Consider the following 72,089-nt stretch of genomic DNA (forward strand, 5'->3'; position numbering starts at 1 on the left):
TACCCACCTCTAAATAGAGTTTACCCACCTCTAAATAGAGTTTACCCACATCTAAATAGAGTTTACCCACATTTAAATAGTTTACCCACATCTAAATAGAGTTTACCCACATCTAAATAGAGTTTACCCACATCTAAATAGAGTTTATCCACATCTAGTTTACCCACCTCTAAATAGAGTTTACCCACATCTAAATAGAGTTTACCCACATTTAAATAGTTTACCCACATTTAAATAGAGTTTACCCACCTCTAAATAGAGTTTACCCACATCTAAATAGAGTTTATCCACATCTAGTTTACCCACCTCTAAATAGAGTTTACCCACATCTAAATAGAGTTTACCCACCTCTAAATAGAGTTTACCCACCTCTAAATAGAGTTTACCCACCTCTAAATAGAGTTTACCCACCTCTAAATAGAGTTTACCCACATTTAAATTGAGTTTACCCACATTTAAATAGAGTTTATCCACATCTAGTTTACCCACAACTAAATAGAGTTTACCCACATCTAAATAGAGTTTACCCACCTCTAAATAGAGTTTACCCACATCTAAATAGAGTTTACCCACCTCTAAATAGAGTTTACCCACCTCTAAATAGAGTTTACCCACATCTAAATAGAGTTTACCCACCTCTAAATAGAGTTTACCCACATCTAAATAGAGTTTACCCACCTCTAAATAGAGTTTACCCACATTTAAATTGAGTTTACCCACATTTAAATAGAGTTTATCCACATCTAGTTTACCCACATCTAAATAGAGTTTACCCACATCTAGTTTACCCACCTCTAAATAGTTTACCCACATCTAAATAGAGTTTATCCACATCTAGTTTACCCACATCTAAATAGAGTTTATCCACATCTAGTTTACCCACCTCTAAATAGAGTTTATCCACATCTAGTTTACCCACCTCTAAATAGTTTACCCACATCTAAATAGAGTTTACCCACCTCTAAATAGAGTTTACCCACATCTAAATAGAGTTTACCCACCTCTAAATAGAGTTTACCCACATCTAAATAGAGTTTACCCACCTCTAAATAGAGTTTACCCACATCTAAATAGAGTTTACCCACATCTAGTTTACCCACATTTAAATAGAGTGTATCCACATCTAAATAGAGTGTATCCACATCTAAATAGAGTTTACCCACATCTAGAGTTTACCCACATCTAAATAGAGTTTACCCACATCTAAATAGAGTTTACCCACCTCTAAATAGAGTTTACCCACCTCTAAATAGAGTTTACCCACATCTAAATAGAGTTTACCCACATCTAGTTTACCCACATTTAAATAGAGTGTATCCACATCTAAATAGAGTTTACCCACATCTAGAGTTTACCCACATCTAAATAGAGTTTACCCACATCTAAATAGAGTTTACCCACCTCTAAATAGAGTTTACCCACATCTAAATAGAGTTTACCCACCTCTAAATAGAGTTTACCCACATCTAGAGTTTACCCACATCTAAATAGAGTTTACCCACATCTAAATAGAGTTTACCCACATCTAAATAGAGTTTACCCACCTCTAAATAGAGTTTACCCACCTCTAAATAGAGTTTACCCACATCTAAATAGAGTTTACCCACATCTAGTTTACCCACATTTAAATAGAGTGTATCCACATCTAAATAGAGTGTATCCACATCTAAATAGAGTTTACCCACATCTAGAGTTTACCCACATCTAAATAGAGTTTACCCACATCTAAATAGAGTTTACCCACCTCTAAATAGAGTTTACCCACCTCTAAATAGAGTTTACCCACATCTAAATAGAGTTTACCCACCTCTAAATAGAGTTTACCCACATCTAGTTTACCCACATTTAAATAGAGTGTATCCACATCTAAATAGAGTGTATCCACATCTAAATAGAGTTTACCCACATCTAGAGTTTACCCACATCTAAATAGAGTTTACCCACATCTAAATAGAGTTTACCCACCTCTAAATAGAGTTTACCCACATTTAAATTGAGTTTACCCACATTTAAATAGAGTTTATCCACATCTAGTTTACCCACATCTAAATAGAGTTTACCCACATCTAGTTTACCCACCTCTAAATAGTTTACCCACATCTAAATAGAGTTTATCCACATCTAGTTTACCCACATCTAAATAGAGTTTATCCACATCTAGTTTACCCACCTCTAAATAGAGTTTATCCACATCTAGTTTACCCACCTCTAAATAGTTTACCCACATCTAAATAGAGTTTACCCACCTCTAAATAGAGTTTACCCACATCTAAATAGAGTTTACCCACCTCTAAATAGAGTTTACCCACATCTAAATAGAGTTTACCCACCTCTAAATAGAGTTTACCCACATCTAAATAGAGTTTACACACATCTAGTTTACCCACATTTAAATAGAGTGTATCCACATCTAAATAGAGTGTATCCACATCTAAATAGAGTTTACCCACATCTAGAGTTTACCCACATCTAAATAGAGTTTACCCACATCTAAATAGAGTTTACCCACCTCTAAATAGAGTTTACCCACCTCTAAATAGAGTTTACCCACATCTAAATAGAGTTTACCCACATCTAGTTTACCCACATTTAAATAGAGTGTATCCACATCTAAATAGAGTTTACCCACATCTAGAGTTTACCCACATCTAAATAGAGTTTACCCACATCTAAATAGAGTTTACCCACCTCTAAATAGAGTTTACCCACCTCTAAATAGAGTTTACCCACATCTAAATAGAGTTTACCCACCTCTAAATAGAGTTTACCCACCTCTAAATAGAGTTTACCCACATCTAGAGTTTACCCACATCTAAATAGAGTTTACCCACATCTAAATAGAGTTTACCCACATCTAAATAGAGTTTACCCACCTCTAAATAGAGTTTACCCACCTCTAAATAGAGTTTACCCACATCTAAATAGAGTTTACCCACATCTAGTTTACCCACATTTAAATAGAGTGTATCCACATCTAAATAGAGTGTATCCACATCTAAATAGAGTTTACCCACATCTAGAGTTTACCCACATCTAAATAGAGTTTACCCACATCTAAATAGAGTTTACCCACCTCTAAATAGAGTTTACCCACCTCTAAATAGAGTTTACCCACATCTAAATAGAGTTTACCCACCTCTAAATAGAGTTTACCCACATCTAGTTTACCCACATTTAAATAGAGTGTATCCACATCTAAATAGAGTGTATCCACATCTAAATAGAGTTTACCCACATCTAGAGTTTACCCACATCTAAATAGAGTTTACCCACATCTAAATAGAGTTTACCCACCTCTAAATAGAGTTTACCCACATCTAAATAGAGTTTACCCACATCTAAATAGAGTTTACCCACATTTAAATAGTTTACCCACATCTAAATAGAGTTTACCCACATCTAAATAGAGTTTACCCACATCTAAATAGAGTTTATCCACATCTAGTTTACCCACCTCTAAATAGAGTTTACCCACATCTAAATAGAGTTTACCCACATTTAAATAGTTTACCCACATTTAAATAGAGTTTACCCACCTCTAAATAGAGTTTACCCACATCTAAATAGAGTTTATCCACATCTAGTTTACCCACCTCTAAATAGAGTTTACCCACATCTAAATAGAGTTTACCCACCTCTAAATAGAGTTTACCCACCTCTAAATAGAGTTTACCCACCTCTAAATAGAGTTTACCCACCTCTAAATAGAGTTTACCCACATTTAAATTGAGTTTACCCACATTTAAATAGAGTTTATCCACATCTAGTTTACCCACAACTAAATAGAGTTTACCCACATCTAAATAGAGTTTACCCACCTCTAAATAGAGTTTACCCACATCTAAATAGAGTTTACCCACCTCTAAATAGAGTTTACCCACCTCTAAATAGAGTTTACCCACATCTAAATAGAGTTTACCCACCTCTAAATAGAGTTTACCCACATCTAAATAGAGTTTACCCACCTCTAAATAGAGTTTACCCACATTTAAATTGAGTTTACCCACATTTAAATAGAGTTTATCCACATCTAGTTTACCCACATCTAAATAGAGTTTACCCACATCTAGTTTACCCACCTCTAAATAGTTTACCCACATCTAAATAGAGTTTATCCACATCTAGTTTACCCACATCTAAATAGAGTTTATCCACATCTAGTTTACCCACCTCTAAATAGAGTTTATCCACATCTAGTTTACCCACCTCTAAATAGTTTACCCACATCTAAATAGAGTTTACCCACCTCTAAATAGAGTTTACCCACATCTAAATAGAGTTTACCCACCTCTAAATAGAGTTTACCCACATCTAAATAGAGTTTACCCACCTCTAAATAGAGTTTACCCACATCTAAATAGAGTTTACCCACATCTAGTTTACCCACATTTAAATAGAGTGTATCCACATCTAAATAGAGTGTATCCACATCTAAATAGAGTTTACCCACATCTAGAGTTTACCCACATCTAAATAGAGTTTACCCACATCTAAATAGAGTTTACCCACCTCTAAATAGAGTTTACCCACCTCTAAATAGAGTTTACCCACATCTAAATAGAGTTTACCCACATCTAGTTTACCCACATTTAAATAGAGTGTATCCACATCTAAATAGAGTTTACCCACATCTAGAGTTTACCCACATCTAAATAGAGTTTACCCACATCTAAATAGAGTTTACCCACCTCTAAATAGAGTTTACCCACATCTAAATAGAGTTTACCCACCTCTAAATAGAGTTTACCCACATCTAGAGTTTACCCACATCTAAATAGAGTTTACCCACATCTAAATAGAGTTTACCCACATCTAAATAGAGTTTACCCACCTCTAAATAGAGTTTACCCACCTCTAAATAGAGTTTACCCACATCTAAATAGAGTTTACCCACATCTAGTTTACCCACATTTAAATAGAGTGTATCCACATCTAAATAGAGTGTATCCACATCTAAATAGAGTTTACCCACATCTAGAGTTTACCCACATCTAAATAGAGTTTACCCACATCTAAATAGAGTTTACCCACCTCTAAATAGAGTTTACCCACCTCTAAATAGAGTTTACCCACATCTAAATAGAGTTTACCCACCTCTAAATAGAGTTTACCCACATCTAGTTTACCCACATTTAAATAGAGTGTATCCACATCTAAATAGAGTGTATCCACATCTAAATAGAGTTTACCCACATCTAGAGTTTACCCACATCTAAATAGAGTTTACCCACATCTAAATAGAGTTTACCCACCTCTAAATAGAGTTTACCCACATTTAAATTGAGTTTACCCACATTTAAATAGAGTTTATCCACATCTAGTTTACCCACATCTAAATAGAGTTTACCCACATCTAGTTTACCCACCTCTAAATAGTTTACCCACATCTAAATAGAGTTTATCCACATCTAGTTTACCCACATCTAAATAGAGTTTATCCACATCTAGTTTACCCACCTCTAAATAGAGTTTATCCACATCTAGTTTACCCACCTCTAAATAGTTTACCCACATCTAAATAGAGTTTACCCACCTCTAAATAGAGTTTACCCACATCTAAATAGAGTTTACCCACCTCTAAATAGAGTTTACCCACATCTAAATAGAGTTTACCCACCTCTAAATAGAGTTTACCCACATCTAAATAGAGTTTACACACATCTAGTTTACCCACATTTAAATAGAGTGTATCCACATCTAAATAGAGTGTATCCACATCTAAATAGAGTTTACCCACATCTAGAGTTTACCCACATCTAAATAGAGTTTACCCACATCTAAATAGAGTTTACCCACCTCTAAATAGAGTTTACCCACCTCTAAATAGAGTTTACCCACATCTAAATAGAGTTTACCCACATCTAGTTTACCCACATTTAAATAGAGTGTATCCACATCTAAATAGAGTTTACCCACATCTAGAGTTTACCCACATCTAAATAGAGTTTACCCACATCTAAATAGAGTTTACCCACCTCTAAATAGAGTTTACCCACCTCTAAATAGAGTTTACCCACATCTAAATAGAGTTTACCCACCTCTAAATAGAGTTTACCCACCTCTAAATAGAGTTTACCCACATCTAGAGTTTACCCACATCTAAATAGAGTTTACCCACATCTAAATAGAGTTTACCCACATCTAAATAGAGTTTACCCACCTCTAAATAGAGTTTACCCACCTCTAAATAGAGTTTACCCACATCTAAATAGAGTTTACCCACATCTAGTTTACCCACATTTAAATAGAGTGTATCCACATCTAAATAGAGTGTATCCACATCTAAATAGAGTTTACCCACATCTAGAGTTTACCCACATCTAAATAGAGTTTACCCACATCTAAATAGAGTTTACCCACCTCTAAATAGAGTTTACCCACCTCTAAATAGAGTTTACCCACATCTAAATAGAGTTTACCCACCTCTAAATAGAGTTTACCCACATCTAGTTTACCCACATTTAAATAGAGTGTATCCACATCTAAATAGAGTGTATCCACATCTAAATAGAGTTTACCCACATCTAGAGTTTACCCACATCTAAATAGAGTTTACCCACATCTAAATAGAGTTTACCCACCTCTAAATAGAGTTTACCCACCTCTAAATAGAGTTTACCCACATCTAAATAGAGTTTACCCACCTCTAAATAGAGTTTACCCACATCTAGAGTTTACCCACATCTAAATAGAGTTTACCCACATCTAAATAGAGTTTACCCACATCTAAATAGAGTTTACCCACATTTAAATAGAGTTTATCCACATCTAGTTTACCCACATTTAAATAGTTTACCAACATTTAAATAGAGTTTACCCACCTCTAAATAGAGTTTACCCACATCTAAATAAAGTTTACCCACATTTAAATAGAGTTTACCCACCTCTAAATAGAGTTTACCCACCTCTAAATAGAGTTTACCCACCTCTAAATAGAGTTTACCCACATCTAAATATAGTTTACCCACATTTAAATAGAGTTTACCCACCTCTAAATAGAGTTTACCCACCTCTAAATAGAGTTTACCCACCTCTAAATAGAGTTTACCCACATCTAGAGTTTACCCACCTCTAAATAGAGTTTACCCACATCTAAATAGAGTTTACCCACCTCTAAATAGAGTTTACCCACCTCTAAATAGAGTTTACCCACATCTAAATAGAGTTTACCCACATCTAAATAGAGTTTACCCACATCTAAATAGAGTTTACCCACATTTAAATAGAGTTTATCCACATCTAGTTTACCCACATTTAAATAGTTTACCAACATTTAAATAGAGTTTACCCACCTCTAAATAGAGTTTACCCACATCTAAATAAAGTTTACCCACATTTAAATAGAGTTTACCCACCTCTAAATAGAGTTTACCCACCTCTAAATAGAGTTTACCCACCTCTAAATAGAGTTTACCCACATCTAAATATAGTTTACCCACATTTAAATAGAGTTTACCCACCTCTAAATAGAGTTTACCCACCTCTAAATAGAGTTTACCCACCTCTAAATAGAGTTTACCCACATCTAGAGTTTACCCACCTCTAAATAGAGTTTACCCACATCTAAATAGAGTTTACCCACCTCTAAATAGAGTTTACCCACCTCTAAATAGAGTTTACCCACCTCTAAATAGAGTTTACCCACATCTTGAGTTTACCCACCTCTAAATAGAGTTTACCCACATCTAAATAGAGTTTACCCACATCTAAATAGAGTTTACCCACCTCTAAATAGAGTTTACCCACATCTAGAGTTTACCCACCTCTAAATAGAGTTTACCCACCTCTAAATAGAGTTTACCCACATCTAAATAGAGTTTACCCACATCTAAATAGAGTTTACCCACATCTAAATAGAGTTTACCCACATTTAAATAGAGTTTATCCACATCTAGTTTACCCACATTTAAATAGTTTACCAACATTTAAATAGAGTTTACCCACCTCTAAATAGAGTTTACCCACATCTAAATAAAGTTTACCCACATTTAAATAGAGTTCACCCACCTTTAAATAGAGTTTACCCACATCTAAATAGAGTTTATCCACATCTAGTTTACCCACCTCTAAATAGAGTTTACCCACATCTAAATAGAGTTTACCCACATTTAAATAGAGTTTACCCACATCTAAATAGCGTTTACCCACCTCTAAATACATAAATACAGTTTATGCAATAAAATTGGCTAGTTAAGAGTTGCCTATTGTTTTTCTAGCGCAAAGTTGTTATTTTGTTTGTTGTTATCATCTGTGTGGCAGGTGGGCTGCAGCAGAGCTGTTTGGGGCTCGCCCTGTTTTCTATATTTTAAACTTTGTTTTGCAGACAGTGGTGAGGCAGACAGGGATGCAGGAAGAGAGAGGAGGAACAGAGAGGACAGGGACAGTGGAAAAGAGGAGAGGCAGAGAAAGGAGAAATAGAGAGAGGAGACGGAGGACAAGGGAAGAGAGAGGAGGAACAGAGGAGAGAGAAAGAGGAGGAACAGACAGAGGAGAGACAGAGAGGAGAGACCGAGGACAAGGAAGGAGAAGAGGAAATGACAGAGAAGAGACAGAGAGGACAAGGAGGGAAAGGAGGAAGAGAGGAGAGAGAGGAAGAACAGAGGACAAACCCATCACCCATATACTTTATATTTTAATGATGACAGCTTTTATGGCACACTGTGCACCCCCACCCCTCTCCCCCACCCCCCTCCCCCACGCCTCTCCCCCACCCCCCTCCCCCACCCCCCTCCCCCACGCCTCTCCCCCACCCCCCTCCCCCACCCCTCTCCCCCACGCCTCTCCCCCACCCCCCTCCCCCACCCCTCTCCCCCACACCCCTCCCCCTCCCGCGCGCCAAACACCTCGATCACGGAATTCATCGTTTATCCACCTTTTTTATTGCCACTACACCCCTGCTCAGGCATATGACAAATAAAATAAACGTCCTTGAGTTGCACATGAATTGCAAGGGTAATAGCTTTACAGGTACAAACCTTTTGGTTTTAGGATTATGTCCAACATAATTACCCTCAAGTCCTCTGAACGTTAATGGTCTATAGCAGAGTTCATTAGAAGCTCTACTGCTGCAGGTAGCTCATTGGATGAGCTTGAAGGTGATGCAACCTTGAAGTAGCTCTTCCAATGACTTCAAAGCTCACCATCTCTGACACGTTGGTATGTCTATGTTGCCAGGCTCTGTTTACCGGGATGAGATCGACCTGGCCATCCTCAAACTGCAGGAGGACAACAGGCTGGACATCCTCAAGAGGAAGTGGTGGCAGGGAGACAGATGTTCCAAAACAGAAGACCATCAGGCACAGAGTACCGCAGCACTCGCTCACCTCCACAACAGGAAATAGATCCCTACCTCACCAGTCTAACCTCCACAACAGGAAATAGAACCCTACCTCACCAGTCTAACCTCCACAACAGGAAATAGAACCCTACCTCACCAGTCTAACCTCCACAACAGGAAATAGAACCCTACCTCACCAGTCTAACCTCCACAACAGGAAATAGAACCCTACCTCACCAGTCTAACCTCCACAACAGGAAATAGAACCCTACCTCACCAGTCTAACCTCCACAACAGGAAATAGAACCCTACCTCACCAGTCTAACCTCCACAACAGGAAATAGAACCCTACCTCACCAGTCTAACCTCCACAACAGGAAATAGAACCCTACCTCACCAGTCTAACCTCCACAACAGGAAATAGAACCCTACCTCACCAGTCTAACCTCCACAACAGGAAATAGAACCCTACCTCACCAGTCTAACCTCCACAACAGGAAATAGAACCCTACCTCACCAGTCTAACCTCCACAACAGGAAATAGAACCCTACCTCACCAGTCTAACCTCCACAACAGGAAATAGAACCCTACCTCACCAGTCTAACCTCCACAACAGGAAATAGAACCCTACCTCACCAGTCTAACCTCCACAACAGGAAATAGAACCCTACCTCACCAGTCTAATTCATTTACATTCAACACATGAATCCCTCAAACTACAGACCTAGAAGCTAACATCTTTTGCAGTAAGTGCACGCGTCTCTCTCTGGTGTGTGTGTGAGGGCTGGGGATGGATCTGGGCTGGGAATGTCTCTCTCTCTCTGGTGTGTGTGTTAGGGCTGGGCATGTCTCTCTCTCTCTCTGGTGTGTGTGTTAGGGCTGGATCTGGGCTGGGCATGTCTCTCTCTCTCTCTGGTGTGTGTGTTAGGGCTGGGCATGTCTCTCTCTCTCTCTCTGGTGTGTGTGTTAGGGCTGGGCATGTCTCTCTCTCTCTCTCTGGTGTGTGTGTTAGGGCTGGGCATGTCTCTCTCTCTCTGGTGTGTGTTAGGGCTGGATCTGGGCTGGGCATGTCTCTCTCTCTCTCTGGTGTGTGTGTTAGGGCTGGGCATGTCTCTCTCTCTCTCTCTCTCTCTGGTGTGTGTGTTAGGGCTGGGCATGTCTCTCTCTCTCTCTCTCTCTGGTGTGTGTGTTAGGGCTGGGCATGTCTCTCTCTCTCTCTCTGGTGTGTGTGTTAGGGCTGGATCTGGGCTGGGCATGTCTCTCTCTCTCTGGTGTGTGTGTTAGGGCTGGATCTGGGCTGGGCATGTCTCTCTCTCTCTCTCTCTCTCTGGTGTGTGTGTTAGGGCTGGGCATGTCTCTCTCTCTCTCTCTCTCTGGTGTGTGTGTTAGGGCTGGGCATGTCTCTCTCTCTCTCTCTCTCTCTCTGGTGTGTGTGTTAGGGCTGGGCATGTCTCTCTCTCTCTCTCTCTGGTGTGTGTGTTAGGGCTGGGCATGTCTCTCTCTCTCTCTCTGGTGTGTGTGTTAGGGCTGGGCATGTCTCTCTCTCTCTCTCTGGTGTGTGTGTTAGGGCTGGGCATGTCTCTCTCTCTCTGGTGTGTGTGTTAGGGCTGGGCATGTCTCTCTCTCTCTGGTGTGTGTGTTAGGGCTGGGCATGTCTCTCTCTCTCTGGTGTGTGTGTTAGGGATGGAGCTGGGCTGGGCATGTCTCTCTCTCTCTGTGTGTTAGGGCTGGGGATGGAGAGCGTTGGAGGGGTGTTTGTGGTTCTTCTGTGCGGCCTGCTGTTGGGGGTCTTCATGGCCGTGCTGGAGTTCGCCTGGGTGCAGCAGCATGCTGGAGGGGCAGAGGTGAGACTGACCATGTTGACCGCTGTTATGGGAATGATTGAGCTCCTGATCCTTCTCCCTGAAGTGCCCACCAGTGTCACCCACTCACACATTTTAAAAATTGCATTTGATTGGCTGTCGAAGCGTGCTAGAGGAAGCTTCCACAGTCATGTCCTTTTCAATCCGTGTGTGTGTGTGTGTGTGTGTGTGTGGGGAGATGCTCAGGGCTCTGATGGTCTCCTCCCTGTCTCCCAGGTGTATGTGTGTGGAGATGCTCAGGGCGCTGCACGGCATCCTTCTCTGTGAGACGAGCCTGGAGGCGCATCGTCTGAGGAGCGCCGAGACGCTGGCTCCCCTGCCGGAGGCGCGCGAGGGCGCAGGAAGCAGCGGCCTCAACTTCAACGGCCTCAACTTCAACGGCCTGGTGTGTGGGGTGGACAGCTGCAGCGGCTCAGTTGATCCTCTGTCTAACACACTGGTGCAGGACGCCATCTTGTCTCCACCGGGCTGCGCTCACGTGCGGATCTGCCCCGAGTGTCGGGGGTTCAAAGGACTGCATGTGCGACCCCTTCCCCCCAGAGAACGACCCCTACCCCCCCGAGAACACTCGTCTGAGAGCCGAGAGGAGGGGGTTTAACGGACGGTGAAAACTACTACCTCACCGCAGTGGGCAGGGCGATGGCGGAAATGCTGGATCGCTCACAAGGGACTTTGATAGTGTTTGATAGTGCTGTCATAAGTAGCATTAACTGTCATCAACTAAAGTGTTGTTCTTGCAACCTGAAAGGTGGTGGCCAGTCCAGACAGACGAGGCCCTTTGCAGACGCCCCATACAGAGATGAAATCTGGTGTAATGTTGTCGTTTTGAACGTGGTCGGAGGAAACTTGAGCTTCTTTACAGAAAGTTCCATTCACCCTAATCCATCGGTATTTCTGTTTGGAGTTCATCTCTTTCAGTTCGGAGGGCCAGTCAGTTGAAACTCATTTCCTCAGAACCAGTAGCTAACTATACAAGCTAACCAGTAGCTAACTATACAAAGAACGGAATGATAACCTTGACAGAGACTGCAGTCCTAAACCTGCGTTTAACGGTTTTTAAATGGCTGATGTGAACGGGATATTCTGCAATGAACCCATAAACATCCGGTGTGCCTACAATATGACAACAACAACGTTGGCCCTCTGTTACCTGCGCTAAACTTCAAGGATTCTGACTGGAATGATACATTCAAGTGCCAAAACAATCGACTCATTGGAAACGCCATCATCACACAGGCCAGTGAGAAATCGTGGGACAGAAATGTCTTCTTTTCTTAACAATAAAGGTGTTTTTTCTGAACAAGTGACTGATTCTTACATTAAAACCAAAATCAAACACAAAGTGAAAGAAAGATTTTTCACAATCTATGAATTATAGGAGCTATATACATGAACACAGAGCATCTCAGAAAAGGAACCCCAAGTCCTTCAGTTATTCAGGCTGGTCCCCCTGGTCCCTCCGTCCCTCCGTCCCTCTGTCCCCTGGTCCCTCTTCCTCTTTCTCCGGTTGCCCTGTCCCTCCTCCGCTCTGAACTGGTGTCTGAGGCGGGAAAACAAAAACACCATCTAGTCTGGGCACAAACCCTGAGCCAGTAAACATTTCAATGTCATCAAATCAAACTCAAATTAGACCCTCATTTCCAGCCCATTCTGAGAGGTTTATAGTCCATTCAGCAGCCTTGCTGGTTCAAAGGTCAGACTCACCTGGACTGCCAGCGCCGGCCGCTGTTCCACACTCGGCCAAAAGAGGGCAGCCAGATGGCGTCGGTCTGGGAGCTGTGGTCGAAGTTTGCCCCGACGCGGTTGGGAGGCAGCTTCCTCAGCTTCTCCTGCTCCCCTGGGAGAGAGGGCAACAACACGCTCACGTTTAGAGAGGGGGCAACAACACGCTCACGTTTAGAGAGGGGGCAACAACACGCCCACGTTTAGAGAGGGGGCAACAACACGCCCACGTTTAGAGAGGGGGCAACAACACGCCCACGTTTAGAGAGGGGGCAACAACACGCCCACATTTAGAGAGGGGGCAACAACACGCTCACGTTTAGAGAGGGGGCAACAACACGCTCACATTTAGAGAGGGGGCAACAACACGTCCACGTTTAGAGAGGGGGCAACAACACGCCCACATTTAGAGAGGGGGCAACAACACGCCCACGTTTAGAGAGGGGGCAACAACACGCCCACGTTTAGAGAGGGGGCAACAACACGCCCACATTTAGAGAGGGGGCAACAACACGCCCACGTTTAGAGAGGGGGCAACAACACGCTCACGTTTAGAGAGGGGGCAACAACACGCTCACGTTTAGAGAGGGGGCAACAACACGCTCACGTTTAGAGAGGGGGCAACAACACGCCCACGTTTAGAGAGGGGGCAACAACACGCTCACACTTAGAGAGGGGGCAACAACACGCTCACATTTAGAGAGGGGGCAACAACACGCCCACGTTTAGAGAGGGGGCAACAACACGCCCACATTTAGAGAGGGGGCAACAACACGCCCACGTTTAGAGAGGGGGCAACAACACGCTCACGTTTAGAGAGGGGGCAACAACACGCCCACGTTTAGAGAGGGGGCAACAACACGCTCACACTTAGAGAGGGGGCAACAACATGCCCACATTTAGAGAGGGGGCAACAACACGCTCACGTTTAGAGAGGGGGCAACAACACGCCCACGTTTAGAGAGGGGGCAACAACACGCCCACGTTTAGAGAGGGGGCAACAACACGCTCACATTCAGAGAGGGGGCAACAACACGCTCACATTTAGAGAGGGGGCAACAACATGCTCACGTTTAGAGAGGGGGCAACAACACGCTCACACTTAGAGAGGGGGCAACAACATGCCCACATTTAGAGAGGGGGCAACAACACGCTCACGTTTAGAGAGGGGGCAACAACACGCCCACATTTAGAGAGGGGGCAACAACACGCTCACGTTTAGAGAGGGGGCAACAACACGCTCACATTTAGAGAGGGGGCAACAACACGCCCACGTTTAGAGAGGGGGCAACAACACGTCCACGTTTAGAGAGGGGGCAACAACACGTCCACGTTTAGAGAGGGGGCAACAACACGCTCACATTTAGAGAGGGGGCAACAACACGCCCACGTTTAGAGAGGGGGCAACAACACGCTCACATTCAGAGAGGGGGCAACAACACGCTCACATTTAGAGAGGGGGCAACAACATGCTCACGTTTAGAGAGGGGGCAACAACACGCTCACATTTAGAGAGGGGGCAACAACACGCTCACATTGAGAGGGGGCAACAACACGCTCACATTCAGAGAGGGGGCAACAACACGCTCACATTTAGAGAGGGGGCAACAACACGCTCACATTCAGAGAGGGGGCAACAACATGCCCACATTTAGAGAGGGGGCAACAACACGCTCACGTTTAGAGAGGGGGCAACAACACGCTCACATTTAGAGAGGGGGCAACAACACGCCCACGTTTAGAGAGGGGGCAACAACACGCTCACATTTAGAGAGGGGGCAACAACACGCTCACACTTAGAGAGGGGGCAACAACACGCCCACATTTAGAGAGGGGGCAACAACACGCCCACGTTTAGAGAGGGGGCAACAACATGCCCACGTTTAGAGAGGGGGCAACAACACGCTCACGTTTAGAGAGGGGGCAACAACACGTCCACGTTTAGAGAGGGGGCAACAACACGCCCACATTTAGAGAGGGGGCAACAACACGCCCACGTTTAGAGAGGGGGCAACAACACGCCCACGTTTAGAGAGGGGGCAACAACACGCCAACATTTAGAGAGGGGGCAACAACACGCCCACGTTTAGAGAGGGGGCAACAACACGCCCACGTTTAGAGAGGGGGCAACAACACGCCCACATTTAGAGAGGGGGCAACAACACGCCCACGTTTAGAGAGGGGGCAACAACACGCTCACATTTAGAGAGGGGGCAACAACACGCCCACATTTAGAGAGGGGGCAACAACACGCCCACGTTTAGAGAGGGGGCAACAACACGCCCACGTTTAGAGAGGGGGCAACAACACGCCCACGTTTAGAGAGGGGGCAACAACACGCCCACGTTTAGAGAGGGGCAACAACACGCTCACGTTTAGAGAGGGGGCAACAACACGCTCACGTTTAGAGAGGGGGCAACAACACGCTCACATTTAGAGGAAGTGGACTACAGATCATGACTGTACTGATGGCTTGAATTCACACAGCAGTTTCACTGCTCCCATCCTTAACAGAGACTAGTGAAGTTTTAAATCCTCACAGGTGCCGAGTGCTGATGTACTGGTGACCAGTTCTACCTCCCTGGTGATAAATCTGATGTACTGGTTATCAGTTCTACCTCCCTGGTGATAAATGAAACGTTTTTAGTCCCAAACCCGGGAGGACCTACTCTGTTTCAGGAAGTCGAGCAGCGACGGTCCGATCGGAGCAGCTGGTCCAGATCCGCCATCCGGAGGTTCACCCTGCAGCCACGGAGGAACGGCTCCTACACAAGTACACACACACACACACACACACACGGGTCAGACAAGTACACACGTGAGTACACACACACGGGTCAGACAAGTACACAAGTGAGTACACACACACACGGGTCAGACAAGTACACACGTGAGTACACACACACGTACGGTTCAGACAAGCACACACGTGAGTACACACACACACACACACACACACACACGGGTCAGACAAGTACACACGTGAGTACACACACACACACACACGGGTCAGACAAGTACACACGTGAGTACACACACACACGGGTCAGACGAGTACACATACACACGGGTCAGACAAGTACACACGTGAGTACACACACACGGGTCAGACAAGTACACACGTGAGTACACACACACACACGGGTCAGACAAGTACACACGTGAGTACACACACACACACACACAGGTCAGACAAGTACACACGTGAGTACACACACACACACGGGTCAGACAAGTACACACGTGAGTACACACACACGGGTCAGACAAGTACACACGTGAGTACACACACACACGGGTCAGACAAGTACACACGTGAGTACACACACGTACGGTTCAGACAAGCACACACTTGAGTACACAACACACGCATGGTTCAGACAAGTACACACGTGAGTACACACACACGCACGGTTCAGACAAGTACACACGTGAGTACACAACACGCACGGTTCAGACAAGTACACACGTGAGTACACACACACGCACGGTTCAGACAAGTACACAGGTGAGTACACATGTAAAAAACAAGGTGTTGTTCGTTGTGGTGGTTTGTGCGATGTCGTTACCGGTGTGAACATTCCCACTGTTGGAGGAATCCTGGGGGCAGAGAGGAAGGGACGATGTGTTAATGACTTCTGGTTTCCTGCTGTATTATGACTGACAGGACATGTCCTACATGGTAACCAATGAAAGTCAGGCCTTGTCCAGTTCCTGTCCACTGCCCATCCACCATTGGGTCGACCCAGCTTGGCCCCGCCTGCTCATCTGTCCCTGGGGGCCTGAAGTGAGAGCTACTCCCAAAATGAAGACCCACATTAACATCACAAGAACAGTCAGGTGCACCGATACAACATACAAAGAATACAACTTCCATTACTCTTATTGTATACCAGTGTAATTGCCGTTTTATACCTGTGTAATTCATTACTATGTAAAACTGTGTGTTACCGTGGAGACAACCTTCCACCATCTTACCTGGAAGCCAGCGGTGTAGAGTGGAACAGGCCTGGCGCGCCGTTGGACTGCTCCAGCTCTGCCTCAGGCTGAGGTCGATTCAGGAAGAGCCAACAGTGTTTCACAGTATTCACACAAGACCTACCACCTAAGACCTACTACCAAAGACCTACCACCTAAGACCTACTACCAAAGACCTACCACCTAAGACCTACCACCTAAGACCTACTACCAAAGACCTACTACCAAAGACCTACTACCAAAGACCTACTACCAAAGACCTACTACCAAAGACCTACTACCAAAGACCTACTACCAAAGACCTACCACCTACCACCTAAGACCTACTACCAAAGACCTACTACCAAAGACCTACTACCAAAGACCTTCCACCTAAGACCTACTACCAAAGACCTACTACCAAAGACCTACTACCAAAGACCTACTACCAAAGACCTACTACCAAAGACCTACTACCAAAGACATTCCACCTAAGACCTACTACCAAAGACCTACCACCTAAGACCTACTACCAAAGACCTACCACCTAAGACCTATTACCAAAGACCTACTACCAAAGACCTACCACCTAAGACCTACTACCTAAGACCTACTACCAAAGACCTACTACCAAAGACCTACTACCAAAGACCTACTACCAAAGACCTACCACCTAAGACCTACTACCAAAGACCTACCACCTAAGATCTACTACCAAAGACCTACTACCAAAGACCTACTACCAAAGACCTACTACCAAAGACCTACTACCAAAGACCTACCACCTAAGACCTACTACCAAAGACCTACCACCTAAGATCTACTACCAAAGACCTACCACCTAAGACCTACTACCAAAGACCTACTACCAAAGACCTACTACCAAAGACCTACTACCAAAGACCTACCACCTAAGACCTAAGACCTACCACCAAAGACCTACCACCAAAGACCTACCACCTAAGATCTACTACCAAAGACCTACTACCAAAGACCTACTACCAAAGACCTACTACCAAAGACCTACTACCAAAGACCTACCACCTAAGACCTACTACCAAAGACCTACCACCTAAGATCTACTACCAAAGACCTACCACCTAAGACCTACTACCAAAGACCTACTACCAAAGACCTACTACCAAAGACCTACTACCAAAGACCTACCACCTAAGACCTAAGACCTACCACCAAAGACCTACCACCAAAGACCTACTACCAAAGACCTACCACCTAAGACCTACCACCTAAGACCTACCACCTAAGACCTACCACCTAAGACCTACCACCTAAGACCTACTACCAAAGACCTACTACCAAAGACCTACTACCAAAGACCTACTACCAAAGACCTACTACCAAAGACCTACTACCAAAGACCTACTACCAAAGACCTACTACCAAAGACCTACTACCAAAGACCTACCACCTAAGACCTACTACCAAAGACCTACCACCTAAGACCTACTACCAAAGACCTACTACCAAAGACCTACTACCAAAGACCTACCACCTAAGACCTACCACCTAAGACCTACCACCTAAGACCTACCACCTAAGACCTACCACCTAAGACCTACTACCAAAGACCTACCACCTAAGACCTACTACCAAAGACCTACTACCAAAGACCTACCACCTAAGACCTACTACCAAAGACCTACTACCAAAGACCTACTACCAAAGACCTACTACCAAAGACCTACCACCTAAGACCTACCACCTAAGACCTACCACCTAAGACCTACCACCTAAGACCTACCACCTAAGACCTACCACCTAAGACCTACCACCTAAGACCTACCACCTAAGACCTACCACCTAAGACCTACTACCAAAGACCTACTACCAAAGACCTACCACCTAAGACCTACTACCTAAGACCTACTACCAAAGACCTACTACCAAAGACCTACTACCAAAGACCTACTACCAAAGACCTACTACCAAAGACCTACCACCTAAGACCTACTACCAAAGACCTACTACCAAAGACCTACCACCTAAGACCTACTACCAAAGACCTACCACCAAAGACCTACTACCAAAGACCTACTACCAAAGACCTACTACCAAAGACCTACCACCTAAGACCTACCACCTAAGACCTACCACCAAAGACCTACCACCTAAGACCTACCACCTAAGACCTACTACCTAAGACCTACTACCAAAGATCTACCACCTAAGACCTACCACCTAAGACCTACTACCAAAGACCTACTACCAAAGACCTACCACCTAAGACCTACCACCTAAGACCTACCACCTAAGACCTACCACCTAAGACCTACTACCAAAGACCTACTACCAAAGACCTACCACCTAAGACCTACCACCTAAGACCTACCACCTAAGACCTACCACCTAAGACCTACCACCTAAGACCTACCACCTAAGACCTACCACCTAAGACCTACCACCTAAGACCTACTACCAAAGACCTACTACCAAAGACCTACTACCAAAGACCTACTACCAAAGACCTACTACCAAAGACCTACCACCAAAGACCTACCACCTAAGACCTACCACCTAAGACCTACCACCTAAGACCTACCACCTAAGACCTACCACCTAAGACCTACCACCTAAGACCTACCACCTAAGACCTACTACCAAAGACCTACCACCCAAGACCTACTACCAAAGACCTACCACCTAAGACCTACTACCAAAGACCTACTACCAAAGACCTACCACCTAAGACCTACTACCAAAGACCTACCACCAAAGACCTACCACCTAAGACCTACTACCTAAGACCTACTACCAAAGATCTACCACCTAAGACCTACCACCTAAGACCTACTACCAAAGACCTACTACCAAAGACCTACCACCTAAGACCTACCACCTAAGACCTACCACCTAAGACCTACTACCAAAGACCTACTACCAAAGACCTACCACCAAAGACCTACCACCTAAGACCTACCACCTAAGACCTACTACCAAAGACCTACTACCAAAGACCTACTACCAAAGACCTACCACCTAAGACCTACTACCAAAGACCTACCACCAAAGACCTACTACCAAAGACCTACTACCAAAGACCTACCACCAAAGACCTACCACCAAAGACCTACCACCTAAGACCTACCACCTAAGACCTACTACCAAAGACCTACTACCAAAGACCTACCACCTAAGACCTACCACCTAAGACCTACTACCAAAGACCTACCACCTAAGACCTACCACCTAAGACCTACTACCAAAGACCTACTACCAAAGACCTACTACCAAAGACCTACCACCTAAGACCTACTACCAAAGACCTACCACCTAAGACCTACTACCAAAGACCTACTACCAAAGACCTACTACCAAAGACCTACCACCTAAGACCTACCACCTAAGACCTACCACCTAAGACCTACCACCTAAGACCTACTACCAAAGACCTACTACCAAAGACCTACTACCAAAGACCTACTACCAAAGACCTACCACCTAAGACCTACCACCTAAGACCTACCACCTAAGACCTACCACCTAAGACCTACCACCTAAGACCTTCTACCAAAGACCTACTACCAAAGACCTACTACCAAAGACCTACTACCAAAGACCTACCACCTAAGACCTACTACCAAAGACCTACCACCTAAGACCTACCACCTAAGACCTACTACCAAAGACCTACTACCAAAGACCTACTACCAAAGACCTACCACCTAAGACCTACTACCAAAGACCTACCACCGACTTTCCTGGAAATTGGTCTAGTATTTTTTGCGAAATCCTGCTAACAGACAAACAAATGAACACGCGCCACCAAAAACATGACCTCTCCCTGCGCTGTTGCTGGGGTGTAGGTAATGACAGACTTCACACAAAGAAGGTTAAGTAACAGTTATGTGGATACTGCCGTTGCATCCTGGGAAAACAAACCTCAAGGAGAGATTGGAGGATTTCCTGTCGCTGATGCTCCTGGGCACGGATATGAGCAGCTTGCTGGAAACAGACGGAAATGCATGTATCAACAAAGAATTGATTACTTGAACAACTTGACTTTAAGTAATCATGTTAATAAATAAAAAACACTTACTTGCTTGATGTGCTCATCTTCCTTCTCCTCAAATGAGTCCAATGCTTTTGCCACTTCCGTTTTGAACCTGAAATTGAAGTTGTTTAAGGATTAAAGGTTGTTTATTTGTTATACAAGATGTACAACGAAATGCTCAAAGGTTTGTCATCATTGTTCGTAAAGGCAAGGTTTGGCATGTATCTTTCTCTGAGCAAACCTTTCTGTCTCTTCTTCGGTCACGATGAACTTGTCCTTCAACTTGGGGTCAGCTTTGTTCTCCCAGAAGAACGTGTGGGTTTTCTTTCTGTGTTCTGGGCTGAAATTACAGGTGACAGTCCATGAAAGCATGTAAGTGAAAAGGAATGATTCAGTCACACTGAAGTCGTGGTTAAGCAGAAATAAACATTTTAATTTATTTGAATTTATTTATTGAGGATAGCCCCTTGAGATGTATCATCTCATTTTCGAGGGGGTCCTATAACACAAATACAAACATTAAACAATGAATTACAGAATACATAAAACAACACAAATACACACGCACACTTAGCTCAACAACTCCAACTCACCCACACAGCCTAGTTACATCCTAACCACCACAACACACACCCGGCCCACGGAGCACAGAAGTGAGCCAGCAAGGTATGGATGGCAACAAGGCCACTCTCCACATCCGAAGACCACACGTAAATATTCAGGGGAAAGAACTACAATGACCAGAACAATAAAGTATTAATAACAGTCATGAAAATAATAACATAAAAATAATCAAATAACCCTTACCTGGCCATGTGCTCTATGAGTCCTCCAAACAGCACAGTCATGTTGCTATCGGTCACGTGTCTATCGACCTCGAGCGCGCAGCAGTAGCACCAGAACCTGCGCTCGTGCTGAGTGACGTCAAACTTCTGCACGAGCGGCTTCCTGACTGACCGACGCGCATCCTTCACCTGCGTCACGTGGTGCATTGTTAGAGCAACATTGTAGCAACGTGCAGAATACATCAATCACATCAATCACATCAAACAATCACATCAAAATACATCAATCACATCACATCAATCACATCAATCACATCAATCAGAAGAGCATCAGGGCTCAAGTGTACAGATTACCTGCCTTTTCAAGGAATTTGACGACCACTTTTAGTTTGCTCTGGTGGCTTTTCCCGAAGATATGTCCTTTTCCAGAAAAAAATGTTTGCCTACATATTGCACAGTAAAATGCACCCATCAAGAAAATCTAGACGTTCCCAATTCTACACTTTATAATCTTTCCTAGAAGAATATAACGTTTGCTAGCCCTCGCTTGCGAGCATATAGCTAGCTAACTGCTAACTTAGTTTCCAAATGATGCTAATGCCATTGATTAGCTCGCACTATCTATAAAGCAAGCTAACAACCGTGCATGAATCCATAAGCATACTATCAAAGATCATCGATGCATATGGAGGATGAACTAGACACTAATGTAAATAAAGAGGTGCATTTAGAGGAGCTCATAAAAACTAGCTCCCCGAGCTATCGACTGTATCTCTACTTTTCACAATAAAAGTCTGCTAACAAAATGTTCTTCTTCATCTTCTTTTGAATTTCCGGCAGTGTGGACGCCGCAAGCGTGTTACTGCCCTCCACTGGTTTGGTGCTTTAAGCACCTAGATCTTCATATAGTCCAGTATGGTGCTGGAACTGCAGTACTGCCTTTGTTATCATCTGGTGGTTCTCATTGTGCCCAAACAAAGAAAACACAGAAAAAAGCCTCCACTCCCAACTCTGACATCCTTATATATAACCTGTGTCTTTCTGTACTATATTTGCTGCACTCTAGAAACACATGTTTTATAGTTTCTGGCTGCCCACATTGGCATAGCCCTGTCATGCTTTCCTATTAAAAACACGTTCTTGTTTAACCCACAGTGTCCCAGCCTCAACCCACAGTGTCCCAGCCTCCACCCACAGTGTCCCAGCCTCCACCCACAGTGTCCCAGCCTCAACCCACAGTGTCCCAGCCTCAACCCACAGTGTCCCAGCCTCCACCCACAGTGTCCCAGCCTCCACCCACAGTGTCCCAGCCTCCACCCACAGTGTCCCAGCCTCCACCCACAGTGTCCCAGCCTCAACCCACAGTGTCCCAGCCTCAACCCACAGTGTCCCAGCCTCCACCCACAGTGTCCCAGCCTCCACCCACAGAGTCCCAGCCTCCACCCACAGTGTCCCAGCCTCCACCCACAGTGTCCCAGCCTCAACCCACAGTGTCCCAGCCTCCACCCACAGTGTCCCAGCCTCCACCCACAGTGTCCCAGCCTCCACCCACAGTGTCCCAGCCTCAACCCACAGTGTCCCAGCCTCCACCCACAGTGTCCCAGCCTCCACCCACAGTGTCCCAGCCTCCACCCACAGTGTCCCAGCCTCAACCCACAGTGTCCCAGCCTCAACCCACAGTGTCCCAGCCTCAACCCACAGTGTCCCAGCCTCCACCCACAGTGTCCCAGCCTCAACCCACAGTGTCCCAGCCTCAACCCACAGTGCCTCAACCTACACAGCTTAACTGCATCTAACAACATGTTGTGGGTTGAGCTCAGGGTTGCTGCCCTCTTGTGGATGAATTTCTGAATTAACATGAATTTCTGAATTATTGAGTAGGGGTTATTTGCCAATGATTGCATTTTATTTTCTAAATTAAACAAACAAACCAAAATATCCAATTAGTGGAATAAATCCATTCAAAATGAATTCAATAAGTACAAACAAGATTTCACAGAAAAGTAACACACAGTAGCTACAGCCATGGTAACCAAGGAAAAGAAAAGAAACACTGAGGTATTGAGGCAGTTTGTTTGCAGGTCATCATGAGGATCACGGCTCAAAAAAACGTTCGAATCATGTCTGTGAAAGGCAACAAATTCATCATTCAGTGCGTATTATGACTTTTTCATTTGATTTCATGAGACAGTAGACTACAATAGGATTAGTCGTCCTCCTAACGGTATTATCCCTCTCCTCACCAGGGCTGCTCATGCTCCTGGCCAGCGCTCTGAAGGAATCCCCCGTCAGGTTGTGGATCTCGTCTCGGAGCCTGCGGCGTCCGTCCATGGTCAGGTGCCACAGGCAGGACTTCCTCTTCCCCTCGCCACACACCTGCTGGGGGGTCTTCTTGAAGCTTTTGCTGAAACACAGGTTGTGACGAATTGTGTTTTTCCAGCCGTCTGGGGCCGTCTGGAAGAAGGGGAAGTGCTCTCTGGAAGAAAGATAGTGATGTCATGAGCCACAATAAAGAAGGGTCCGCACTATCCCAGACATGGAAGGATCTGAACACAGCGCTCAACGGTTCCCTACTCAACATGTTTAAACATGTTCAACAGCAGAGCTCACCTGGCGACCCAGCTGTAATATGCCATATTCAGATTAAAAACACTATACTGCTCACCTGAACCTTGAACCTTGAACCTTGAACCTCACCTGGTGAAGTTGTAGATCTGCTGGACATTGAGGCTGCCTGCGCGACTGCTGCTGAGCGCCATGGCGATGATGATGCAATAGTTGACGGGTGGGCGTGCCCAGGCTCCGGCGCCGGACGGCAGGCGGTTGCTGTCCTGCAGGATCCTCTGGAGACGCCTGTTCTGGGCCAGAATCCGCCTCCTCAGCCCCGCCTTGGTCGCCCGCCCCCCTCGCCCCCTGCCGGAGGTTCTGGCTTTCCGGTAAACGGGGACATCCGCGGAAGAGGCGTCATCCTCATCCGTCAGCTGATATGAGATGACATGGTTATTTAAAAGAGGCGTCATCCTCATCCGTCAGCTGATATGAGATGACATGGTTATTTAAAAGAGGCGTCATCCTCATCCGTCAGCTGATGTGAGATGACATGGTTATTTAAAAGAGGCGTCATCCTCATCCGTCAGCTGATATGAGATGACATGGTTATTTAAAAGAGGCGTCATCCTCATCCGTCAGCTGATATGAGATGACATGGTTATTTAAAAGAGGCGTCATCCTCATCCGTCAGCTGATATGAGATGACATGGTTATTTAAAAGAGGCGTCATCCTCATCCGTCAGCTGATATGAGATGACATGGTTAGTTAAAAGAGGCGTCATCCTCATCTGTCAGCTGATATGAGATGACTTGGTTATTTAAAAGAGATTCATTTTGTAGGCCACAGACACTCAGATGACCTTATCTCCATCTTAACACACAACACCCCGGAGCCATCCAATCAGAACACAACACAGAACAACTCGTTCTGACTAAGCTCTACATAACGTGCTTCAGTTTATTTAGTAGGCCAAAACTGTCATCCTGCCGATTAGAGTCGGGCCTACCAGGTACTCGCTGGACGAAGAGGCCTCATGATGAGATTCATCCAGACATGTGTCGTCAATGGCTGAGACGACATCTTGGATGTGTCTGGGCTGGACAGGGCCCACCGAGGACTGGGACACAGGTCTGGGGTACTGCTCAGGCATCTTAGGTGGCTTTGAGGCTCTTTTAGGGTACTTAATAGGGCATGCAAGGGTGGGGTTGACCATCAGCCATAGATTCGGCTGCACTGAGGCTTCTGAGGTGGAAGAACATTATGAAAGAATGTTGATCATGTTGACAACACAAAGTTATTGAGAAAGTGAGTATCCTACTGTGCAGATGAAAAGAACTATATCTCTCTCACCTGATGGATGACTGTTCTGACATATGAGGTCTTCCTTTCTCCTTGATATCCTTGCATTTTGCCACTGAACAAGATACTGACGATTCAGTTTATTGTCTGTCAATAATGGAAACAAATGTAGGCTATTATGTGGCTAGAGCGCATGGCAGTTGGACCAGCTCTTGTAATCTGCATCCAGAAGATGCAGATAAATTCTGAAATTCCCCTCGTCTGCTTCTTACCTTGATAAAACTGATCGGTTGTTGTAGTGAGCTTGATCTCCTCGTTCATGTCCCAGTCACTGAGACCGGTTGAGAGATGGAGGTCGAGGAACTTGCTTCTGGATTGGAACTGCAGGCCCAGATACATTCTGGTTCCACCGATAGAGCAAATAGACTTGACTTCTTTCAAGAAGACATGAATCACCCCTCTTCAAAACCATGCGAATTACGGTATGTGGTCAAATTCTTTCTATAACTGACGATGGGTCCATTATTGGTAAGTGAGAACTTGACCACCAGGTGCAAGAGATTACCGGGAGCGCGCTCTTTGACCGGCAGTCCGCCGGGTGATTTAATAAACAGAGACATGGATATATATAAACACACACGGGTGAGTGTGTAAGCAGAGACATGGATATATATAAACACACACGGGTGAGTGTGTAAACAGAGACATGGATATATAAAAACACACACGGGTGAGTGTGTAAACAGAGACATGGATATATAAAAACACACACGGGTGAGTGTGTAAACAGAGACATGGATATATAAACACACACACGGGTGAGTGTGTAAGCAGAGACATGGATATATAAAAACACACACGGGTGAGTGTGTAAACAGAGACATGGATATATAAACACACACACGGGTGAGTGTGTAAGCAGAGACATGGATATATAAAAACACACACGGGTGAGTGTGTAAACAGAGACATGGATATATAAACACACACACGGGTGAGTGTGTAAGCAGAGACATGGATATATAAAAACACACACGGGTGAGTGTGTAAACAGAGACATGGATATATAAACACACACACGGGTGAGTGTGTAAGCAGAGACATGGATATATAAAAACACACACGGGTGAGTGTGTAAGCAGAGTCATAAGGATGTAAAACCCCTACTACAGGTATGATTATGCCGTAATATGACGAGAAGGTGAGACCAGTCATGAGCAACTCTTGAAATCAGACCACAAATATAAAATAGACGAAAACAACATTTAAATAGGCCATGTAAAAAATATGTTTATTTTTTTTTAAACCGAACAAATTGGCGTCAAACCTTATGCCAAGCTTTTCAACAGCGCAGAACTACAACATTTTTGCTGTATCCTTTCATAAATATGTACAAGTCATTGTTATTAATGTCTCTTACAGTCCTCCAGCAGGCGTCCATAACGCTGCGCGCAGGGGACAGTAGCGGCGCGTGTGGGCTTTGTCCCCAGTCTCGTCACATATGGGACAGGTGTAGCTCCTCAGGATGGGACAGACCAGCCTCCCGTCCCTCGCCCTCAGCCGGTGGGACAGGTAGATCACCGCCGCTTCCCCGTTCCGCCTGCAGAAGCCGCACCACTCAGACGAGGCCAGGCTGTCGTGCGTCGGGTCCGAGGGGCTGCTGCCGGGTCTCGTGCTCACAGAGTCTCCCTGGGGTCCCTGGTCCTCCGGTCCGAGCTGGTTGGGCCTCGAGGGTCCCCTCTCCATCTCCACCCCACTCAGGTGTCCCCTCTCCATCTCCACCCCACTCAGCTGCTCCAGCAGCTTCCCTAGATTCATATAGTCGCGCCACATATCGAAGTCATTGCTTGGGACGAGGCTGGTGACTCCTGCAAGGCTAAGTCTCGGCATTGTGCTTTTTCGTGGTTGTCAGTATGGGGGGTTTGAGCCCCAGAGTATTTATAGTCGTCTGGGACTGACTCCTGAATTGAAACATTGTATGAACCTGTCTGGACCACGGGATGGACGCGTGTCAGTCTGGCGCCAATGAGTGAAAACATTGACACGTGACTTGCTTTGTTTTGACTGTCTCCTTTGGTAGCCCTTTGATCACAACATATTAAGGAAGGTTTAAAAGGAAAATATTGTATGACACTTGTTTTGTAAAATGCACAAGGGTATCTCTAACTTGGCTAGACTGTGGATGTGGTGACTAGTCCAGGCCAGTCAGCATGGTATAAGCTGCATACAGGTGAGCGGAAGCTGAAACGCTTGTTCCTTGGCTAGGACCAAGGCAGCTTGCCAGCAGGGTCAGGCCTGTGCCGGGAGGTCAGTACATTAGAACCCCCTTAGGCGGGCTGTATGTATCCTAGGTTCTCAAACTTATATTTGTGGTATAGAAAGGTAGAACTTGCTTGGTTGGTTATGCAAGTGTGTGTGTGTGTGTGTGGTAGCCTACTGTTGATTTTCCTCCACACTCCTCTCTCAGCCATATGTTTCCCCTATGTGGATCTGAAAATGGTGATAGGGATTAAATTAGGTTGCTAAGAGAACTGCTAGTCACCAGAAGCATTCAAGAACATAACCTGTGCTGGAATACTAGTGTATGAACAAATCAATACAAGTAGAGCACATCTACTGACAGGCTGGCTGAATGACTGGAAGACTGGCCCAATCCCAATGTCCCCCCTAAACCCTCAAGCCCTGAGCCCTCACAGACTTATTGACGTCACCTGGTGAAGTGATCGAGTGTGAGAGGCTGCAAGGGCTCAAATTGGTATAACAAGGAATGGGACAGCACTTGTGACATCACATTACGTTGACGTGAAAACATATTTCTTACTATTGTGGGCGTGGGGCTTTTTTTAAATCAATTTGTAAATTGTACATGTTTTTCTTGTAGGCCTTCGTGTAAATTAATTTTGGCTGAGTCAAATCCCCTTTACATTATCAGAACTCTCTGTGTTACCCTCAAAACATTTGTTCAACTTGAAATCATTTCATTTTGTGGTCATATGCGATCGCATCTGCGATCAAATATAAACCCAACCCAGTATTTGTTAGTAGGATCGTATCGATCCTACATTACTGCCTGTGATTCTTGTTTGTGATGAATCCAAAAGTATTAACTTAAGAATGATAATATATTATGTATACACATTCCTGCACCTACAACTCTTTCCATATTCATGTTGGAAATCTCAATTCAAAGAACACTGCACCGAAATGGGTAATTAATGTCATACTGCTTTTAACTGGGCAATCATATGATTTAGAGCAACAGAAATCGATGTAAATTATAACCATAGCCTACATATTTTTAATCAAATCACATTATACAAACCCATGGGGTTAATAACCCATACTTAAAAATAATGAAACCAAAATAATTATAAGGCTACGGATGTAAAACCCCTACTACAGGTATGATTATGCCGTAATATGACGAGAAGGTGAGACCAGTCATGAGCAACTCTTGAAATCAGACCACAAATATAAAATAGACGAAAACAACATTTAAATAGGCCATGTAAAAAATATATGTTTATTTTTTTTTAAACCGAACAAATTGGCGTCAAACCTTATGCCAAGCTTTTCAACAGCGCAGAACTACAACATTTTTGCTGTATCCTTTCATAAATATTTACAAGTCATTGTTATTAATGTCTCTTACAGTCCTCCAGCAGGCGTCCATAACGCTGCGCGCAGGGGACAGTAGCGGCGCGTGTGGGCTTTGTCCCCAGTCCCGTCACATATGGGACAGGTGTAGCTCCTCAGGATGGGACAGGTCAGCCTCCCGTCCCTCGCCCTCAGCCGGTGGGACAGGTAGATCCCCGCCACTTCCCTGTTCTGCCTGCAGAAGCCGCACCACTCAGACGAGGCCAGGCTGTCGTGCGTCGGGTCCGAGGGGCTGCTGCCGGGTCTCGTGCTCACAGAGTCTCCCTGGGGTCCCTGGTCCTCCGGTCCGAGCTGGTTGGGCCTCGAGGGTCCCCTCTCCATCTCCACCCCACTCAGGTGTCCCCTCTCCATCTCCACCCCACTCAGGTGTCCCCTCTCCATCTCCACCCCACTCAGGTGTCCCCTCTCCATCTCCACCCCACTCAGCTGCTCCAGCAGCTTCCCTAGATTCATATAGTCGCGCCACATATCGAAGTCATTGCTTGGGACGAGGCTGGTGACTCCTGCAAGGCTAAGTCTCGGCATTGTGCTTTTTCGTGGTTGTCAGTATGGGGGGTTTGAGCCCCAGAGTATTTATAGTCGTCTGGGACTGACTCCTGAATTGAAACATTGTATGAACCTGTCTGGACCACGGGATGGATGCGTGTCAGTCTGGCGCCACTGAGTGAAAACATTGACACGTGACTTGCTTTGTTTTGACTGTCTCCTTTGGTAGCCCTTTGATCACAACATATTAAAGGTCCATTCTCACTGCCGCGGTGCGGAAATGCGGGACGGATTTGCGGAATATTCGCGCAACGCTTTTCCGCGTCTAAACCATACACACAGACGCGGTGCGGACGCGGTGCGGATTTTCGCGTTATGTTCGCATTTCCCGCAGAAACATAAAATCCATGCAGTGTGAAGATGGACGAGAGTAGCTGCAGCAGCGACGATGACATTATTGCCATTGCTTACATTGAATTAGTTATGAATGCACTGTATATATTATCTGTAATCTGAATTAACTGCTGCTTTTACAAAAATAACATTTTCATAACAATGTTGTCAGTTGAGCAAGGATGTAGAACCTGGACACATACATACAAAGCCTACAATAAGTTTGAGTTTGTAAAATGGGACAGTCACTTTTCATGTTCAGTCAGGTAAAGTTAGAATCCAAACCAAATCCACCCATATGTACCTCAACCACAATGTATTATTACTACAAGTAAAACTTTCAGAAATGATTCCCATGTGTCCACTACTGTCTGCGCAGGAAAATGCTAATCTTAAAACACCTTAACCATGATCTTACAGTCAGAGAACAGAAATGAAACACATACAAGGAATCCATATTGTCATGCTTGGCTCAGAGGCACGACAAAGAGGGGAGACAAATGCCAGGTTGAATGAGTAACAAATTATGTTTATTAAACTGAAACCAACATAGTAACAACATAAAGTAAGGATGAGGTGTGTTCATCAGTAATCAGTATTAGTGTAGTGTGGGTGTATGACTAGTGTGTGAGTGTAGCGTGTTGTAAGGTGCAAAACAGAAAAGCCACAAAGAAACAAAAGGGTCGGGGTGGAGAAATATGGAGTTATATTGATGTTATAAACTTCAACTCTGAATATGCAAGTCACCATGGTGTCAGGTGATGCTGTGGTGTAGGGTGGTGCTGTGGCGTTGGCTGGTACGCAGCACCATATTCTGCCTCATGTAGGAGCTGAGTGATTTTTAGCCTCACCAAGGACTGTCCCTCTGGGGCAAGCCTTCTAATCTGGGGTGCCAAACCCAGAAGAAAGCTCTGCACCCCATCCTGGTCTTCCTGGGCCTGACTTTCCCTGGCCAGCTGCCTATCTTCCTTCCGCCTAAGGTACTGCTCTAGGAATTCACCTTGCCTGGGTTTGGCCCTCCTCTGTGGTGCAGCTGATGCATCTCCTGCCTGGCTGCGGATATCGGCTGCCTGCTCCCCACTCTCACTGTCCTCATCTGGCTGTGTGTGCTCATCTCCCTCTCTCTCCTCAATATTACTGTCAGTCCTGTTGTAAAATGCAACTTTAAATCAAACCATGCAGTGATCATTTTAAGTCTTCCATTAAGATAATCATCAAAAACAGTAGTATGTAATGGTTGTGCTCCGTCATCATCACTTTACCTCCTGTCGGCCAATGTCGGCTCTATGAATGACATCGCATCCATAAATTTCCTTTTTTTTTTGGCCTTTCCCCCTGCCTGGCCACTTTTGGTATCGTTGCTCAATCTTCTTTCCTTTATGTAGGTGTCGCGGAGGTTCTTCCACCTATTCTTGACTATTTCCACTAGAAGAAAACAATAATAATGTGTGATTACAGTATCAAGAAGGACTACATATTTATGTTGAAACATGCAGCTTTTACTGAGAGACAGACAATTTTGTAGATATAAAGTAGTAGCCTTCAACAATGACAGTCATATATATATATATGTATCTAACTGTTATAGCATAGATTTTAGTCCCCGCAGGCCTGTCGTGCTCCTGTCTGATCAAGTGAGCCTGTATGGCACTGACAGACATTTATGTATATATTATGTGTCTTACTGTAAAGACACATAATATATACATGAAAGGACATTGACTTCCCTTTGTGTAGGACCTGCGCTATAAAAATACAATTTGTTTTGATTACTGGGCACGCCACGCCCACGTCTTGTCAATGGAGGTAGTTGTCAAGGGAGCTAGTAGCTATCTACCCAACAGTGATAGGCTGAACAACGCTGGTATGGAACGTGGACCCCCAATAAAGAATTATGAATGTGTACAACGAGCATCAACTAATGTGGATCTGACAAAATCAAATGTATTGGTAGTCAATAGGGCTGTCCCTAACGACTATTTTTCTAACGATTAATCTAGCGATTATTTTTTCGATTAGTCGATTAATCTAACGACTAATTTAACGATTATTCTAACGATTATTTTTTTACTGTTCGATTAATATATCACTTAATTTTCCCCAAATAAATGTCAAAAACTTCTTATTAACATTTCAGTATTTTATTCAATTATTCTTGTACAAATATATAAATTAGGCTTCTGCACTGCAGGGCAATATTCCACAACAAAAAAAATCCTCTCTGTCTTACAGTCCAACATAAAATATAATATTATAAAATATAAAAGTTAACTTCAAATAAAAGGAAAAGTGCAAGTAATGCAGTAGGCAAGTTCAAGTAATTTTCAGGAGGAATACCAAAATAAATACCAACATAAAATCCTCTAATTAGTGCAATTCGAGTGCAATTCTAACCGGAATACCGTAACTATACTCTCAGTAACAATAACGATCTCAGTAACAATATAACATTCTCCCCCTCTCTCTGCTTTTCCCCTCCCACGCTCCTCTCTCTCCCCCCCCTCCTCTCTCCCCCCGTCCCCTTCTCTCTCTCCTCCTGCCTCCTCTTCTCTCTCCTGCGCTCCTCTCTCCCCCTCCCCCTCACTCCTCTCTCCCCCTCTCTCCCCTTCTCTCTCTCCTCCTGCCTCCTCTTCTCTCTCCCTCTCCCCTGCGCACCTCTCTCCCACACTCCTCTCTCTCCCACGCTCCTCTCTCCCCTCTCTCCCTCGTCTCCTCCCCTCTCCCCTTCTCTCTCCTCCTGCCTCCTCCTCTCTCCTGCGCTCCTCTCTCCCCCTCGCTCCCTCTCCCCCTTCTCTCCTGCGCTCCTCTCTCCCCCTCCCCCTCTCGTGCGCTCCCCTCTCTCCCCCTCCCCCCTTCTCTCTCTCGCCCTCCCCCCTTCGCTCTCTCCCCCCCTCTCTCCCTTCTCCCCCCTCCACCTTAGGCATTACTGTGGAGGAATGTGAGCATGTCCACATGCTTAGAGGTCAGGCTTGCTCTTTTTTTTGAAACGATGTTCCCAGCAGCTGAAAAGAGCCTTTCAGACGGAGTGGACGTTGCAGGGACAGACAGGTAGGACTTGGCCAGCATAGCCAGGGAGGGGAACCGTGCTTCGTTTTCCTTCCACCAGTGTAGGGGGCTCTTATCCCTTGAAACGCTTTGTTCTCCAAAATAAACTAACACCTCATTCCTCACAATTTCCGTGTCCTCGCTGTCTCTTTCTTGGGCATTGTCTTCCTCATTGCTGTGCTGCTCCTCTGAGTCTGAGCCTAGCAATGCGTCCAGCACAGACACTGGCCTCTTCTTTGAAGCTTCTGGCTGGGCACTGGCTGAGCCATCCTGCCCCACACTTGCCTGTTGAAGCTGTTCATTCTCTCTTATTTTGGCTTGAAGTGCAAGAGTCTGAAGTTTGACTTGCACTTTTAGGATATCATCTGACGACAGGAACTTTAGCTTGCGGAACCTGGGGTCAAGGGCAGCAGCGATGACACACACATTTTGACCATCTTCTCTGAATGTGGCCTCGTCCTTCCACCTTGAAGCTATCTCCTTTGCTGCAGCTGTTTGGAAAGAGTTGATGGGAGCAGACTCGAAGGATGTTTTTTGTGTGGACTTCAGGAGGCCCTTTACCAGTGGAGGTAGAGCAGAGACTGTGACATAAGCCTCTCCACTCAGGAAGACAGTGGCTTGCTCAAAGGGCTTGAGAACTTGCTCCAGTTCCTCCAGTAGGGTCCACTGGTCACTTTTCAGGTCCAGGTAGTGCTTTCCTCGCTGTGTGACCTCTGGGTCTGAAAGGGTTGCGGTCACCGGCCACCGCTGCTCCAAGAGGCGACTCACCATGTAGTAAGAACTGTTCCATCTTACAGACACATCCTGGATCAACTTATGTTCAGCTGTGCCCCATTGCTTTTGCTTGTTTTTGAGCTTGCTGCTGGCGAGCTCACTCCGCTTGAAGTGTTCTACCAGGCATCTTGCAGCCCCCAGTGCCTTGCTTATCTGGGGGTCCTTCTTCAGGGCGTGGTTGACCACCAGCTGGATTGTATGGCCAGCACATCGATGTGAAGCAACTCCATGCCTCTCTTCCAGGATCCTGAGAGCTGCCACCACATTGGCAGCATTATCATGTACAACAGCCAGGACATCATCACTGAGAGAGTAACCAAACCTCTCTGCTGCCTCTTCCATCCAGCCAGCAATGTTTTCCGCTGTGTGGCGCTCCTCAAGCGGCATCGTGGTCAGACTGTATGAAGTCAGCTCCCAGTCTTCAGAGATAAAGTGGCAGGTGACTCCTAAGTACGCCTCTGTGGCAATACTTGTCCAAGCATCTGTGGTGAGTGTGATTTTTTTATTTTTTATTTCAGATTTCACTCTCTCTAGAGTAGCCTCGTATTTCTTCTCCATCAAATTTGTGAAGTGGTGCCTGGAGGGAAGTGTATACCCTGGGTGAAATGTGTTGATCATCTCACGGAAGCCTTGACCCTCCACAATAGCAACAGGTCTCATGTCCTTGACGATCATCTGTAAGATGCAGTTAGAAAGCTGAGCAGCCATCTGGGGTGTGCATGGAGTTGTGTTCTTTTTGTGGAAAAAGTCCTCCACACTGCTTTGCCTCCTGAAAATATTAAGCACATTAGTTAATTAAATAGCTAATGCTAATAGTGGCATATTTAAAAATGAGACTAGTTTTAATGTTTTCTCAGGCGAGAAAGTAACCATGTAGATTCCCAATATGTGGTCAGTTTATCCAAATAACCTGTTTTGGGAGATTTTAGCACCGTTCTTCAAAAGCTCCGGTAGCTTCCCTGTTGCCTAGCAACATGTGCTTGTAAACAAAACGCTCTGCGCCCTACCTCGCGCAAAGCACACATTTCTTATCATGTGTAGGCCCCTTAATCTCCACCTCACTGCTATGTTGAGCCAACTTGAATGCCAACATGGCCATTTAGAAGTATGTCCATCACCACAACACATAGCTAGCTAGTAGCTACATGGCTAGCTAACGTTACTCTCGCTGCTGTGTTATGATTAGCTAAATTGATGCTAACGTAGCCATTTAGGTGCGAGCACCACAGTGACAATAGGCTACCGTAGCTAGCCAGCTCCATAGCTAACGTTACTAACACCAGAAGACATACACACTGTGGTGAGCTACATTGCTTGTGTAACATTAGCTAGTAGCTATCCATTTTTCACTCCTACACGGCCGGAAAAGTGAACAGAAATACAACGCGGTGACTTACGGTGCTATCTTGCGGCTGTCTTCACACAGAGCTCCGGGATGCTTCCGCTTCAAGTGCTCGTTCATTGCAGATGTACTGCTGTGATAAGCCATTTCAATTTTGCACAGTTTACAGAGCACAACATTGTTCGGTTTTTGTCTAAAGTACTCCCACACTTTGGACGATCGTGGGCGAGGTTTTTTAGCTGCCGGCTCTACTCCGGGGACCTCCATGTTTCCACTGGTCGCAGCCATGTTGTTTATTTGCGACGCATCGACGCACACTACGCAAGTCGACGTATTGACGTAGTCGATTACGTCGACTACGTCGACGCGTCGTCCCAGCCCTAGTAGTCAAGCAAACGGTACCGAGTACTCAGTAACGTAACGTTAGCTACCCTGATGCCAAGCTAACATTAACTTAGCTAGCGAGCTAACGTTTTACAAGCTTCAACATTAACTTTCTTTAGCACTTACCACTCTCACCGAAGCCACCAAGCAGGACAATGGACTGCCAGACGTTGTCTTTTAATTCATTGTTCATGAAATCATCCCGTCTTTTGTCATATAGGACGGGATGCTGTGAAACTATATTAATCTGCATTTCTCCCATATTGTCCCGAGTGCCTGACGTCACTATAAACAAACCATTTCATTGGTCCAGCTGTGTGTAGTTTCGCCGGCGAATTCCGCAGGGGTCAAAGTCTGGGCGGAGGATTTTTTCACCGCACAAAAGTTCCGCCCCGGTGTGCAAACTTCCATTAGAACCCATGAAATCAGCTTTTATACTTTTCCGCGCGAATATTCGCGCTCAGTGAGAATGGACTTTAAGGAAGGTTTAAAAGGAAAATATTGGCAGGAAAAAGAACAACACGCATAGTAATTGCACAACAAAAAGCATTGGCCTAAGCATCCACTGTGCTTATATAGCTTTAATAGAAGGTTAGCCTATAAAATAACACTTTAATGATTGCAATTTCAGATTTGTAATAAATATAAATCGACATGGATTTATTTGTGCATGCAATCTGATGGCTGGATTTGGATTGGATTTGGATTACATGGAATTATGGAATGTATAAGTGAATGCTGTTGTGGTTTTGGACACCCAGATGTCAGGCAGAGTGCATCAGAAGCGGCAGAACGAGGGAGCGGTTAAAAGGGGCTTTGCTCAAAGTTCATTTGAAGGTAATACAGCGTCAGTTCTCTCGTCTCCTGACCTGCTCACCCCAAAACTGCCTAGCAACGCTCTCCTGACCTGCTCACCCCAAAACTGCCTAGCAACGCTCTCCTGACCTGCTCACCCCAAAACTGCCTAGCAACGCTCTCCTGACCTGCTCACCCCAAAACTGCCTAGCAACGCTCTCCTGACCTCCTCACCCCAAAACTGCCTAGCAACGCTCTCCTGACCTGCTCACCCCAAAACTGCCTAGCAACGCTCTCCTGACCTGCTCACCCCAAAACTGCCTAGCAACGCTCTCCTGACCTGCTCACCCCAAAACTGCCTAGCAACGCTCTCCTGACCTCCTCACCCCAAAACTGCCTAGCAACGCTCTCCTGACCTGCTCACCCCAAACTGCCTAGCAACGCTCTCCTGACCTGCTCACCCCAAACTGCCTAGCAACGCTCTCCTGACCTGCTCACCCCAAAACTGCCTAGCAACGCTCTCCTGACCTCCTCACCCCAAAACTGCCTAGCAACGCCACACAATTGCACTGGCACCTTCATGATCAGACCGATTCATTGATTGATTTTGAAATAATGTTAAAATACATATAGTTCGTTACCAATTGGGCAACGTCATAAGACAAGAACAGTGTTCAAACAATCACTCAATCAATCCCAAGTGCTTTTCAGTGTCACAATACACTTCACATAGGTGAGAACTGTGAAAAGAGCACTTTCTGTCCCAAATACAGTAGAGAAAGGTTCTGTTAGTGAGGCTGGTTAAACTACAGATAATGCCCCCTCAATATGAGGGTGAAGTGGGTTCAGGAGTCCATGGTTCGATTTCATAACTGTACGTTTATCATACATTGTAAGTTTGTACATTGGTGGTACGTTTATCATATGTGTGGGGTGAGAGCTGTTCTACTACATCCAAAGCACCCGGACAGTCCATCCAGAACCGGACAGTCCATCCAGAACACGTAGACCTACAGTACAGGAGACTGTTTCTGGACCTTCAGTTGGTGAGGCTAGCTCAACTACACATTGCGCCCCCTGAAAACTGATTCAGAAGGGTGAGAGGAATAAGACCACAAATATAAAATAGACGAAAACAACATTTAAATAGGCCATGTAAAAAATATATGTTTATTTTTTTTTTAAACCGAACAAATTGGCGTCAAACCTTATGCCAAGCTTTTCAACAGCGCAGAACTACAACATTTTTGCTGTATCCTCTCATAAATATTTACAAGTCATTGTTATTAATGTCTCTTACAGTCCTCCAGCAGGCGTCTCCATAACTCTGCGCGCAGGGGACAGTAGCGGCGCGTGTGGGCTTTGTCCCCAGTCTCGTCACATATGGGACAGGTGTAGCTCCTCAGGATGGGACAGACCAGCCTCCCGTCCCTCGCCCTCAGCCGGTGGGACCGGTAGATCCCCGCCGCTTCCCCGTTCTTCCTGCAGAAGCCGCACCACTCAGACGAGGCCAGGCTGTCGTGCGTCGGGTCCGAGGGGCTGCTGCCGGGTCTCGTGCTCACAGAGTCTCCCTGGGGTCCCTGGTCCTCCGGTCCGAGCTGGTTGGGCCTCGAGGGTCCCCTCTCCATCTCCACCCCACTCAGGTGTCCCCTCTCCATCTCCACCCCACTCAGGTGTCCCCTCTCCATCTCCACCCCACTCAGGTGTCCCCTCTCCATCTCCACCGCACTCAGGTGTCCCCTCTCCATCTCCGCCCCAGCGTTCAGCATGTCCCTCAGGGCTGCTTGCCGCAGGCTGTGACCCGGGACACGGAACAGGCCCTCCACATGGAGGTCTAAGGAGAGAGAGGGGGGGGTTACGGACAGTCGAGGAGAGAGCTAAGTACAGAGAGAGAGAGAGGATGGAGGGAGGGAGCAACAGGCACAAAAAAGCATGGGGAGGAGATATGGCCGAGAGAAAAAGATGGAGGAAGATGGAGGCCGACAAAGTGAAAAGAGAGAGAGAAAGAGGAAAGTGCTTTGCAATCAATTATTGACTTGGCCCGTTCTCTCCCAGTGTCCACTTTCAGGAGACGACATCATCCCCAGCTAGAAATAGACCATGAGCTCATTCTCTCTCAACTAAGTTACAAAACAGCTAAGAAAACACACCTTCAGAGAGACAGGGTAAGCATGAATAACATTAGATGGTTATGACAGGGTTAATTACGAATGATGAAGGCCTAATGTTCTTAATAAGAACTTCTTATAGGTATTACGGGAGTAAAGATATATCGTAAGCCGGGTCAACTCACTCTTGCTGAGGTACTCGATGAGCTGGTAGACCTGTGCTATTCCTTCCTCAGTCAGGGGTGCACCAAACACCACTCCTTTCTCTGAGAAAAAAAAAGCAAGCACCTCATAAAAAGCACTTCAAAAAAACATCAAACTGTGTCAGTTATAAGATTTAGGAAATAAAGACCTACTATACACCCTGCACCAGGGGTAGGAATCTCTAGGCACCTCAAGATTCGATTCTGATTCAGAGGGTAACGATGAGATTATAAAACGATAATCGATGCATCTGCATTTTTTATTGGTGTCTCGTGTTTGTTATGTTCCCAGAGTATTTCATTTGAGCTCGACACAACTTGCATACTGTGTGGCTCTCGTCCAGGTTATTTTCCCCTTGCCTCCATACTGTACATTCGCTTAGTGGATGCTGGTCGGATCTCTTTCTCAGCCAACTTCAGCAAAACTCAGTGCTCATGTTTGTTTTACGTCCGTTACGTAATTTTTGTTTCACCATCAAGCCACAAGGAATTTCAACGTGGGCCTTTTTTTTTTTTTTTTTTTTAAATTTCCAATTATGATCGCGATGCATCTGAGAATCCATTTTTCCTCCACCTTATCCAAATTGTGCTGGCATGGTTGTGATGTAGAGGGTATGCTGATACACTTGTTGTGGTACTGTCCTCTTGTTAAGCACTTCTAGTCGGATATTACTGAAAATGTGTCATGTTTTCTTAATATAGATATCGAACCTTGTCCGGTAACTTGTACACTATGTGTGAAAGTGGGGTGGCTACGGCACAACTAAAAAATGTACATAGTATTAGTCTACAACAGAGGTACTCAAATACAAATCCTAAAGGTCCACTTTTTTTTCTGCCAATAATCCAAAGGTCCGTCTTTTAAGAAAACTATTTTAATACAACCCAATGTTCAATGTATTGCTGGCAGCACAAAAATAATTTCCATGCAAATAGACAATGAATAATATTGTCTTGTATAAATAAGATACATATGTTATATGATGATATGTGATTGGGGGACTAATGGAACAGAAACAGACACTTTTCTCTATATTGTCTTTTGTATGTATGTAATATGTATTTATGCAAATGTTTTCATGACTTACATATTTGATTAAAATTCAAGTCAAATGTCATACAAGAACAAGATGACTGACACTGCTAGAATTTCAGTGTTAAAAATATTTTCCTTTGCAATATTGCAATTTTCTCAGAAAGTAATGAGCCCACTGAAACAACCCCGCCCCACCCCCCTAACACCTCCCTCTCCATCTGTAATTAATCCCCTCGTAACTAAACCCATCTTTACATCAGCTCAGGTTTTAACACTATCTCCTAAGCACTGGCTCTTTCACACCCCCTCACCAGGAACACTATCAGAAGGTAGTGGCTGACCTTTGCGTTTCAGGAAGTTAAGTGAGCGTAGGAAGCCGCCGGCGTGCAAGGGCAGTCTGGGCTCCGCCTCTCCTGTGAGCTGGGCGAACTCGTCCCCCGGGAGGTCGATCAGACGTGTGATGTTGCTAAGCACCAGCTCCGTGAAGGCCTGGGGCCTCTCGTGCCTCAGGCGCTCCACAAAGAAGTCAGGGTTGAAGATGACCGGCTGGCTGGATGGTGCAGGCTCCTGGCTGATAACTACACTGAACACCGTGCCTCTGGAGGGGGAGCGAGGGACAGATAGGAGAGCGACAGAGAAGGGGAGATGGATGGGGTGAGGGCGGAGGAGATGGACAGGAGGGGAGAAGGAGGAGATGGACAGGGAGATGGAGGAGATAATGGAGAAGGGTAGAGGGACAACTTAGCTAGCCTGTATCTTCATTTAACCTGTATTTAGACAGGTAACCTCGTTGTGAAAAGAGTCTCATTCTCAAGAAAGACCTAATCAAGACAAACAGTGACAATACAACACAAGGTACCAGACAGACAGGACATTCAATACAGAGGCAATTTAGGCAAAAATAGAACACAAAACATTAAATTGTTAGTTAGCTAGCTAACCTAGGTTTCAGGTAACAGTTAGCTAGCTAGTGGCTGCAGAATAGAGCAAGTTGGCTAGTTAAGTTAGTCTAGTCCTATTCAAAAATAATAATAACGGATGCCGAATGTTATTGGACTAAACTAAGTTAGCTAGGGTTCTGCGAAGCCGTCAAATCAGTGGAAACGATGCATAGATCAGCTAGCATTTCCTCGGACAAGAGCTAGATAGCTAGGTAGCATATCTTGCTAGTTAGGTGTTCACATGGATGTATAATAGAACATCGAATAGGGTGTTCACTAATGTTAGCATGCATAGCTATGCCTGGCTAGCTAGCATATATAACTAACGTTAATATTGTCAAGCTAACAATTATAAAACTTAATGATACATGTCAGGTCACATTAATTATCAACTGATTTGTTGAAATAGCCACACAAATGTACCTTCTGTTTGTTTCTTTGTCGCTTTTGTGAGGAACCTTTTCCGCTGCCATGTTCGACTTGAATCTTCCGCTGTTTACGCTCCTGCTAAGCTTCCGGTATCCCATTGGTCTGAAACTGTGATGACGCTGAAGGAGTGACTGCTGTCCCATGGGATCTTTTATTTCTGAAAAAAATATGTAAGATATGGTAGTCAATCGCAAGTGAGAAATATTTGTGTGACCCTATTTGAATTGCCATGACCATACAGATATGATGAGTGCCAGTGGCGGTTCTAGAAAGTTTTACCTGGGGTGGTAAAAGGGTGGCAAGAGGTTCCAGCAGGGGGGCAGAGGTTATCTGCATTCTCTAGTGACTTTTACAATATGAATCACATAATAAGAATGTAAAATCACCTTATCGAGCACTTAACCCAGTCCTTGCATGCAATAAAACCTTAGAACAATTACAGTTGTACAGTTTTTAATAGAAATGATTTTCAGCTCCCATCATTCCCAGGACAGATGTGTTGTTTTCAGCCATTATTTTGTATTCACCCCATGAAATCATTGCATTCACGTGTCTCTGACTTAGCATGTACATTAAACCCACTATCCCTAAAAGTGGCCTTTTTCCAATTGGAATATCCATTTTCAGATGCGTAAATACTCTTAGGGGCATTTGAAGAGGCAAAATGTCTGCATACAAAGCAGTGTGCTGCATCCTTGGATTGAGAATATTCCAGCCAGGGATGCTCTTTATACCACTCACTGTGGAAAGATCTTCTTGCCCCTCCCCATAAGGTTTGTGGAAAGGCGTTCAGATGTGGCTGCATCGGTCCATCAGTTTTATATTTCGATACTTCTAAAATGAGAGAAAAGAAGCAATTAGGGAAATTCATTTACTACTGTATAAGTACTTACTAAACAATTCAACTGTCCTACTCAAATCCCATCCGCCACTCACAGCCTAGTGTGAAGCACCTTGCATTAACTAAATCAGCCTAAACCATGCACAATTCTGAACATGTAGACTACAGTAAGAACCAACACCACAGGCTACACTAGCCAATATCCGAGAACATGAAAGCCATGTTATATAGAAATCTGTTAACAGTGAACTAATATACTGTACCATGAGGTCCAGCTGGACTTGTAGTATGGATCTGAGTGCCACTGCTCCTGTCGGTCTGTCCATCATTGTCCCTCTCTTCATCACTGTTCTGCTCTCCCCCTCTTTCTGAGTCACTTTCTTCTCTCTCTCTCTCAATGGCTCTGTCTCGGTCTCTGGTGTTTTGTTCTTCACAGTCATCACTCAGTTCTTCACGGCTCATTCCTCCCTTATTCATGCTTTTCTCTTCTCTTCCTTGACCGTTCTCCTGTCCCTTACTCTGCTCTTCGCCTTTGTCTGACTCCGCTCCTGTCTTTGTTTTTTTGGGTTGAAAAAAGCTGGCTATGCCACCACTTTTCTCCTTCCTTTTCATTTTTGCATCTGCTGGACCTACAGTATTCAAGAAAAGAGGGGGTTAAAGCCATGCCATACATAGTACTGGGTACTCAATTTATGAGCTAAGCTAGCAATTATGGCTGTAGCTAATAAGCAGTCAACTTTTGCTGTTGTAGATTTCGTGATTTTCTCTAAACACAGCACGCACCCACACCGTCCTACCTATCCCCATCTCACTATGACAGCCTCATTATTGTCTCACTTGCTAACGTAACACACGTACTGTGCTACTGCCCTACTAACACAGTACGTAAAACTGACGGGACACATTGGTGTAATTGTGGTAACTTTGCGACGGTACCAGCAGCGGACCTAGCTGACACCTAGCTGACACTTGCCTTTTCAGTCGCAAAATAACCAAAATAGCCGTCCTCAAGGACACTGTAAGGGAACGTAGCCGCCACTGCTGATTAAATCCGTAACTACGATGTAATTAAATAACGTGACAATGTGGTTACATCACAGTCCCAATCTGACTTTATTGGAAATGTGTCACAGTGGGTCAGAACATTTGTAAATTACTTAGGTTTTAATATAAATTTTGAAGTCATACAGTTACAGAATTGTAATAATGAGGAGAAATCCTGCATGTCTGTTTTGTGTGTAATTTCTCATTTACAGTTAATATTAACACTAAAGATTTGCAGTCTAGGCCTAATAAAAATAATGATAAAAAATATGCCTATGAATAAACTCCTAATTTTGCAACCTAAATGTGAGCAATGAACGCTGAGCAGTGAACGTAGAATGCAAGGCATTGGGCTACTTTCTTAAGTGACACAATTGAAGAACGATGGTTACGTATTGTAACCCTAGTTCTATGAGTGGAGCGGAGCCCCACAGGGCTAGCTCCTATTGGCTAGTGAAACCCAGCTAGCTACATTGACTGAAGAAAAAAACATACACGCACCTGTGTCCAACCAGGTCCGGTGCACCACTGTATAAGCGGGCTACGCCCGCACATCTGCTCCTAACCGGAATTTTCAGCGAGCAGACTGCGGGGTCAGCAAGTCTGTTCCCTGTGGGGCTCCGCTCCACTCATAGAACTAGGGTTACAATACGTAAACATCGTTCTATTTCGTGGAGCTCCGCCCCACAGGGCTAGCTCCTATTGGCATAAGCGGAGCTACACGACCGCACCATACACTCTTGCTGGCCCCAGTAAGGGAAAAACCAGTCAGGACACAAGCCAGGGCTCCAAGGCGAGACCATACTAACAGTTGATCCGACCCAAGCACTGGCCCCACCCCGCCACACTCAGTCTATCACAGCCGAGGGCAAGGAGAGGTACATGGGGCGAGAGCTGGACCAAAGCGGTTACTCCGTAACAAGCCCGTCCCAGCCTCACTCATAAACAGGAGCGGAACGTCACTAGACGGGCCTGCTCCTACCTTAGCTGAACCGGTGAGACCTGAGTGAGTCACGTCTGCTTTCCTAGCAGGAAAAGACCCCGCGGCTCAAACCGGTTCTCCAGTAGCGGCGAGACCTGCCGTGGCCAATTCTGACTCTTTCACAGAAGACCCGGCGACTCGAGCCGAACACCTACATGAAAAATCCTGTCTAACGCTGGCTCGCACCGGCGGCTGTGTTTAGCACAGATGACGCCACAGAGACAGAGGACATGGATAAAAGGTAATAACGGACAAAAGGAGACGGGGACGACCAAGTCGCCGCCGCACAGATGTCCTCCACTGACACACCATTGAACAGGGCAACTGACGTGGCCACACCCCTTGTGGAGTGTGCCCGAACAGCACCAGGCAGAGGACGACCCGCAGTCACGTAAGACTGGGCGATGCCCTCACAGATCCAATGGGAGGGACGCTGTTTCGACAACGGAGAACCCACCTTCCCTGGGCCGTAGCAAACCAACAACTGGGGGGCAGTGCGGACCGCAGCTGTGCGCTGGACGTAACACCTCAACGCACGCACAGGACACAACAAATGCAGGCGGGCCTCTTCCTCGCTCGCATGAGGTGGAGGATAGAAGGCTCCCAGCTCCAAATCCTGTGCTCTATAGGCGCCCCGGACCACCTTCGGAACGAAAGATGGATCCGTGCGCAACACAGCTTTGCTCCCATCACCCGTGATGAGAAAAACTGTCAACGCCCTCAGATCACTGACCCGCTTGCCCGACGTCAGAGCAAGGAGCAGCGCGGTCTTAATCGATAGCCACTTGAGAGATATCCGCTCCATTGGTTCGAACGGCGCTTTACATAGCGCATCCAGAACCAAGAGCAAATCCCAAGGCGGCACCGCAGCCTTACGCACAGGGCGAAGACGGCGCCTGCCGGCCAGGAAGCGTTTAACCAGGGGATGCCCGAAAACCGTAGTTTTGGCGAACCCCTCATGGCATGCGGAAATAGCACACGCATACACCTTGATAGTGGATGCTGCCAAACCGCCACCATGATCCATCAGGTGCTGAAGGAATTCCAAAATCGCCTCGACCGAGCATGACTCGGAAGCGAAGTCCCTTTCCTCACACCAACGCGCAAAAGCAGCCCATTTGCCAGAGTAAACCAAGGCAGTGGAAGCCACGCGCGCGCTCTGAATTGTACAGATCACGGCCGGAGAGAGTCCCCTATCAGACAATCTCCGCCGTTCAAGAGCCAGGCCACCAGCGGCCGTCCCAAGACTGGAGGTGCGCAAATTGAGCCCTCCGCCTGGGACAGAGCGTTCGGCCAATGAGGGATGTGCCACGGTTCTACAGTAGTCATGGCCATCACTTCTGCATACCATCTCGCCCAGTGGCGGTCCGGCGCTATCAGTATTACCGATGCACCCTCTGACCGCACCCTGGCCAACAATGGTAAAATCAGCCCCATCGGCGGGAAAGCATACAGCAGCGCCCCCGGCCAGGGGGCATGCACGAACGCATCCACGCCCAGCGGAGGCTGGTCCTGCTGTCTCAGAGAGAACCAGAGGGCACACTTCGTGTTCTCTCTCGAAGCAAAGAGATCCACCCCTGCTCTGCCGAACCGGGTCCAGAGCTGAGCCACTATCTGAGGATGTAGGCTCCACTCGTCCGGGTGAGGCCCGCCCCGAGACATCAGGTCCGCCCCGACGTTCAGACGGCCGGCAATGTGCCGCACTGTCAGTGACCGGAGATTGACATGAGCCCATCGCCACAGCGTTACCGCCAGACGGTGAAGCGCTGGCGAGCGGACTCCCCCTTGTCGGTTGATGTAAGCTACTGTGGTCTGGTTGTCTGACCGCACCAGCACATCGCGCCCCTGTACCAGGTGTACAAAGTGGCGCAATGCCAGTAGCACCGTCTTCAACTCCAGGAGGTTGATGTGGCGCCGTTCTCCGACGGCCCACAAACCACCTACGGCCTGGGACAGACATGTACCACCCCAGCCGCTTAGAGACGCGTCTGTGAAGACAGCGACGTGAGCCGACACCCTGCCTATTGGAACACGGTGCGCTATTACGCGCCGGTCCCTCCAATAGTCGAGGTCTGCTGACAACGACCCCGGCATCCGCACAAGGCGCCGTCTGTGCCTCACAGGGTCCAGACGAAGCCGCGCGAACCATCTCTGCACGCACCTCATGTGAAGAAGGCCCAGTGACACTACCACATGGGCGGCTGCCATGAGACCCAGAAGGCGCATGATCGACAGAACCGCGATCTTTCGAGAAGGACGGCAAACACTGAGACTCTTCTCCAGTGCTTCCCTCCTTGAATCGGATAGCCGTGCTCTCATGGCGCTCGTGTCCAGATTGATACCTAGGTAAACAATCTGACGGGCCGGCCACAGAGCACTCTTCTCCCAGTTGATTGCAAACCCCAGGTCGGTGAGATGCCGCACCACATTGGCGGTATGCATCAGAGCCAACAAAGGCGACGGAGCCAGTACCAGCAGGTCGTCCAGGTACGCCAGGATCCTGATGCCCTGCCGGCGCAGTGGCCTCAACGCCGCCTCCACACAATTGGAGAAGGTTCTGTGGGCGAGCGCATATCCAAACGGGAGTCTGGTATATTCGTATGCCACACCCAGGTAGGCGAAACGCAAAAACTTCCGATGCCGATGAGCTATCGGTATGTGGAAGTAAGCGTCCTTGAGGTCTATGCTGGTGCAAAAATCGCCGGGAAGGAATGCCTCCAGCATTGTCGCACCGTAAGCATATAGAACTTCAGATTCGCCACCGTTTTGTTGAAAAGGCGGAGGTCCAAAATTGGCCTCACGCCCCCCGTCTTCTTTGGCACGAGGAAGTAGCGGGAATAAAATCCCTCGTCCCTCTGGTCTGACGGGACCACAGTTACCGCTCCCTTCGCCATCAGTTCTGCAATCTCTGCTGACAGAGCGGCAGCCTGAGCGGGACGCGGTATCACTGTCTCCACTACGCCCGTGAAGGGCGGTGGGGGGCAACAAAACTGAATGAGATACCCTTCCCGTAGAACACGCTGCAACCAGCTGTCCAGGAGACATCTCTCCTGCCAGACTGTGAAGCGGTTGGAAAGAGGTTGTGCCGGAGATCGCGGGAACAGATCGAGGAACCTGCCATAGTTCAATTTGGCCCTGACCGCCACCGGACAGCTGAGAAACTCTGCTGTCCTGGCCCAAGGCGGGCCACCCTCGAAAGGGAGATGAAAAATCCCCATTGGGAGTTCCATGTCCCTGAACAGCGCGAGGATGAATGGCATTCCTGTCAAGAAGCACTTCATTCACAAAAAGAGGAAGTGAGCCGACACCGTCCGCATTGCTAACAAGCCGCCGTTGCTCATCCCATTGAAAGAAAACGGCGGAGTGTTGCAATGCGGGAAGCCCCGCCTTCTCATTTGCATGATCTGTCAAGGTGCCGTCTTTCGCAGACCGACTAGACGGGACATGAGAGGCGGGCAGTGATTTCGCGCCAACATCACACAAAGCGGCTAGGCGAAAACCATGCGACTGGTGCACGTTGTGAGATGAAGTGTGGATATCAGACACCATAGGCCTGCTCCTTTTAGCTAAAGGCCGAGCGTTGGTATCACACACTGACGGAGCAACGCCTCGGCTGCTCATGAAAATAGCCAGCCGAGGCAGTAAACATGGAAGTATTCTCACTGACCGGTGAGCGTGAAAACTCTCTACCTGTCGATCACACAGGGAGAGGCTCGAACGCTCGGCCCGAATGAACGAACGCCGTCTGGGGGTCTAGCGCATCTTTTTCGCCGCTAAACCCCGCCAGCGGTCGGTCCCGAGAAAACTCCGAACAGGGCAGTACAGCCATAGCACTTGGCCTGGGCGCACACATCCCCTCTGTTAAAAACCCAAACGGTCTGTTTAGAACAGGGGCGGCGAGACCTGCCGTGGTCAAATCTGACTTTCTCACAGAGGACCCGGCGGCTCTAGCCGAATATATTACATTCGCTGAACCGGCGAGAGCTGCGCACGTCACGTCTGCTCTCTTTGCAGGAAAAGACTCCGCGGCTCGAGTCGGTTTTCCAGCTGCGGCGAGACCTGCCATGGTCAATTCCGACTTTTTCACGGAAGACCCGGTGGCTCTAGCCGAATACATCACATCAGCTGAGCCGGCGAGCCCCGCGTGAGTCACGTCTGCTTTAGCAGGAAAAGACTCCGCGGCTCGAGCCGGTCTTCCAGCTGCGGCGAGACCTGCCGTGGTCAATTCTGACTCTTTCACAGAAGACCCAGCGGCTCCAGCCGAGAACATTACAGTAGTTGAAAAGGGAGGAGATGCGGACTGCACATTACAACCAGCTTGATAACGTTGCATCGTGTTTGCTTTATTGAACAGGGAAACTTGCTCACCGCCGCTCTTAACAGAGCGTGGTGTGGGCACAACACAGTCACGCATCTCCACGCACCGTCAATAGGTGCGCCTCTTCCTACCCCAAGCCGGAGGCGGAGGGCGCGCTTGAAGACGCCGGTGCGGTCCCGGCACCCTGGGCGGGGTAGGCAGGGGGAGGTCGCGGGGGAGGAGCCGCGTGCGCAGTCCAGGAGCCCGGGCGAGCCGGTCCATGGGCCGTAGCGGGGCGGGACCCCGTGGCAGGTTGTTTAGCCTTGTGTGTTCGCCGGCGCTTGCTCCCAGTCGCGGCAGCATCAGCCGGAGCACGCGGAAGTGCCGGCACACTGCGCTCCCCCGGAGCAGCGAGGTGGCGAGCGAGGAGGAGCCGGTCCTGCTCCTGGCTGTGACACTGCTCCAGGATGTTAGACACAGCCGCCCCAAACAACCCCTCCCTACTGACCGGTGAGTTGAGGAGGACACCCTTGTTTTCCTCGCGCAGACGAGTCAGGGAGAGCCATAGGTGGCGCTGCTGCACCACCGACGTGGCCATCACTCCACCCAGACAGGAGGCGGAGATTCTCACAGGCTGAGCAACGGCTCCGGCGGCTTCGGCCATCTCCGCTCTCCTGTCTTCATCCATAGAGGGGGGGGTTTGCTCCGTAGCTAGCTGGCCGATGTAAATGGCCAGCATAGCAATGGAGGAGGAGGCAGCCACGGCCTGCGAGGCCAGAGAAAAACCTTTGTTGGCCAAGGACAGGGTTGTCTTGTCCTTGACGTCCGGCATGAGAGGCTTCCTGGCCGAGCCCCAGGCGGAGGAACCAGGCACCAGGACCGCTGCAATGTCGGGTTCCAGAGGAGGAGAGCCGATAGCTGCTACGTCAGTCCAGCCGGTTACCCTCGTAGCTCTGCTGAACTGGCGAAGCGGACCTCTGATGGCCAACGGCCGCTCCCATTCAGCCTCGACGAACGCCTCCAGGTCAGGCATAGCCGGGAGGAGACGAGGAGCAGGCTGAGAGGGACGCCCGTAGCAGACGGAGCTCCACAGTGGGAGCCCCGTAGTCGCAGCAGCCTCCGGGACGGAGATACCGAGGTGATGCGCGGCTCTCTCCAGCAGCCGGGGCAGGTCGCGATCGAAGGAACCCCGCCCCGGGAAGGAGGCGCCACTAGCCGTAGTGGCTTCCGACGCAGAGAGACCCTCGTCTGCCTCGGAGAGCTCTTCCTCATCATCCGTAGGCGCGAGGGAGGTAATCGGGGCCGCCGGTTGTTGCGGGGGCGCGCCGATGTCCTCGCCGACCAGCTGGACCAGACCTTCAGTCTCCAGCGGCGGCGGAGCGAAGAAATGCGCCCGGAGCATCCTCTCCATGGGGTCCAGGAGGGCGCAGATCTCGCAGGCGGGGGACGGAGCCAGACCCGCTCTGGCGTGCTGCGGCCCCAGACAGCGGAAGCAGAGGTGGTGTCCCACGTCGCTGTAGCGGGAGCCGCAGACACAGAAACGATCCGGCGGATCAATCGGCGCCGGCAGGGGGTCATCTAGGGACGCCGCCAGCTCCGCTTGGGTCCGCTGAGTAGACATCTTCTTATCTTCTTTCAGTAGCAATGCGAGCTGAAAATTTCGAAGGAGCAGATGTGCGGGCGTAGCCCGCTTATACAGTGGTGCACCGGACCTGGTTGGACACAGGTGCGTGTATGTTTTTTTCTTCAGTCAATGTAGCTAGCTGGATTTCGCTAGCCAATAGGAGCTAGCCCTGTGGGGCGGAGCTCCACGAAATAGAACTAGACAAAAAACAAGTTACACACTCTGTGCCAGTAGGTGGCTGTATGCACATTAAAGTTGTTTGCGATCCGCCACTAAACCCAGCGAAGGAGAAGACACACTTGGAAACTTCCGCTCCGTTTGAAACAGAAACGATTGAGAAAGACCAACACGCTGTCTTTGTCCCCGCGACAACACAGATCCTGTAAGTATCTCAATTTCAATGTATACATTAGTATGTATACATACATACTATGTATTTTGGTATCGTCCCAGATAAAACACCAACGTTATGTGCAAGCTACCCTTTTGTAATGATTATCTATATGCAGATGCTCTCTTTCCAATGTTAGCTAACTAGCTAGCCAGCTAACGTGATTAGCCTTTTTCTGTTGATATCATGGCTAGCTAAGTAGCCTACGTAAAATTACTCTCGCAATTATTGTTAAAACGTTCACTTTTGTGTAATTGTAGCTTAAATTATAATGTTGGCTTGGCAACGTGAGAATATTTCAGTTGTGTACACTATAACTTTTATGAAGTGTTGTCGTGGGCCATTGTTTCCTAATTACGGGCAATGGTGGAGTCTTCTCAAGTCTAGCAGGCTCGCGCGAGCTCCTGCACGTTCGTACTGTTTCATCGCTTGGAATAAAATGCGATAATTAGCTTACTCATTGATTTCGCATTAACCCACGACACCGTTAGTATGTGTTTGTTTTTAGGCATTCATTTTTCCGATTTTAACGTTAACAGAATACTAGAAGCCCCAACAATGGAGCTAGGCTAGCTAGCAGGATTTGTTATAGCAGCCATCTTGGCTTTTGGCACGTGGTCCTGTGGAGTGTGCATGTCAGCCAACGAGAGGGTCACCCACCCACTCTCTCTCTCTCTCTCCCTCTCTCCCCTCCCATGCTCTCAGTTGCCAACCTCCCAGTTCTTGTTTGAACTGAGCAAGAAGCAGGTGAGCGGGACAGGAAGAGGCCCTAAGACGGGGACAGGCGTGGCCAGGGGCAGTCCTGGGACAGCACCACAGGCTCTGTGAGTCTTGTTCAGTTGAATGCCCTCATGAGTATTAACAGAAGAGCACCATAAACATATGCACACATACACTCTAACATGTCGCTCTCTCCTCAGCTCAGCCCAATGGTCTCTGATGGTTCTGTCTGGCCAGCCCTTAGGTGGAGAAACACCTGATCATCAATATAGGCAGGCACACGTAAGTACAAATGCACATACGTTTCCATAGACGGGATAAACAAATGGGAATATTGATATTGAGTTAGCGGTAGACATGTGAGATTCATAAGACACATCACTGACGCCAGTGACGCCACAATATCAGGGAAATTGAGCAATTGCTTCCCTGTAGTGCAAACTTGCAAGATTCGCTCAGTGATTAACCCTTCTTGCCTTTTTAGGGGCCAGGCAGCGTAGCTGCCGGAACCCTATTGTATTTGCCTATATTATTATTATTATTAGGGGCCAGGCAGCGTAGCTGCCGGAACCCTATTGTATTTGCCTATATTATTATTATTCTCCATCTTCCACTGAAGTCTAACTTCTCGTGGACAAAAAATCGCCAAAATTTGCACATAGCTCCAGTACTATACCCAAAGTCCTCAACCTGCATTGTAGGTCAATAAACCTGAAGGTGGCGCTACAGCAACAGTCTAAAGTTTAAAACTTTAAAAAATCATAACAAATCAGCCATAGGTGTTATCACTGTAAAATTACCACGTGAATGTAGTCCCAAGTGAGACAAGACTTTCATCCACTCTGACCTTGCAGAAATTTTGAAGTCCATCACTCAGATTTTTTCATAAACTGTAAAACCTATCAAACCTATCTCCTCCCACATTTTTTGTTCAATTGACACCAAAATTGATATACTGTATCTTCAGACTGTCCTTACCAAAGGATCCTCACAGATTTGTGAAATATGAAAAATTGAGCCCACAGCGCATCAAAATGTTTTACTGTTAACAGTTCTGTATACAGTTCCTACGAATTCTTGCCAAATCAATGTCTGATCATCCTCATAAAAAGTGACAATATCGGCAACATATCCAAGATGTAGTGTGATTTTATTCAGAATTTTGTGTCAAAAAATGATTTTTTTACAGTATTCTGAATTATACCCTCAAACGGTCAATAGAAAATAACATATCTAAACCTAACTCCTCCCACTTTTTTTCCCCAATTGCAACCAAAATGCACACACTGCATCATCAGACAGCCCACACCAAACGATCCTGACAGATTTTTGAAATATCAAAAACTGAGTGCATGATGCATCAAAATGTTTTACTATTAGCAATACTGTACATTTACTACAAATTCTCGCTCAATAAATGTCCAATGTTCATGAAAAACCAGGGCAAAATTGTCATGAAAGGGGAGAAGTAGTGTGATTTATTTCAGAATTGTATCTCAAAAATTGAATTTTTAAAAATGTTTAATTCTGTCCTTTGAAACCAACACTTCATACTGAGAAAACTACATTACCCACAATCCAACGCAAGCTCCACCAATCGGAGACATCGCTGTTGGCAACCTTACCCAGCCCCCGCCGAGGATTACAATGACTAAATTCATTGATTGGCCACTGACTGAGCACACTGCTGCTGAAGTTAATGTTAAATTATGAAGAAAAGCAAACAAAACCTGTAAAAATGAACATATCTCATCTCATATTTCTCAATCAATTAACACCAAACTTGCTACACTGGATCTTCAGACTGTCATTCACAAACTCATTGACCAGATTGTCATTAAAATTGAGCTTACAATGCATCAAAATGTTTTACAATACACAGTACTGTCAACAGCATTCTCTTTCCTTTGTTGTATATTATGAGACTCTGATCACTTCAGCCACTCATCCACATTTTGAAGGGCATACCATCATTATATGATGCAACTTCTATTGTTATATCCTTTGTTTCAGTGTGTATACTTTAATCAACAAACATATTTTCATGGGCTTTTACATATACCACACGTTCAGTGTTTTATGATGAAACAGATTATAACCTATTATCATACACCCTGGTGACTGGCTTAGTCAATTTGTGAAGCCAAACGTCAGTTGTTGCTAATTAGCTCAGTGAGATAGAGGATGTTGCTTGGTGTCAGAGGTTACAAGTTCAATCCTGAACTGATGCAAAATGAACATTGGAATGTCAACTTTCTTGTTGTCTTCATATTCTCTCGCTTATTGCTCCTAAACTTGCCTGAAATTGCCTGGCCCCGCCTCATCGCTGCGTAGCAGCTTTAATTATTATTATTCTCCATCTTCCACTGAAGTCTAACTTCTCGTGGACAAAAAATCACCAAAATTTGCACATAGCTCCAGTACTATACCCAAAGTCCTCAACCTGCATTGTAGGTCAATAAACCTGAAGGTGGCGCTACAGCAACAGTCTAAAGTTAAGAACTTTAAAAAATCATAACAAATCAGCCATAGGTGCTATCACTGTAAAATTACCATGTGAATGTAGTCCCAAGTGAGACAAAACTTTCATACACTCTGACCTTGCAGGAATTTTGAAGTCCATCACTCAGATTTTTTCATAAACTGTAAAACCTATCAAACCTATCTCCTCCCAAATTTTTTGTTCAATTGACACCAAAATTGAAATACTGTATCTTCAGACTGTTGTTACCAAAGGATCCTCACAGATTTTTGAAATATGAAAGATTGAGCCCACAGCGCATCAAAATGTTTTACTGTTAACAGTTCTGTATACAGTTCCTACGAATTCTTGCCAAATCAATGTCTGATCATCCTCATAAAAAGTGACAATATCGGCAACATATCCAAGATGTAGTGTGATTTTATTCAGAATTTTGTGTCAAAAAATGATTTTTTTACAGTATTCTGAATTATACCCTCAAACGGTCAATAGAAAAGAACATATCTAAACCTAACTCCTCCCACTTTTTTTCCCCAATTGCAACCAAAATGCACACACTGCATCATCAGACAGCCCACACCAAATGATCCTGACAGATTTTTGAAATATCAAAAACTGAGTGCATGATGCATCAAAATGTTTTACTATTAGCAATACTGTACATTTACTAATTCTCGCTCAATAAATGTCCAATGTTCATGAAAAATCAGGGCAAAATTGTCATGAAAGGGTAGATGTAGTGTGATTTATTTCAGAATTTTATCTAAAAAATTGAATTTTTAAAAATATGCTTAATGCTGTCCTCTGAAACCAACACTTCATACTGAGAAAACTACATTACCCACAATCCACAATCCACCAATCGGAGACATCGCTGTTGGCAACCTTACCCAGCCCCCGCCGAGGATTACAATGACTAAATTCATTGATTGGCCACTGACTGAGCACACTGCTGCTGAAGTTAATGTTAAATTATGAAGAAAAGCAAACAAAACCTGTAAAAATGAACATATCTCATCTCATATTTCTCAATCAATTAACACCAAACTTGCTACACTGGATCTTCAGACTGTCATTCACAAACTCATTGACCAGATTGTCATTAAAATTTAGCTTACAATGCATCAAAATGTTCTACAATACACAGTACTGTCAACAGCTTTCTCTTTCCTTTGTTGTATATTATGAGACTCTGATCACTTCAGCCACTCATCCACATTTTGAAGGGCATACCATCATTATATGATGCAACTTCTATTGTTATATCCTTTGTTTCAGTGTGTATACTTTAATCAACAAACATATTTTCATGGGCTTTTACATATACCACACGTTCAGTGTTTTATGATGAAACAGATTATAACCTATTATCATACACCCTGGTGACTGGCTTAGTCAATTTGTGAAGCCAAACGTCAGTTGTTGCTAATTAGCTCAGTGAGATAGAGGATGTTGCTTGGTGTCAGAGGTTACAAGTTCAATCCTCAACTGATGCAAAATGAACATTGGAATGTCAACTTTCTTGTTGTCTTCATATTCTCTCGCTTATTGCTCCTAAACTTGCCTGAAATTGCCTGGCCCCGCCTCATCGCTGCGTAGCAGCTTTAATTTGTTGTTGGTTTTCTCTCTCCTCCTTCCTCTCTGTGCAGTTCTCCTGTGTGCTGAGCCGCTATCCCATGTATTTCCACTGCTGACAGGGTAGAGCTCAGCCCCATGCAGAAGTGAGTGATGAGTAAAGGGAAGATCATTTTCCCGTTTTTTTTCCCTCCAGTTTTAGGAACCGTCTCAAGAATGTGTTCCCCACTTTTATGCCTTTAAATCAGGGTTGGAGTATTCCAGGTGTGTGGCCATGGCCATGAACACCAGTAGAGTAGGGAACCAAGTGTCTCATTCTCTCTCCACAGTTGTGTGGTTGTAACCCCCCACTAGCTACATATTCATTCAATCTTTATTTAACCTCGTGAATCAATTGAGAGTAAGCTCTCATTTACAATGATGTATAATCACTCTATATTTGAACTTGTACTACAGGTGAGATAATCCTTTTTAATGGTCTCTCTCATTCGCTCTCCTAGCTGTGATGTTAGAGTTGTGCAAGACTTGGGTGTTCTCCTGCTCTGAGTGCCCATTCTCCTATACCTCCCAGATCTACCTCCACAAGCACATCAAGAGGAGCCATGACAACCTCTGTCTCTGCTGAGGAACACACAGAGCATTATGAAGTAGCCAGTGCCTTGGCGAAGGTGTTTGAGCAGCAGTCATCAATGGATTAACTCCCAAGACACAAGGAAGAGACAGCGAAATACACGCTATGACTCCAGTGACGAAGGTAATATAATAAAGTGCATTCAACAGTCCCAAAAGAGTACTACTTGAGTTGACTAATCTGAGCTAATTTACCTCTACTATATGTTCCAGTGCCCAGGCAGCCGGTCGGCAGAACTCAGACCAGACCAGCTATGCCAGGTGCCAGAGCCGGAAGGCCTGCTCTGCCAGTTATCAATGCAGGTATCCATGCATGTTTGTGTTGGTGAAATGTCTATGCATATTTGCACACTTACAGTTAACTCAGGACTTTCGGAAGACTCATGTACTCAGTTCACTAATTCGCTCATCTCACATCTCACTACTCGGCAGTAGATGTTCATCGCCCGGGTCCTTTGAGCCAAGGCGCTGTGAGCCCAGGCCCTTCAGACGTCCAGGCACGAGCAGCATGCATCAGCGATTAGCACCCCGGCTAGACCAGGTCAGGGTCTGACATGTCTCATGTCGAGTTGATTCTTCCCCTTATGCCAGAATCACTACGCCGCCAGCACCATAGTTTCCTGCTCATCCCTTTATCCTCTGGTTTTCAGGTAGTTCTCTGATGCCATCGCCTGTGAGACCAACAGCTCCAGCAGTGTTGCCATCAAGCTCTGCAGATGCTGGTATGCTGAATTTTGTGAACTACTTCATGCTGCATGTAGGGATATACTTTGAGCTGAATATCCATTATGGGACCGTACAATTACTTATAGCCACATCTGTGTTTAATATCCAGACTTCCAGAGGATGATGTGTCAGCAGTTCTCCAGCGTCATGCAGAGTCTGAGGGAGGGTTATGGCCTGTAAGCCAAGCACCACTGTGACGGAGGTGTCTGCCCAGCTGCAGGAGACGCTGAAACATGCCCCTGCTCGATTCAAAAAGGTATGTGATGTCAGGCAGTTAATTTTCTCGTATCCAGTGACATGGCACGCTTCCAATGAACGTATGCGACTTGCTTTTACAGCCATTTCATTATGTCCTTAGGCATCTGCTCCAGCCCAGCTGACCTCCCCAGCCCAGCCCCTGACCGCAGCTCCAGCCCTGACCACAGTGGAGTATTCAGATGAGGATGACCTCTTCTGCCCAGACCCTCGATTCAGATGTGGGACCCCCAGCCCGTCTCCCTAAACCTGCCTTTCCAGCCTGCCAGGATGGATGCCTTTTTTGTAAATAGTTTTTGTAAATTTTAACCTTTTTTTTGTGGGATACAACGGTCTGTTCCCGGTCTGCCTGCCACAGAATGCGCACTGTTTCATTTTTGTTTTTAGAACTTTTGCAATTGTCAGATAATGGGTTGCTAGCCAGAGCTTGTACATGCTTTTTTTTGCTTTTCTGGCTATGCGTAATGTGACAGACCGTAAACCTCATCCTTGTAAATATGTATACTTTTAATTTGTAATGTACTTTGTAATAAAAGGTTCTAAACTGTTAATGGTGTTCAGTCTTATATTGGTTTGTATCATAATGCTTGCTGCTATATCCCCATATAGCATTCATTCGTTTTTGTACTGGTAAATGCTAAATATAGCCAGTGGTACTGCAAATGCTAAATATAGCCAGTGGTACTGCAAATGCTAAATATAGCCAGTGGTCAGTAAGTGACCATATTTGCACCGTGCGAAAAAGACGTGCAGACCAAGTCATATAAATACCTGTAAATCTAGTGTCAGCCAAGTGAGTTTATTACAGAAGTTCCTGCCCACGTTTTTTGCACGCGGCCGCACCATATTTGCACCGTGCGAAAAAGACGTGCAGACCAAGTCATATAAATACCTGTTAATCTAGTGTCAGCCAAGTGAGTTTATAACGGAGGTTCCTGCCCACGTGATCACGTGCGTTCTTTGCACGCGGCCGCAACTTCGGAATGACGTGTCGTTCTTACGTAGCGTCTACTAAACGGCAGATCTCGCGTTTCCGTAAATGGCCGCGTAATTTCCGCACGCGGCGCAGAAGAATCGTCACCTATAGCGGCCGTATGTCGAACGTTTGCGCAACCTGCGTGTGTTAGTAGGGTATCTCGCTCAGTTATCACGTATTTATAGTAGGCTACGCCCAGAGGCGCTATTTTCAAAATTCAAATGAACCAATCAGGAGTGTCGTAGCCGAACAGTCATTTTATTCACACCACTACAATAATAATAATGATAATAATATAAATAATACACATATACTTAATAATTATACTACTACTAGGCTAATACTACTATGTATATCCCCTTGATGCCTGAATTTATTAACAATTATATAAAAAAAATTATTTTGTGTGTTTTTGCCTTCAAGCTGATGCTAAATTAAGTGGAGATTATTAATTTCACAATAGCACATAGAATAGATATACATTTGGCTAAGATGCAAATTAGCGACAACAGGCATACAATAGTAATTTGGGTATGATGCAAATTAGCGACAACAGGCATAATTTATAAAGATTAAAAATATTATTTTATTATTTACTCATACTCATACACTTGACATGTTACATTTTTACTCATACTGTTTCACTGTCCTTATTACTGTAGGCCTACATGTTTACTAATACTCTGACTGTTCTTGTTACATGTTTACTCATACTGTTTGACTGGCCTTGGTACTGTACATGTTTACTAATACTCTGTTCTTGTTACATGTTTACTCATACTGTTTGACTGGCCTTGATACATCTTTACTCATTCTGTCTGTTTCACTGTCCTTGTTGTGATGTAGAGTGAGCATACAGTTACTGCTGACTCTTACATGTGGAATTCACGAAAGCAGTTGTTGTTTTTGTTGAAGCACAGATGAACATTGCACTTTACACATTTGAATACGGTCTTGCCCTTACATTTTGGGAGTTTGCAGCGTTGCCTCCCACTTTCAACCACTGGCCAGTGACCCACAGCATCTGAATGGACTTCCTGTATTGGAATAGCCTTAGTTGGACCTTGACGTTTCTTCTTTCAAACTCCTTTCAACATCAGATGAAGGCCGCCCACTCTTCTTCTGTGACAGATCCTTGCCTTGCATGCAGAGTGCCTGTGCAATAGATGTTCTGAAAGCAAGCAAATCCTTCTGATTCTTTCTTTCTCACAATTCACGCCAATACAGCAACCAGCTGTTGACAATGGCCATATCCACAGTGAAAAAAACCCCAACTGTGGTAGTACTTTTTAGACTTGATGTGGATTAATATGCAATCAGTGCATCAAGTGCATTGTTCGATTTTGTTTGCCTGTAAAAGTGGCCACACATGGCCATTTTGTAAAGTCACGTAATAAAGGCAAATAAATCACGTTTAAATATAACACCTGCTGTCATAATCACGACTTTAACAAGAATAGAATCCTACACTTCACAAAAGGAAAAACGTAGATGCAACCGCGACAGAACAGCAAAGGCCCTATTGGCCAATCCCATATATTAAAAAAGGCCTCCGCTACACATCCTGCCTAGAACTTAGATGCATAATAATTAGCCTATCTAATACAATTAATAATCATCTAATTATCTAATATATCATAAAATCATAAGCCGTTTTATTGGCTGTAGGCTACACGAGTTGGTCTATATCCATCTGGCAACGGCGCGCATAGCAGAGAGCATCAACTCGTGTAGCCTGTGAATCTATCAAGATGCTACTTTACTCATCCCTTGGGCAAATTAGGCCTACAACACTTGACAAAGCGATGAAATGATAGAGAACAGACATTCAAGATCACGTCATAATATTTTGTCCGAAGCGCTCAGTCCGTGAGCGCATGGAGATGAGCCGTCCACGGCTGCTCTGCACTGGAGGGAAGCTGTCGCTCTGTAGGCTATGCGTCTCTCCACCACAGTCCCCAGCAAGTCCAAGCTCCCCCAATGAATAATACTTATAAACATATGCACACGTGATGTCCCAATGGCCTCACATGGCACTTATATGTAAACACAGTAGCAAAATTAAGAAATGAGTGTCAGTTTACATTCTAAATGCCACTCAAAATGATGCGTTGCTGCTGTGAGTTCCATGTACAGTAGGCCTATGACATCACATGCAGTCACACCACAACACCACTAAGCATCACCACCAAGAAGAATTACATTCTATACTCTACTTACACAATGACTTGAACTTAACAGCTCTAGACTAGAGCTACTTCTAGCCACACTGCACAGATTACATTTCCAATGTTGTTTAAGATATGAAAGTAGAGCAAGAGGGTCACAATTTTACAAATAAAAATGAAATGGACAACAATCATAAAGTTAACATGTATTTATTATACATTTTCATCAGCCAAACTGAGGAGAGAAAAAAAACACAAATAAGTACATTGAAATGATTTTATAAACTTTATACCTAGGACACCATGGCTAACTAAAATATATGAATAATACAAAAAGAGAAAATCTTAACATTACAAATGCAGAGGAGCGGTCATTTCACCCATGCAACTACATTTAAAGTAATTCCCTGCACCCCTTCAACTTACAATACCCGGCTTCTATGCTCTCCTAGGCATTTGCATTTTACCTGCCACTGTTTTTGACACTTCAAAATCACATGAAGAAAAAGTATTTTGGACTTAAAATCCAATCCATTAATTTTCCCCTTGACATTTACTGTAGGCTGCAACACTACTTTCTCCCGGTAGATATTGCAAAACAATACTCACACAGGGACTCCTTCTACAGGGGGGAGCTCCACTGGAGCCTCCATCGGTTCAATGCACTCTATTAATCATAATGTAAACAGAAAGAAAAACATTAGTTGTGAGATACAACACCTTTATTAATGGTGTTGGGTTGATAAACACAGCATAAACAGTACTAATGTGTACATTGGCAATAATACCCCTCATATAAATCCCATTCAATATGATATATCTACGCCAAACACAAAGAGACTATACATTCTGTATTATTCCTGCAGTATGGTAAGGATGGTGACTGCAACTATGAAAAAGTTTGAAAACTACAGCTCCACCCTCAGTAGGCTATAGGCAGACAACCTTAAGCGTGATTTATGGTTGAACGCCTGTACCCTACAGCGCTGTCGGTCATTTATGCTTCTATGTTCATGTGTTACAAACCACATCGCATTGTGCGCATTGTGTTGCCTCTGGGTATGAAATGCGCTATACAAATAAAGCTTTGATTGATTGATTGATTGACATCACCATGACGCATAGTTATATTTTTGGGAAGGTGCACGTCAGGCTACAATTTAGCTTAAGCCATAACGACTGACCTATGGCAAGCAACCCATAACCTACACAATCGATTCAACATGGAGGCATAATTCACACTTAACGCGTATACCTCGCCCCTGACTAAACAAGGGAGACACACAAAGGCATGGAGACAGGCATGGCGAATCAAACTTGACAACTTCAACACAACAGACCTCATCACTCGCTGGACACTTACGAGAGAGCGCAGTGGCCTGGTCCTCTCCCTGTGCTGCCTCCTCAAAATCGCTGCCAGCTGAGATTCACATGGAATAATATATTGAATAAACATTAGTTCTGGAAAAATTGTTGACATTGCCCACAAAATAAAAACACTCACAATGCCTTATCTTGTAAAATAGCCTACACAAACAGACAATCAGTTGTGTCATGATTTCCTGTATAGTAATTCACAGCTGATATTTTCTTGTAATTGGAAGTTAAATACATTCTAAATGTTACTCAAGTAAACACCACAGCTATTGTCAAATTCATTTCAAAACAATTCACAAAACTGTGGATGAGGTGAATAACCTCATATCATTAAATTATTACCTATTGGCTATGTAACAGCAAACTATAGGCCCTATGCCTACTGCACCTCACAGCCATGTTCAAGCTGCTTATATAAATTGGCACACAGATTATAGGCAATATGCCAGCTATTTCATCATTGAGATTTTTTGATGGTAGAGTACAATAAATCCACTCTATGTTGTGTTGAAATATGTCATTAATATTTTCAGTATAAAAAGTAAATGTATTATTGTTATATTTTAGAACTCAAAGTGCAACAGTAGTATAATGGTGTAGAGAAAAATAACATCAGTAATTTTCAAACAGTAACAAAGCCTGGGAAAAATCGAATCTAAAGTCAACAAATAAATATCATTCAATGACATAAACACTTACCAAACACAGCAGAGGTCTCCAGGAGCTGCCCCTCCAGGTACTCCAGGCGCTGATCACGGGCACGTGCACACCTGACGTGGCGGATCAGCGCCTGGAGTACCTCTGTGGCCAGTACATGACCCTCCGAGTGGAGGTACTCCCTTGTCGCCCACGGATTCATTATTTGTAGCTGTAAAAAACACAACAATACATTTAAGGACACGTGAATGAAAAAAGGGAAAACAATAACACAATAAGGAACAAAAATGTACACTGGATCCATGCTTCAGGTAACATTGATTTGCCTGATGCACAACAGCAACACATGTTTGCCACACGCAGACCACCCTGGGCCTGATAGATGACCCCCATGTCTGCTTAGATGCTATACTAATCCTGTCTTCCTCCCTCCTCCCTAGTATCTCTCCCTTTTACTCTAAACAGGTCCTGTGAACACCTCCCTGTCTCCTGTAGCACACCTGGTAACTTGTCCCGGTGAACCTCCCACCCTGTCCTCAGCCAAGGTTCCCCTTAAGACTTGCAGATCAATCTCCTGCTCTCCTCATGCAATTTTTACTCTGTAAATTCAAATATATTACCCTGTATATTGTTCCTTAGCCAATGCCATGTCACCTATTTTTTTTATTAAAACTAAAATGTATAAAAAACACACTATCTTTGGTGACATCTATGTAGCCTACTTTGTAGGTAAACATGTTGTAAACAATTCCGGGTTGTAAATATACAGTAACTGCGTTTGTCGGTTTGTAACTTGGTTGCTAATCTTCAACATAGCGCTGCATTTTACAATGTTAATGTCAATATGTTATTTTTTTTTCAAGCGACTAACTTAATGAAAACAACATTGTATGTTGATAGTTTGGTGTTTAGATGTGAAAAGGTAAAATGTGAAAACATTACAGCCAATAGCCTAACCACGAGCCTAGCCTACTGTTAGGGGCCTACTTTTTTGACGACAAATGACAAATTGAATTAATTCGATGGAAATGCCATCACCAAATAATGCACGTGGTTTAACGCAGGCCACTATGGTCTAATCAAAACCATGAATTTGTTCATGCGAATTATAAATAGTGCAAGCATATGATACATGCAGTCATAGCACGTGTTATAAACGTAGGCTATCCAAACCATTAGCCTAATTTGTCAACGCCAATTACAAATGCGTGATAGCATAAACGCAGTAGCCTAATTATCACGAACACCCTCTTCATAAATAGGACTACTACAATTTACTCTTAATCACTCACGTTGAACATCTCCAATTTTTGAGCCAGCTGGATAACCTCTGGCTCATTTATGGTGGGCAGCGCCGGGGGAGCAGATGGTCTGTCAGCCATGATCTCATGTGATCTCTGATAATGATCATGTGTCGGTCGCCTCTTTTAAGACCGATGGAGCCGCCTCCCGTTGGAGCCGTTTTTTGGAGAAGGGTATACCTCTGCAGGCCCGGAGACTTCGAGGGGGCGGGTCAACTGTCAATCAATTTCTACTTTGGCCAATCAGAGGCTGACAATCGTCTTGTCAATCAAAAACTCATTTCGCCTGAAACGGTTGTCAATCACTTTTTATTTGGCGAATCGCCTTTCTCTTAGGAGAAGGGGTGTGAGACGCAAAGCTAATTTGTCATTAATAAGTGTCAGCTGCGGACGATCAAGCGAACATATTGGACGTCTTTCGAGGTAAGGGAGATTGACACAAGTAACATAACAATAAGCAGTTATTTTAACGTATTTTCAATTAGTTATAACATTGACAGCGCCTAAATGCTCACATTTAAGAACGTAGACGAAGATGCTGAGATGCCTGACGTTAGATAAATAGCTAGTTAGTGAATATGTTACGGTCAATGTGAGAAAACGGGGAATGTGAGCTTTTCCCGGTTATTGCGCACATTCCCCGACCTCGCGGGGAATGTAGGAGAAACATGTTCGTTTCTCACATCTCCCGGGTAATGTGCACATTCTCCGACCTTGCGGGAGATGTGAGAAATTGGTTAGTATTTCTCACATCTCCCGCAAGGTAGGGGATTGTGCACATTAACCGGGAAATGCTAGCAATTCCCGACCTTGCGGTAAATCTAGGAAAGCGCAACCGTATGCAAAACCTCTGCGCAGCCGGGTGGTGGGAGAGGGCTTATGTGACGCCTCAGAGGGCGTGCACCATAAGAGGCACCCACGGTAGTTGGGCTAACGTTACTGGCGCACACCTGTGAGAGATTTTTCGTCTGTCTTTCGGCTAGCTACCGTGTAGGGTTCCTTTGGAGGTTCCCACCTTCCTGTTGTTGCAATTTTCATTTTGCGTTTGTTAACTTGATCACCAGTGTAGGCCTATCCTCCTAATACTACTCACACGGTGTGCAGCATAGGCTATATTACTGTTCAAGGTAGACCACAGACTGTTATTAACTGTAGGGGAGGACCGGGACGAATGAAACACTTTTTGGTTTGATCAGATTTACACAGAAATTAATAAAGATGGAGATTCCATTTTTTGATGATGACAAACAACTTGTACATGTCCTTTACTAACCTATTAGTTGTAAGTTTCGTTCTGTGGTGTAACAGTTCAATTCAAGACGGCCGAGAACAGAAGATGTGCATTGGTTCTCTTGTCCCTGCCGTGCGGGGCGAGTGAAACAGAGGAGTGGGACGAGTGAAACAGTGAGATTGTTTTGCTTATTGTGTTGCGTAGCCTCGCGGCTTGTAGGCTAATTATCTTAACTTTCAACACATGTATAATTAGACCCAATTTAATGTTTCCATTAATGCAATTGATGCTATGTATTCGAAAACCATGGGCAAAATGTCAAGCGCCTCGTTCTAAGCGCACGAGCCCTCTCCCACCACCCGGCTGCGCAGAGGTTTTGCATACGGTTGGACTTTGCTAGATTTACCGCAAGGTCGGGAATTGCTAGCATTTCCCGGTTAATGTGCACAATCCCCGACCTTGCGGGAGATGTGAGAAATACTAACCAATTTCTCACATCTCCCGCAAGGTCGGAGAATGTGCACATTACCCGGGAGATGTGAGAAACGAAGATGTTTCTCCTACATTCCCCGCGAGGTCGGGGAATGTGCGCAATAACCGGGAAAAGCTCACATTCCCCGTTTTCTCACATTGACCGTAACAAATACATCCATGATCCTAGCCGTCACAACGTGGCTAGCTAGGTGTAGGCTATTCTTGACCCAAGTTAACATTAGCAAAGCGGTGTACCTGCGCACATGCACAAACAGAGCAGTGCTAATACAAAGAAATCTATCATATTTATTTTCTCATGTAAACACTGGGCGTTTGGTGTTGCCAAGCAATTAGGCTCTTTGCACAAGCTCCACTACTTCCTGAAATTCTACAGGCATCCTTATTTCCTGTCCTATACCATTGGATGGAAGTTATTAATCAGGTGTGCCGCTTATATAGATAAACAAATAGACAGGTAGGTGTGTATATATATACACAGTATGCATGATTATGTTCTGTTAAAAATATATAATTTGTTGACAGGAAACCAAGAGGTACAAGAGAGTGGAAGAGAGGGGACAGGAGGAGAGGACATAGAGATGAGAGGTGAGATACCTGATGTTAGCCAAAGAGACACTACATTAATTAGATCCTGGCAAGTTTCAAAAATAATGTGGATGGATGGGTGGGTGGGGGTGTGTGTGTTTATAGCTTATGTTTATGTTTTGTTAATTTGTGGACAGGAGATGAAAATGGACACCACAGTGGAGGAGAGGTGACAGGAGGAGACCAGCATGGACAAAAGACAGGAGGAGAGGTGACAGGAGGAGACCAACATGGACACCAAGGTGGAAGAGAGGTGACAGGAGGAGACCAACATGGACACCACAGTGGAAGAGAGGTGACAGGAGGAGACCAACATGGACAAGAGTGGAAGAGAGGTGACAGGAGGAGACCAACATGGACACCACAGTGGAAGAGAGGTGACAGGAGGAGACCAACATGGGCATCAGAGTGGAGGAGGCCAGGCTGGGAGAGAGGTGACAGGAGGAGCTAGTCTCATGTTTCTAATAGATGGTGTGTTCTCATCAACATTCACTTAAGTTGTGTCCTCTCTGGATGACCTCCACTGCTCTCAGTTAAAGATGATATTAATCCAATATGATACGTGTTGTTCTTTATAGATCTAGCCTCTTCATTTTGCTCTCAAAGTGCACCAGATTGAAGCACCACAACTAAATGACCTCGGTATTACAAAAATCCTGCGTACAGCCCTGGTCCTGAATGTTTCAGAGGGCAGATGATAACCTCCTTCTAATCAAGGAGCAGGTGTTCATAACTCTGTCTGCATCACTACACTGTGGTGACATTTTGGTTGTACCGTCTGATCACAACACTAAGAGTTCTAATCTATTTTTTTAACCTATCTGTCTACATTTCTGTCTGTCCATCTCTATCTTTCATTGTCTGCCCCTGTTTTATTATTGTATCTGAGGCTTCACGTTTGGTGATGGGACCTCAGTGGGTGAGAACAGACATGCTGAATAGACATAAAGATCTAGGCATGGGCAGCATCTTTCCATTTAAAAATAATATGTATTATTTTATGCCAACCTACATTCAGTCTAGCCCTAACCCTAACCTCTTAGAGTGCAGGAAGTGTCGGCCAGCTGTGTCGTGTGTCTCCATTCTCAGCGTCAGTACATCCAGTTTGATGGTTCAACTGGGCCAGCAGACTAAGCAGAGCCTCGACCCAAACAAGGTGTCCTGAATGGTCTCCCAGGTCCGCCTTGTACAACTGAACTGTCAGCCCAGTGTTTCTGTGTGGTCTACAAGCTATTCAATAAAACCTGGAGAAAATGATCTGTATCTTGTCTTTACACTTACAGCACACATGCTGCACAAATGATAACCTTAATTGTATGACACTTGTTTTGTCAAATGCACAAGGGTATCTCTGACTTGGCTAGACTGTGGATGTGGTGACTAGTCCAGGCCAGTCAGCATGGTATAAGCTGCATACAGGTGAGCGGAAGCTGAAACGCTTGTTCTTTGGCTAGGCCCAAGGCAGCTTGCCAGCAGGGTCAGGCCTGTGCCGGGAGGTCAGTACATTAGAACCCCCTTAGGCGGGCTGTATGTATCCTAGGTTCTCAAACTTATATTTGTGGTATAGAAAGTTTGAACTTGCTTGGTTGATTATGTAAGTGTGTGTGTGTGTGGGGTGCTGTTGATTTTCCTCCACACATCTCTCAGCCATATGTTTCCCCTATGTGGATCTGAAAACAGTGATGGGGATTAAATTAGGTTGCTAAGAGAACTGTTAGTCACCAGAAGCATTCAAGAACATAACCTGTGCTGGAATACTAGTGTATGAACAAATCAATACAAGTAGAGCACATCTACTGACAGGCTGGCTGAATGACTAGAAGACTGACTTGGGACCTCCACTGAGGATATCCCAAACTGGCTATGGATCAGTAGTGATGCTCCCCTGCCCCTGTAGTCCAGGCATTTTATGACATAACCTTGAACAAATTGCAACAGAAATAATTTCAACTGTTGTAGTGTCATACATATGTTCTTTATAACATATCAGTTAGTCCCCCCAAATCCCAGTGGTGGAAAGTAATGAAAAATGCAGATGGAAGGTATGGGACAAATATACCAATTTCCAATTTTCGCCTATGTAAAAGAAAATGGTTTATGCATGTTTTCTTGTCTGATGTCCACACAACACTGTCCCCAATCAACCAGAAACTATATAGGATGCATCACAGTGCATAAACAGAAATATATTTTTAATTCTATTGGCATTTGGTGAAGAGAAAAGGGGTGAATCTCACACATATTGCAACAGAAAATCTGACGTGTATTAATCAAATAGCTCAAGAGTCTAGAACCCTGGAGAGGACAGTCTACAACCCTGGAGAACAGTCTACAGCCCTGTAGAGAACAGTAGAACCCTGGAGAACAGTCTACAGCCCTGTAGAGAACAGTAGAACCCTGGAGAACAGTCTACAGCCCTGTAGAGAACAGTAGAACCCTGGAGAGGACAGTCTGAGACGTAGAACCGTCCATAGCAGAGCAGCCAGGTGCTAGAGGGTCCACTTCAGATACCTGTGGGAGAAAATCACACGCGCGTGCGCGCGCGCACACACACACACACACACACACACACACACACACACACACACACACACACACACACACACACACCACACACACACGATTAGAGGGTCCACTTCAGGAGAGAAGAGAACATGAGCAGGATGATAATAATAATAACTTGCATTCATCATCATCTTCATCACATGCCGCCTGATGTGAATTTGCACACCCTGATCCTTTACAGCTGCTACATGCAACAGAACACTCAAGGCCATGTTTCTTGCATGTGCACCTCAGGCTGCTGCAGTCTGTCTTGCAGGTGCATCTGAAGACCTTAAGAAGTTCTTATGGAGCTGGTGGTAAGTCCGTCTGGACAGGGACAAGCCTCCCATCATTCACTTTCACCAAACACCCTTGCCGTGGCGCCACAGCGAATTTCAGTCTCACCATAAAACAGGAAGTCCTCATAACTACTACATACTTATCTGATTTAGACCAAATTGGTCACGCTTCATAAAGGTCGCATCCTGAACACATCTGTAGGTCAGTATTGAGTCATACTTACATACACGCTTAGAGCGCCACCTACTGGTGACAGGAAGTTTCTCTCAGTACTGGACTCCGAAATAGCACACCCTTTAACGGCGCCGCACCCCGACACGCGTGGGGTGCGAGGGCCCGCTCACTGCTGCTCGCAGCACTAGTTAGGGCCCGAGCACTGGCTGTGCGAGGCCCTATTGAAACTTGAAGGATTATTATTAGGGCCCGAGCACTGGTGGTGCGAGGCCCTATTGAAACTCGAAGGATTATTATTATTCTTCTCCTTCTCCTTCTTCTCCTTCTCCTTTACTCCAAACAAATGCCTTTTAGGCGGCCTGAACATCGATGAAAACGGATGAAACTTTGCAGATACGTCAGTCCCGGTGAAAAATTTGATAATTCATGGGTGACGGAAATGGGCGTGGCAAAACGGCTCAAGAGCGCCCCCTGGAAAGTTTAAAATGGCGAGCCCCACCTTTCAGTTTGATGTAGGCTAACGAAATTCGGTGGGCATATGTATTTCATCGAGCCACACTTAAATGTCTCTTGGAGCTATACCCAACATGCAACAGGAAGTCCGCCATTTTGCTCTTAATGTGCCATTTTGTCCTTGTTTTGACCATTTCCATGCCTCGTACTTCGACGAACTCCTCCTACAGATTTCATCCGATCAACTTCATATCGGGTCAGCTTCATCTTAAGACCTTTGTGATCAAAAGTTATCAAAAAAATTGAGTTTTCACCAAACACCCTTGCCGTGGCGCCCTGCCAAAGTTTGACATTTCGCCATAAAACACGAAGTCCTCATAACTCCTCCATACATTATCCAATTTGTCCGATATATGTCACGCTTCATGACGGTTCTGTCCTGAACACATCTATGTGTCAGTATTGCGTCATACTTATAGCGCCACCTATTGGTGAAACAGTACGTCCTCATAACTCCTCCATACATTATCCGATTTGTCCGATATGTCTCACGCTTCATGACGGTTCTGTCCTGAACACATCTATGTGTCAGTATTGCGTCATACTTATAGCGCCACCTATTGGTGAAACAGGAAGTCCTCATAACTCCTCCATACATTATCCAATTTGTCCGATATATCTCACGCTTCATGACGGTTCTGTCCTGAACACATCTATGTGTCAGTATTGCGTCATACTTATGGCGCCACCTATTGGTGAAACAGGAAGTCCTCATAACTCCTCCATACATTATCCAATTTGTCCGATATATCTCACGCTTCATGACGGTTCTGTCCTGAACACATCTATGTGTCAGTATTGCGTCATACTTATAGCGCCACCTATTGGTGAAACAGGAAGTCCCCATAACTCCTCCATACATTATCCGATTTGTCCGATATATCTCACGCTTCATGACGGTTCTGTCCTGAACACATCTATGTGTCAGTATTGCGTCATACTTATAGCGCCACCTATTGGTGAAACAGGAAGTCCTCATAACTCCTACATACATTATCCAATTCGTCCGATATATCTCACGCTTCATGACAGTTCTGTCCTGAACACATCTGTGTCAGTATTGCATCATACTTATAGCGCCACCTATTGGTGAAACAGGAAGTCCTCATAACTCCTACATACATTATCCAATTCGTCCGATTTATCTCACGCTTCATGACGGTTCTGTCCTGAACACATCTATGTGTCAGTATTGCATCATACTTATAGCGCCACCTATTGGTGAAACAGGAAGTCCTCATAACTCCTCCATACATTATCCGATTCGTCCGATATATCTCACGCTTCATGACGGTTCTGTCCTGAACACATCTATGTGTCAGTATTGCATCATACTTATAGCGCCACCTATTGGTGAAACAGGAAGTCCTCATAACTCCTACATACATTATCCAATTCGTCCGATATATCTCACGCTTCATGACGGTTCTGTCCTGAACACATCTATGTGTCAGTATTGCGTCATACTTATAGCGCCACCTATTGGTGAAACAGGAAGTCCCCATAACTCCTCCATACATTATCCGATTTGTCCGATATATCTCACGCTTCATGACGGTTCTGTCCTGAACACATCTATGTGTCAGTATTGCGTCATACTTATAGCGCCACCTATTGGTGAAACAGTACGTCCTCATAACTCCTCCATACATTATCCAATTTGTCCGATATATCTCACGCTTCATGACGGTTCTGTCCTGAACACATCTATCTGTCAGTATTGTGTCATACTTATAGCGCCACCTATTGGTGAAACAGTACGTCCTCATAACTCCTCCATACATTATCCAATTTGTCCGATATATCTCACGCTTCATGACGGTTCTGTCCTGAACACATCTATGTGTCAGTATTGCGTCATACTTATAGCGCCACCTATTGGTGAAACAGTACGTCCTCATAACTCCTCCATACATTATCCGATTTGTCCGATATGTCTCACGCTTCATGACAGTTCTGTCCTGAACACATCTATATGTCAGTATTGCGTCATACTTATAGCGCCACCTATTGGTGAAACAGTACGTCCTCATAACTCCTCCATACATTATCCAATTTGTCCGATATATCTCACGCTTCATGACAGTTCTGTCCTGAACACATCTATGTGTCAGTATTGCGTCATACTTATAGCGCCACCTATTGGTGAAACAGTACGTCCTCATAACTCCTCCATACATTATTCGATTTGTCCGATATGTCTCACGCTTCATGACAGTTCTGTCCTGAACACATCTATGTGTCAGTATTGCGTCATACTTATAGCGCCACCTATTGGTGAAACAGTACGTCCTCATAACTCCTACATACATTATCCGATTTGCACCAAATTGCTGATGCTTCATGAAGGTCGCATTCTGAACACATCTATGCTTCGGTATTGAGTCACACTTACAGCGCCACCTACTGGTGAAACAGGAAGTACTCATAACTCCTACATACGTTATCCGATTTACTCCAAATTGCTCAAGCTTGATGAAGGTCGCATCCTGAACACATCTGTGCGTCAGCAGTGAGTCATACTTATAGCGCCGCCTACAGGTCAAGCAGGAAGTCCTCATAACTCCTACATACATTTTCCGATTTGCACCAAATTGCTGATGCTTCATGAAGGTCGCATTCTGAACACATCTATGCTTCGGTATTGAGTCACACTTACAGCGCCACCTATTGGTGAAACAGGAAGTCCTCATAACTCCTCCATACATTATCCGATTTGTCCGATATAGCTCACGCTTCATGACGGTTCTGTCCTGAACACATCTATGTGTCAGTATTGCGTCATACGAATAGCGCCACCTATTGGTGAAACAGGAAGTCCTCATAACTCCTGCATACATCATCCGATTTGCACCAAATTGCTGACGCTTCATGAAGGTGGCCTTCTGAACCCATCTATGTGTCGGTATTGAGTCACACTTACAGCGCCACCTACTGGTGAAACAGGAAGTCCTCATAACTCCTACATACGTTATCCGATTTACTCAACATTTCTCACGCTTCATCAAGGTACCGTCCTGAACACATCTATGCTTCGGTATTGAGTCACACCTAGAGCGCCACCTACTGGTGACAGGAAGTTTCTCTCAGTACTGCACACCGAAATAGCACAGCCTTTAACGGCGCAGCACCCCGACACGCG

At 45.4% G+C, this 72,089-nt stretch overlaps 3 protein-coding genes across 3 annotated transcripts; all 3 read right to left on the reverse strand.

The window, feature by feature from the left end:
- Nucleotides 1-12,568: 12,568 nt before the first annotated feature.
- On the reverse strand, nucleotides 12,569-22,269 carry LOC311328353 (centrosomal AT-AC splicing factor-like; the record flags this gene model as incomplete). Its single annotated transcript, XM_084462335.1, has 10 exons — nucleotides 21,975-22,269; nucleotides 21,639-21,805; nucleotides 21,073-21,171; nucleotides 20,877-20,943; nucleotides 20,694-20,782; nucleotides 16,542-16,908; nucleotides 16,432-16,462; nucleotides 15,532-15,627; nucleotides 12,845-12,977; nucleotides 12,569-12,680 (listed from the first exon to the last, which is right to left on the reverse strand). Exons 1-10 carry the CDS (start codon nucleotides 22,086-22,088, stop codon nucleotides 12,569-12,571), a joined length of 1,275 nt encoding a protein of 424 aa, XP_084318461.1. The 5' UTR covers nucleotides 22,089-22,269.
- Nucleotides 22,270-23,717: 1,448 nt separating this feature from the next.
- LOC311328354 (forkhead box protein N5-like) lies at nucleotides 23,718-25,865 on the reverse strand (the record flags this gene model as incomplete). Its single annotated transcript, XM_084462336.1, has 6 exons — nucleotides 23,718-23,740; nucleotides 23,860-24,092; nucleotides 24,314-24,597; nucleotides 25,174-25,409; nucleotides 25,518-25,613; nucleotides 25,739-25,865. 6 exons carry the CDS (start codon nucleotides 25,863-25,865, stop codon nucleotides 23,718-23,720), a joined length of 999 nt encoding a protein of 332 aa, XP_084318462.1.
- Nucleotides 25,866-32,918: 7,053 nt separating this feature from the next.
- Nucleotides 32,919-35,451, reverse strand: LOC311328355 (E3 SUMO-protein ligase ZBED1-like; the record flags this gene model as incomplete). Its single annotated transcript, XM_084462337.1, has 2 exons — nucleotides 32,919-34,590; nucleotides 35,219-35,451. The coding sequence occupies 2 exons, from the start codon at nucleotides 35,449-35,451 to the stop codon at nucleotides 32,919-32,921; spliced, it is 1,905 nt and encodes a 634-aa protein (XP_084318463.1).
- Between the last annotated feature and the right edge of the window lie 36,638 nt (nucleotides 35,452-72,089).

The sequence above is a fragment of the Borostomias antarcticus genome, assembly GCF_949987555.1.
Source record: "Borostomias antarcticus genome assembly, contig: scaffold_76, whole genome shotgun sequence".
Classification (NCBI taxonomy): Eukaryota; Metazoa; Chordata; class Actinopteri; order Stomiiformes; family Stomiidae; genus Borostomias; species Borostomias antarcticus.